Source organism: Fomitopsis serialis, assembly GCF_022376445.1.
Source record: "Fomitopsis serialis strain Sig1Antser10 chromosome Unknown B0H18scaffold_96, whole genome shotgun sequence".
Taxonomy (NCBI): domain Eukaryota; kingdom Fungi; phylum Basidiomycota; class Agaricomycetes; order Polyporales; family Fomitopsidaceae; genus Fomitopsis; species Fomitopsis serialis.
The window spans coordinates 1-61,429 of NW_025955056.1; the positions used below are offsets into that span (position 1 = coordinate 1).

At 55.4% G+C, this 61,429-nt stretch overlaps 21 protein-coding genes across 21 annotated transcripts; 12 read left to right on the plus strand and 9 right to left on the minus strand.

The window, feature by feature from the left end:
- Positions 1 to 3,650: 3,650 nt before the first annotated feature.
- On the plus strand, positions 3,651 to 4,844 carry B0H18DRAFT_883347 (uncharacterized protein; the record flags this gene model as incomplete). The annotated part of the gene is made up of 1 exon (XM_048040968.1): positions 3,651 to 4,844. The coding sequence occupies one exon, from the start codon at positions 3,651 to 3,653 to the stop codon at positions 4,842 to 4,844; it is 1,194 nt and encodes a 397-aa protein (XP_047888570.1).
- A 2,690-nt stretch (positions 4,845 to 7,534) lies between these two features.
- B0H18DRAFT_1086958 (tripeptidyl peptidase A) lies at positions 7,535 to 10,034 on the plus strand (the record flags this gene model as incomplete). The annotated part of the gene is made up of 13 exons (XM_048032118.1): positions 7,535 to 7,749; positions 7,825 to 8,029; positions 8,084 to 8,317; positions 8,344 to 8,518; positions 8,576 to 8,626; positions 8,677 to 8,798; positions 8,862 to 8,937; positions 8,989 to 9,036; positions 9,094 to 9,238; positions 9,289 to 9,364; positions 9,420 to 9,492; positions 9,613 to 9,893; positions 9,948 to 10,034. The coding sequence occupies 13 exons, from the start codon at positions 7,535 to 7,537 to the stop codon at positions 10,032 to 10,034; spliced, it is 1,788 nt and encodes a 595-aa protein (XP_047888571.1).
- Positions 10,035 to 10,387: 353 nt separating this feature from the next.
- On the minus strand, positions 10,388 to 12,774 carry B0H18DRAFT_1123339 (maltose permease; the record flags this gene model as incomplete). Its single annotated transcript, XM_048034677.1, has 14 exons — positions 10,388 to 10,493; positions 10,555 to 10,677; positions 10,734 to 10,859; positions 10,911 to 10,945; positions 11,007 to 11,165; positions 11,226 to 11,326; positions 11,377 to 11,436; positions 11,492 to 11,718; positions 11,770 to 11,835; positions 11,888 to 11,897; positions 11,959 to 12,054; positions 12,113 to 12,237; positions 12,304 to 12,476; positions 12,529 to 12,774. The coding sequence occupies 14 exons, from the start codon at positions 12,772 to 12,774 to the stop codon at positions 10,388 to 10,390; spliced, it is 1,653 nt and encodes a 550-aa protein (XP_047888572.1).
- Positions 12,775 to 13,695: 921 nt separating this feature from the next.
- On the plus strand, positions 13,696 to 16,132 carry B0H18DRAFT_1033131 (proline iminopeptidase). The gene is made up of 16 exons (XM_048030154.1): positions 13,696 to 13,929; positions 13,982 to 14,016; positions 14,077 to 14,091; positions 14,146 to 14,207; positions 14,260 to 14,300; positions 14,348 to 14,453; positions 14,508 to 14,572; positions 14,629 to 14,652; positions 14,701 to 14,754; positions 14,819 to 14,944; positions 15,004 to 15,072; positions 15,140 to 15,179; positions 15,243 to 15,292; positions 15,347 to 15,398; positions 15,457 to 15,483; positions 15,541 to 16,132. Exons 1-16 carry the CDS (start codon positions 13,826 to 13,828, stop codon positions 15,649 to 15,651), a joined length of 981 nt encoding a protein of 326 aa, XP_047888573.1. The 5' UTR covers positions 13,696 to 13,825; the 3' UTR covers positions 15,652 to 16,132.
- Positions 16,133 to 16,731: 599 nt separating this feature from the next.
- On the plus strand, positions 16,732 to 16,962 carry B0H18DRAFT_817725 (uncharacterized protein; the record flags this gene model as incomplete). Its single annotated transcript, XM_048039262.1, has 1 exon — positions 16,732 to 16,962. A coding segment is annotated over one exon (231 nt), but the record flags the coding sequence as incomplete, so codon positions are not given.
- A 917-nt stretch (positions 16,963 to 17,879) lies between these two features.
- B0H18DRAFT_1033135 (uncharacterized protein) lies at positions 17,880 to 19,365 on the plus strand (the record flags this gene model as incomplete). Its single annotated transcript, XM_048030155.1, has 1 exon — positions 17,880 to 19,365. A coding segment is annotated over one exon (1,380 nt), but the record flags the coding sequence as incomplete, so codon positions are not given.
- Positions 19,366 to 19,679: 314 nt separating this feature from the next.
- B0H18DRAFT_938156 (uncharacterized protein) lies at positions 19,680 to 23,218 on the plus strand. The gene is made up of 3 exons (XM_048041833.1): positions 19,680 to 19,967; positions 20,033 to 21,011; positions 21,063 to 23,218. Exons 1-3 carry the CDS (start codon positions 19,843 to 19,845, stop codon positions 22,878 to 22,880), a joined length of 2,922 nt encoding a protein of 973 aa, XP_047888576.1. The 5' UTR covers positions 19,680 to 19,842; the 3' UTR covers positions 22,881 to 23,218.
- Positions 23,219 to 23,620: 402 nt separating this feature from the next.
- Positions 23,621 to 24,131, plus strand: B0H18DRAFT_883354 (C2 domain-containing protein; the record flags this gene model as incomplete). Its single annotated transcript, XM_048040969.1, has 2 exons — positions 23,621 to 23,930; positions 23,992 to 24,131. Coding segments are annotated over 2 exons (450 nt in total), but the record flags the coding sequence as incomplete, so codon positions are not given.
- Positions 24,132 to 25,742: 1,611 nt separating this feature from the next.
- Positions 25,743 to 29,426, minus strand: B0H18DRAFT_1123343 (uncharacterized protein; the record flags this gene model as incomplete). The annotated part of the gene is made up of 4 exons (XM_048034678.1): positions 25,743 to 26,213; positions 26,271 to 26,955; positions 27,008 to 29,040; positions 29,103 to 29,426. The coding sequence occupies 4 exons, from the start codon at positions 29,424 to 29,426 to the stop codon at positions 25,743 to 25,745; spliced, it is 3,513 nt and encodes a 1,170-aa protein (XP_047888578.1).
- Positions 29,427 to 30,505: 1,079 nt separating this feature from the next.
- Positions 30,506 to 32,599, minus strand: B0H18DRAFT_686349 (uncharacterized protein). The gene is made up of 5 exons (XM_048039174.1): positions 31,775 to 32,599; positions 31,560 to 31,720; positions 31,475 to 31,499; positions 30,626 to 31,422; positions 30,506 to 30,572 (listed from the first exon to the last, which is right to left on the minus strand). The coding sequence occupies exons 1-4, from the start codon at positions 32,339 to 32,341 to the stop codon at positions 30,778 to 30,780; spliced, it is 1,398 nt and encodes a 465-aa protein (XP_047888579.1). The 5' UTR covers positions 32,342 to 32,599; the 3' UTR covers positions 30,506 to 30,572; positions 30,626 to 30,777.
- Positions 32,600 to 32,794: 195 nt separating this feature from the next.
- On the plus strand, positions 32,795 to 33,094 carry B0H18DRAFT_1033146 (uncharacterized protein). Its single transcript, XM_048030156.1, has 2 exons — positions 32,795 to 32,967; positions 33,022 to 33,094. The coding sequence occupies exon 1, from the start codon at positions 32,800 to 32,802 to the stop codon at positions 32,965 to 32,967; it is 168 nt and encodes a 55-aa protein (XP_047888580.1). The 5' UTR covers positions 32,795 to 32,799; the 3' UTR covers positions 33,022 to 33,094.
- On the minus strand, positions 32,972 to 33,801 carry B0H18DRAFT_686378 (uncharacterized protein). The gene is made up of 2 exons (XM_048039175.1): positions 33,587 to 33,801; positions 32,972 to 33,528 (listed from the first exon to the last, which is right to left on the minus strand). The coding sequence occupies exons 1-2, from the start codon at positions 33,703 to 33,705 to the stop codon at positions 33,042 to 33,044; spliced, it is 606 nt and encodes a 201-aa protein (XP_047888581.1). The 5' UTR covers positions 33,706 to 33,801; the 3' UTR covers positions 32,972 to 33,041.
- Positions 33,802 to 36,954: 3,153 nt separating this feature from the next.
- Positions 36,955 to 39,051, minus strand: B0H18DRAFT_1033154 (uncharacterized protein). The gene is made up of 6 exons (XM_048030157.1): positions 38,851 to 39,051; positions 38,213 to 38,772; positions 37,997 to 38,163; positions 37,908 to 37,932; positions 37,144 to 37,853; positions 36,955 to 37,090 (listed from the first exon to the last, which is right to left on the minus strand). Exons 1-5 carry the CDS (start codon positions 38,939 to 38,941, stop codon positions 37,245 to 37,247), a joined length of 1,452 nt encoding a protein of 483 aa, XP_047888582.1. The 5' UTR covers positions 38,942 to 39,051; the 3' UTR covers positions 36,955 to 37,090; positions 37,144 to 37,244.
- A 1,769-nt stretch (positions 39,052 to 40,820) lies between these two features.
- B0H18DRAFT_686421 (uncharacterized protein) lies at positions 40,821 to 41,925 on the minus strand. Its single transcript, XM_048039177.1, has 3 exons — positions 41,818 to 41,925; positions 41,122 to 41,752; positions 40,821 to 41,064 (listed from the first exon to the last, which is right to left on the minus strand). The coding sequence occupies exons 2-3, from the start codon at positions 41,704 to 41,706 to the stop codon at positions 40,930 to 40,932; spliced, it is 720 nt and encodes a 239-aa protein (XP_047888583.1). The 5' UTR covers positions 41,707 to 41,752; positions 41,818 to 41,925; the 3' UTR covers positions 40,821 to 40,929.
- Positions 41,926 to 43,312, minus strand: B0H18DRAFT_686416 (uncharacterized protein). Its single transcript, XM_048039176.1, has 3 exons — positions 42,511 to 43,312; positions 42,021 to 42,418; positions 41,926 to 41,952 (listed from the first exon to the last, which is right to left on the minus strand). Exons 1-2 carry the CDS (start codon positions 43,105 to 43,107, stop codon positions 42,149 to 42,151), a joined length of 867 nt encoding a protein of 288 aa, XP_047888584.1. The 5' UTR covers positions 43,108 to 43,312; the 3' UTR covers positions 41,926 to 41,952; positions 42,021 to 42,148.
- Positions 43,313 to 43,401: 89 nt separating this feature from the next.
- B0H18DRAFT_1123347 (uncharacterized protein) lies at positions 43,402 to 44,354 on the plus strand (the record flags this gene model as incomplete). Its single annotated transcript, XM_048034679.1, has 3 exons — positions 43,402 to 43,578; positions 43,640 to 43,719; positions 43,778 to 44,354. The coding sequence occupies 3 exons, from the start codon at positions 43,402 to 43,404 to the stop codon at positions 44,352 to 44,354; spliced, it is 834 nt and encodes a 277-aa protein (XP_047888585.1).
- A 1,831-nt stretch (positions 44,355 to 46,185) lies between these two features.
- B0H18DRAFT_853686 (uncharacterized protein) lies at positions 46,186 to 49,706 on the minus strand (the record flags this gene model as incomplete). Its single annotated transcript, XM_048039627.1, has 13 exons — positions 46,186 to 46,305; positions 46,810 to 47,278; positions 47,387 to 47,570; positions 47,636 to 47,780; positions 47,842 to 48,046; positions 48,124 to 48,207; positions 48,262 to 48,357; positions 48,416 to 48,596; positions 48,649 to 48,702; positions 48,759 to 48,876; positions 48,929 to 49,310; positions 49,361 to 49,513; positions 49,561 to 49,706. Coding segments are annotated over 13 exons (2,337 nt in total), but the record flags the coding sequence as incomplete, so codon positions are not given.
- Positions 49,707 to 51,497: 1,791 nt separating this feature from the next.
- On the plus strand, positions 51,498 to 53,648 carry B0H18DRAFT_1033174 (uncharacterized protein). The gene is given in 5 exon segments (XM_048030158.1): positions 51,498 to 51,709; positions 51,734 to 51,849; positions 51,871 to 52,283; positions 52,303 to 52,732; positions 52,793 to 53,648. 5 exon segments carry the CDS (start codon positions 51,654 to 51,656, stop codon positions 53,380 to 53,382), a joined length of 1,605 nt encoding a protein of 534 aa, XP_047888587.1. The 5' UTR covers positions 51,498 to 51,653; the 3' UTR covers positions 53,383 to 53,648.
- A 350-nt stretch (positions 53,649 to 53,998) lies between these two features.
- B0H18DRAFT_1033175 (uncharacterized protein) lies at positions 53,999 to 55,493 on the minus strand. The gene is made up of 6 exons (XM_048030159.1): positions 55,426 to 55,493; positions 55,191 to 55,367; positions 54,676 to 55,140; positions 54,475 to 54,610; positions 54,319 to 54,412; positions 53,999 to 54,244 (listed from the first exon to the last, which is right to left on the minus strand). Exons 3-5 carry the CDS (start codon positions 55,050 to 55,052, stop codon positions 54,320 to 54,322), a joined length of 606 nt encoding a protein of 201 aa, XP_047888588.1. The 5' UTR covers positions 55,053 to 55,140; positions 55,191 to 55,367; positions 55,426 to 55,493; the 3' UTR covers positions 53,999 to 54,244; position 54,319.
- A 2,208-nt stretch (positions 55,494 to 57,701) lies between these two features.
- On the plus strand, positions 57,702 to 59,289 carry B0H18DRAFT_1033177 (uncharacterized protein). The gene is made up of 4 exons (XM_048030160.1): positions 57,702 to 58,043; positions 58,165 to 58,601; positions 58,657 to 59,090; positions 59,146 to 59,289. The coding sequence occupies exons 1-4, from the start codon at positions 57,975 to 57,977 to the stop codon at positions 59,175 to 59,177; spliced, it is 972 nt and encodes a 323-aa protein (XP_047888589.1). The 5' UTR covers positions 57,702 to 57,974; the 3' UTR covers positions 59,178 to 59,289.
- Positions 59,290 to 59,838: 549 nt separating this feature from the next.
- B0H18DRAFT_1033180 (uncharacterized protein) lies at positions 59,839 to 61,137 on the plus strand (the record flags this gene model as incomplete). Its single annotated transcript, XM_048030161.1, has 5 exons — positions 59,839 to 60,132; positions 60,359 to 60,556; positions 60,604 to 60,670; positions 60,713 to 60,793; positions 60,848 to 61,137. The coding sequence occupies 5 exons, from the start codon at positions 59,839 to 59,841 to the stop codon at positions 60,997 to 60,999; spliced, it is 792 nt and encodes a 263-aa protein (XP_047888590.1). The 3' UTR covers positions 61,000 to 61,137.
- Positions 61,138 to 61,429: the final 292 nt, after the last annotated feature.

Genomic DNA, 61,429 nt, shown 5'->3' on the forward strand with positions numbered 1-61,429 from the left:
TCGCTGTTCGAAGGTCGGTGCGATGGTTCGAAGGACAGTCAAAGTTCGGAGGCACGTACAATCATCCAACGGACTCCGTGGGCCAAGCCAGCCACTCTCCGGGACTGTTGGCATCGTATCGCGGCTCGACAAGTCCCTCGGTCTTGAGGACCTCTAGGAGGCGATAGTAGCGGGCAGCATACGCTTCGGAAGTTGGGTCGAGGTGCGGCATGTTCGTGTAAGTCAGGCGAACTTCTGCAGCTGTCTCATATCTTCGAGGACTGTCACCGGATCCGGTTATGACCTTCGCCGTTCGGGGACGGTCGCCCGTTATGCGGAACCTGCGGAAGACCGAGTTGGATTCTCTCATGTGTTAGTAGGTCCGGGTCGAGCGTTGTGATATTCTCCGATTGGCTACTTTCCTTATCACTTTCATTCATCATTTCTTATTTCTCTTGGCTCTCTTGGTCTTCGGACCGTATTTTCCTGTATATACTCTGGGACTTGTTCCCCTCGAATCTCAGAGACCCCCTTACCCTCTCAATCTCACCTCGCACCGGCGAGGTTCGTCAGTCAGTCAGTACGTTCGAAAGTCAGCAAGTTCGCCAGTCAGTCAGTACGTTCGAAGCCAGTCAGTCAGTTCGCCAGTACGTTCGCCAGCTCGTAGTTGCCCCGAGAGGCTCTACACTTCTTCTCCTGCCGTCGCTCGCCTTCCTTGTCACCGTTCGTTCGACACGTCTGTCGAAACCCTCCCTCCTACCTTCGAGGCTTAGCCCTCGTCTTCGAACAGTCTTCGACATCTTCGAAGCTCTCCCACGTCGTTCGGAGTCTTGTCCGTCCTCCTCCTTCTTACCTAGACCACTGTACAGTCCCCCGTACATCTCATAGACGCAGAGGCCTCGCATACCACTGCTCGACCTCACGGTTGGGTTTTTGTGTGGCTTTTGTGTTCTTTTCGGTCGCGTCAACGGTCTCCTAAGATAAGGTCTGAGATTAACCGCCTATCTATGCACCTAAAGGAAATAGAAGCTCACCCGGAATACGCTGTATCCGCCTCGATGCAAGCAGACTCAGCAGTCATACATAACCGAATACTAGCGCTGGAACGGAAGCGACACAAGACGGCGAAACTCACTACCACAGCGCGGTACGTAATCAATGCAGAACGCGTCACCAAGTACTGGTCCGCGATAAACCGAGAACGAAAACCAAGGGACCTTATGTATCTCCTCCAAGTGCCTCAATCGGACCCTCCCTCCTATGAAACTAGGTCAGACAAAATGGCGGAGCTAACAAAGACCTACCACGAGCAAATACAACATCTCGACCCCCCCGGGTTCTCCAGAATGAATCAAGAACACGCGATCTCAACTGTGCTCAACTCCCTGGACTCTAGTCTCGACTACACGGACCTAGAGACCCTCTCATCAGACGTCGACACAGATGAAATAAAAAACGCACTCCGTCTCGCCCAATCAGGGAGAGCAACAGGGTTGGACGGGATCCCCTACGAGTTCTGGTCAACCTTCATGCGCGACGCCGGAGAAGAAGCGTTCAACAGCCTTGAATACCTCCAAATTGTTTTCGGTGATATAGAGTCCTTCGGAGTGAATCCTGCCGGCGGCTTCGCCGACGGATGGTTATGTCCGCTCTATAAAAAAGGTGATCGCCGAGATATCAGCAACTACAGACCCATCACCCTCCTAAACACGGATTACAAAATATACACGAGAATACTCACATCTCGCCTCGGGCAAGTCGCCGAGAAGCTGATCCACCCCGACCAAGCCGGCTTTGTACCAGGAAGACACATTGAAGATCAAACGCAAACCTGTCGCGTCCTTGTAGACTACGCCGAGAACCTAGAAGAAGATGGAGTCATCATAGCCCTTGATCAGGAAAAAGCGTATGATAAAATCGACCATACATACCTTTGGCGCACGCTGGAAGCTTTCCATCTACCGCAACGCTTCATCAACAAAATAAAGGCACTATACAAACATGCACGCACGAAAGCTATTGTGAACGGTGAAATTAGCTCCTTCTTCAGTGTAATAAGGGGCGTCCGACAGGGTGACCCTCTCTCCTGCCTCCTATTTGACATCGCGATCGAACCGCTGGCAGTGGCCCTACGTCGCTCATCGCTAATGGGCTTCCGCATACCTGGAGCCACCAACAAATTAATAACAAAACTGTTTGCCGACGACACCTCCACCTTCTTATCAAAACAGGACCGCTGGGAAGACCTCTGGCAAATCCTTGAGACATGGTGTAACGCCTCCCGTGCAAAATTCAATAACGGCAAAACGGAAGTAGTACCAGTAGGATCTGAAACTTACCGAGAAGCAGTAGTAAGAACACGTCTCCTAAACCCAGAGGATCCGTCCGCCGACCACATCCCTCAACATGTGCGGATCGCCGCTGACGGCGAACCGGTTAGAGTCCTAGGAGCATGGATAGGAAACAAAGTTGACCAAGTAAGCGTATGGACGCCGGCTCTCACGAAAATAAAGAACTTCCTCGACAGATGGGGAAAATGCAGACCGTCCATGATCGGCAAACGTCATATAGTCCAAATGGGACCGGGAGGAATATCGCAATACCTGTCGGTAGTCCAAGGAATGCCTAAATCAATCGAGTTAGAACTGACCAAAATAATCCGTACCTTCATGTGGGGCAACAACAATGTCCCACAAATAAACCTCGCAACCCTGCACAGACCTATAACAGAAGGCGGCCTCGGTCTCCTGGACATTGAATCAAGAAACGAAGCGATAAACCTAATGTGGCTTAAACGATACCTAGACCTGGGCCCGAATCGACCTACCTGGGCCTTTGCAATGGACGCCATCATAAATAAATATGCCACAAGAGACGCAGGAGAGATCCGACCGAAAGCGCAAATCAATACTTTCCTTCAAAGCTGGTGCCCCTCACACGGAGGACAGTCTTCCATGCCCCAATATATTAAGACCATGTTATCGACGGCAAAGAAATACGGAACCCACCTAGAGGCTCTGAAAGTAGACACTTCGCTCAAGAAGCAACTCCCAACGTGGTACCACATTGGAGCAACGACGGCCCTACGACGACTAAACAACACGAAAGTCAGCGATTGCCTACGCGATAATCATGGTGTCATAACCGTTGCCGACCTTTTGCACTCCACGCGATCAACATGCGGATCGACCCCGCCGCAACAAAAACAGAACTGGGGGGAGGACCTATGTGACTGCCCCGAATGCTCAAATTCAAGGGCAGCAGGATGCAGACACCCAGAGAAATGTAGGCTAGCCGCTTTCCGCATACTGAGCGAAATTTTACCGAAGTGGAACCCGCTCTCCATAGAGTACAAAGACGGCCTATCCTTAACAACGAGGCGGTCTCTTCGTAACGATATCGCAAACACGAATGAAGGAGACACCCTCACCTTCAACCCCTCAATCACCGCTAGAGGCGGTATATCTGAAACTTTCCGCGTCTTCGTGGAATCTAGCACGATGCGCGATCCCCCTTCACACCGTAAACGCCCAGGACTTGAAGTAGTTAGCGAGTCCACGCCTGTCTACATCTTCAGAGCCCTGCCAGAGAGCAACGCCGGAGAAAGAGAAGCTGCGACTCCCGGCAAATATATCGCTTTCTTCGGAGAAAACGATCACAGAAATGCATCGATGCCTGTGTCCAAAGACCCCGTCTCCCACAGTTCGGCACCAGGAGAAATCATTGCCGCGTTGCATGCAGTAGCACAGACCCCGCTCGACGCACCACTTCGCATCCTGAGCACAAATGACATACTCACATCCATGATTATAACCAAATCGCCGGAATGGGAAGACCACGGTTGGATAGACGTATCGCAGGCAAGGCACACACGCGTCCTTCTCAACAGACTTCGCCAACGATGCGCCGTCACGTCCCTAGGGAAGATAGTCAGACCGGAGGACCGAAAAACACTTGATAAAGCGAGACAATCCGCCTCCTCAAACCGATCGCTGGATCTCTTCCCCCTCATCCCTCCCCCAACGCTCACTGAGCACCCGAGGTTTGACATCACAGGAGCAAAACTCCCCGCTCTCACTCAAGCGCTAGCATACAAAGGGATCATAGCATGGAGGAACACGCCCCCAAGACGAGTTACATCTACGAACCTTGACACCATCCGCAACAGGACACCTGAAGACACTATGGCTAACAAAACAATATGGCTCAGCACGAGACATAAAGACTTCAGCAGATCTTTCGCAACATTCTTGTGGAAATGCATCCACGGGGTGCTGCGATGTGGAAGCTACTGGTTGGCAATCCCCGGCCTCGAGCACCGCGCCCAATGTAGCTTCTGTGGAATGACAGAATCAATAACACATATACTGTTCGAATGCACAGCAACAGGCCAACGCGAAATATGGCAAATAATCACCGGCCTATGGCTGAAAAAAGGCTTACCATGGCCAGACATGACGACTGTAGACGTTCACACCCTAGGACTGAAAACCTGGACAGACGAAAGAAATAGAGTCAGACCGGGTGCAACTCGATTATGGCGAATTATGATCTCGGAGGCGACTCACCTCATATGGAAACTACGCTGTGACAGAGTAATTGGCCACCAAAATGAAGAAAGCTGGGAACACAGTCCCCTGCACGTGCGATGCAAACTCGCCTATGTACTGAACAGCCGCCTTGCTATAGACGTTGAGGCCACAAGAAAGCGATACGGCAAACAGGCGCTGTCTCACGACCTAGTCCTAGCCACATGGAACGCCGTCATTTATGATGAACTAGCGCTCCCGGATGATTGGACGAAGTGCAAAGGTTTTTTAGTGGGTAGTTCCCCGATCCTACGCGTTGATATAGATCCGGGTTGATGAGTCCCACATAAGGCTCCAACTATTTACTATCCATATACAAATATTGAGGATATATACAGTATACAGTATATATATAGTATATATATGGATATATATGGTTTATATGGTTCATGTGCTAGTACAGAATAGTGCCTAGACCTCTCCGATTCTCTCCAGTGTAATGGGCAGAGTTGGCTCAGGCAATTGTAGTTGCTGCAGTCACATGGAACTGATGGAGTGAGCAAGAACTTGAATGGGCATGGAATGAGAACTATGGTAACTATGGTACAGGCTCAAGCTTGCAAGCTCGGCCATGATAGTACCTCACCAAGAATGATAGGGGGAGGGGTATAAATACAGAGGTTTTCAATGTACATACCTCATGTGCATCAGGAAAGGTGATTCCCTCAAAATGAGTGTTGCATCTCGCCAATGGCTGCTTGTGATTTTCTGGCTCACAGATGATCCAATTTGAGCCAGTGTCTCACAGCGTGAGACTGTTGCTCAGCCAGCGCTACCGGCAACGTACCAAAGGGTGCTCACACATTCTTGCAGACCCACTTGAGACTTGAGTGTGGCTGGCTTGTGATGGACATGGAACAAGGCTGTCGAGAAGTGACCAGGGAGGTACAGTAGAGTTTTAGAAATAATTGTATGTAGTATCAGAGGTGAAATGGGCTCACAGTCCAAGACTGTCAATGGCAACTAGGCATGATGAATGCGGGCGGGAACCAAGCAGGAACACGGGTATAGGTTGTCGGCTGATTGGCCTGAGCTGGAGTCTCGCTGTTGCTTTTTGCTGAGATAGGTGCTCACCAAGGAGCATTCCTGAGCAACAATCTTGCCCATGATTGAGAGTCTCACATCTTGCCTTTCACGAGAAAATCCTGTCATTCAGTTTTCCTGATGTGATTGCCCTTTGGGCATCATCCATGCCCAGGACACTTGCACTTGTCAGATGCTGTTCTGCTTGTTTCTCACAGTTGTATGGGCCTGCTTGGGGGCTCTATACTGAGCAGGGCTCTGGGGGCAGCCTATGAATGCCTGCCGCTCACTGGGAGTCCAGACTGAGGTCATATATGAGTCAATAAAGTGAGTGGAAAAGAAAAAGGAAAGAAAAAGAATAAAAGAATGCAGTGAGTAGTCTTGACAATATTTCAATAATACACTGAACAACATCTCTGTTGTATCTGCAGGATCCTGACAAGGCAATTCAACCCAATACCTCATGTGCCATTCCCACCAAGAAGACCACCATAGCATGGCCTGCAAACTGCACAGCCCATGAGATCACACAGGAGCAAGTGTCTCCAAGTCAGTTCACATCTGACCATGACCAAGATGTTTGTTCAACACAAATGAGAATCCGAGAATCCGAGTCCACTCTCAATGGATAAACTAAGACCACCTGTCAGTGCCAAAGCCATCACTGACAATTGACCTGAACCTGACCAGCATGCATGATCAAACCCACATACCAACAAACAAACTGCAAACCCAACAAAACTTCTGTAAACCAACAAATAACCTGTGATCAACAATTGACACAATGACACTCAGTAAGGTGACCAGACTGCACATATGGATGTTGGACCTTACATAATGTACCATATATGGTAACCTGCAGGACAGCAGGGTTACACACTCTTGAACACACCAATCTTCATCTGTTTGGTAAGCTGGAGATAAGATAGCTGCTCATGGAAGGCAGTGATGTAAGTGCCCAAAGCCCCTCCTGGTTAGCTCAGAGCCTTGTGTTAATGTGCCTTGCCATACTTTGGAATTAACCATATACTGTATACTATATTGTATATATCCATATACCCTGGACATGGTACATACATGGATACAGTATATGGTTAAAACTGTATATACCCAGTATATACATGAAATGGTTGGAGCCTTAGTCCCACACTGGCTGTTTAGCCGTGCGTAAATTGCATTTTTTTCCGTGGACTGCACTTACGGGTAACACCGTACGCAAGCTGGGCGACCGGGGCGGACCAATTGTCTGTTGCCGGCGTCTGTAAAAGCCCTCCAAAAAAAAAAAAAAAAAAAAAAAAAAACATGTTTCTTACATCGGGTTATACACCGAACACTACTGCATTCGCTCGCTAAGTATCTTGGTTTGCGGCCAGTGGCATCTCGTGACGTACCCTTACGTGACATAATTGTTCCTTGCTCCGAGTCTCTTCTCAGTCGAGAGCGTTAGAAGTCCATGAATACTGCTGCAGATGTTGCTCTATAGGGCAATTGCTATACCGGTATCCTTATAATATCTTCCTGCATCGGTCCCTCTGCGGGGTCGCTATTTCCTTGTGGGGTACAAAGCACTTGAAGATGATTATACCGTATCCGAGGTGAGCAGCGCACTGTCCATTCTCACGGCGAACGCTGACCTGTGTCATCTGCAGGCAACTCGATCCCTGCGATCCCTCAGTCAGTGCGTCTCACAACATGTCCCTTGATTAAAGATAGACGAATCATTCCCTCCGCTTACGCCGCAGGTCATGCACGCCCTCTGTTCCTGGCAGACTGCATGCGTATTTGGGTGTCATAGCGCTGTGAATACCCTACCGTGTCCGTCTGTAGGATGACACCATACAGGTGTCCACCTACATAATAGAGTCGACGGTCCATCCGCAGACCAGCCCCTCTGACCTCGATAGCTCATCCTCGTCTCGGGCTCTCCAGTTCCGAATAACACGATGCCGTCGCTGCGGTCCGCCTTGCTATGGGCCGTACTGGGTGCGCTCGCTGCCGCGGCGCCTGCGGAGTATACGCACAGGGTGAAGGAGACGGTGCACCCGCCCCGGGGTTGGAACGCCCTGCGCCCTGCGCCGCCCGCGCACACGATCGAGCTTCGCATCGGCCTGCCACAGCCCAAGTTCGCTGAGCTGGAGGAGCATCTGTACGCTGTGAGGTGCGTCTCGAGTTATCTACTGGACATGCATGCGCGAGTGAAGGTGCTGATTGGAATGTTGGTCGCGTGATATAGTGATCCGTCGAGTGAGAGGTACGGAGAACACTTGTCGAAGGAAGACGTGGAGGCGCTCGTCGCGCCTCGTCCGGAGAGCGTGCAGTTGGTCGAGGAGTGGCTTGCGTCGCATGGTCTCTTGAGTGACGCGTTGTCGCGGTCCCCCGCTGGCGACTGGGTCACTGTCAGGGTGCCTGTCTCGTTGGCGGAGACAATGTTGGACACTGTAAGCTATGGCTCCGTCTTCAAGCATGTCTGATAATGCTCACATGTCGCCTAGACCTACCATGTGTGGACGCACACCGCCAGCGGCGATTCGTTCGTCCGCACGACGTCGTACAGCCTTCCGGAGTACCTGCACGACCACATCGAGGTCGTCCAGCCCACCACCATGTTCTCCCGCTTCACTCCGATGCGGACCACTTACCGCTCCTTCCGCGCAAACACCGCTATCCCTCAGTCAGACGGCGCTAGGATCGCCGTGCCCAGCGCTTCCGGGGGCAAGTCGCCGCAAGTTGCAACGGAACCATCACCCCGGAGTGCTTGCTGGAGCTGTACAACGCGACGGGGTACACGCCGCAGGTGCCCGGGGAGAACAAGATCGCTGTGACGGGCTACTTGGAGCAGTACGCGAACTACGCAGATTACTATCAGTTTTTGGGAGAGGAGGTGCCATATGCTGCTAACAGCACGTTCTCGGTGGTCTATATCAATGGTGAGAGCAGTCCGTGGTCGATCTTTTGCTGTAACTTAGCCATCATTACATTCGTAGGTGGACTTAACAACCAGACACCGGCTGATGCTGGGATTGAAGCGAACTTGGGTAGGAAATGTATTGACGCTGTGAAATCTGCGACTAAACCGGGAGGTCAGATACACAATATGCGTTCAGCCTTACGTACCCGACGCCGGGAACGTTCTACACGACTGGCGGGAGCCCGCCTTTCATCCCTGATGATCTCGAGCCTACGGACTCAAATGAGCCATACATGCAGGCGAGTGGCTGGTCCTAGGTACTTGTGCGAAGTTTTTCAACTTGGGACCTGACGCATTTGTAGTGGCTCGAATACGTGCTCTCTGCAGAGGACCTGCCACAGTCGATCTCCACCAGCTACGAAGACGACGAGCAGACCGGTACGATGTTTTTCTAGTGGTGGTGTAACTGTACTTCATAGGGTTCTGCAGTCCCGTACAGCTATGCGAAGCGCGTCTGCGCAGAGTTCGCGCAGCTTGGTGTGTATGCGACGTTGACCCCCATGTGGACACGATCGCTGACCCAAGATTTCTTAGGTGCCCGAGGGATCTCGATTATGTTCGGCTCCGGAGACGCGGGTGTGGGCGACGGCGACCCGGACCCGGCTACCCAGGAGTGCTACAGCAACGATGGTCGCAACGTGACGATGTTCATACCCGGATTCCCAGCTAGCTGCCCTTAGTGAGAATCCATTCTGCTGGCCACAGTGTGCACTAACAGATGCTTGTCAGCGTCACGGCTGTGGGAGCGACTTCGGGGGTGCCAGAGATTGCGGCGTGGTTCTCTGGCGGTGGGTTCAGCAACTACGTGCGTGAGGCTTTGCTGTTACTGGTCTTGGGGACGCGCTGAATCGTCTGTCTAGTTCGCTCGACCATCCTACCAGGACACTGCGGTGACGAAGTACCTCGGCGAGCTGGCTCCAGGGACGTATGCGGGTCTGTATAACGCGTGAGTAGTGAGGTGCCAGTGATGATAGGATAGCTCGCACACAGACTGATATCTCGCTCTCCGAAGGTCTGGCCGAGTGTGTCATTCTCTCCATAACATCTAAGCAGTTCCACTGACGATCCAACAGGCCTACCCTGACGTCTCTGCCGAGGGCGTCAATTTCACTATTGTATGGGACGCGGAAACTGGCCTCGTCGACGGGACCTCCTGCTCCACGCCCACGTTCACAGCATTCGTGTCCTTACTCAATGACGCGCGCATCGCCAGCGGGAAGTTCCCACTTGGCTTCCTCAATCCATTGATTTATTCGCTCAACGCGCAGACGACAACGGGGTTCAACGATATCACTGTCGGTAACAACCCGGGGTGTGGTACAGAGGGCTTTAACGTGAGGTTGATTGTGTGATGTCAGTGAAGGGTTTACTCATTGAATTGTGACTAGGCAACCATAGGATGGGATCCTGTCACTGGCTGGGGCACACCCAACTTTGGCGTTCTGAAGGAACTTGTCCTGGGTGGAGCAAGGTAGCGCCGCCCTTCTTGGCGGCATTTCGAGTTAGGGAACATGGCTGAAATATAAAGCTTCAGGTCTCATTTTCTTGCATCGTGCATTTAGAAAAGTTCATGATCAGCACAAGCACTGCGAAATATCAGACGCGCCGAGTCGCATCCTAGTCATTCACCCTCGATAGCAAGTATTACGAAGCGCAGACAATACCAGTATATCCCTAAATGATACAATCGCAAGTACTAAGCGTCAAGACATGAATCATCGCAGTCACGTCCGTTACAACAGCGTTCATCACTTCCAAGGACATCGTGTATCTGCATCATCAACTTTCCATGCCCCAGCGACGCTGGCAATACACTCCGCGACGCATGTTATGAGCTTGCAATCTCCTGCGCAGGCACGGGCAGATCCTCCTCCTCGATCACGTACGTGCCGAACTTGCGTGGCGCGACCTTGCGCTCGAACATCGTGTCCAGCCTGGACATCACGTCAGCCCTCACCCAACAAATGACACGACACAGCAAAAAGGGGCACTCACTCGTCGACCGTCCGGTTCTTCGTCTCGGGGATGTAGAAGTATCCCCACGCCGTGCCGATTGCGCAGAGCCCGCCAAAGATGAAGCCGACCTTCCCGCCCAGGTTCGCCTCGTCCGGGGTCACCCTATTGGCAGGCACATCACGACTAAGTGCGTGAAGAGAGCGACGGAAAGGACGTACAGGTAGGGAATGACGATGTTCATGACCATACCGCAGAGCGAGTTGACGAGGATACCGATGCCGACTGTCTTGGAGCGCAGCTTCGCGGAGGAGACCTCGGCGAATATGACGTACCCGAGTGGGCCCCTGACATGTGGTCAGCCATGCCCACCGCATACGTTCATTCAATCCACTCACAACCCGAGCTGGAAGATGAAGTTGTAGATGATCGTCTAGTCAATGGTGATTCGTCAGCATACGCGGCGGTATGACAGGAGGGCATGGGGCACGCACGAAGGACGCCATCGCCCACTTCGCGCTCTGGTTGTTCGACGGGATGGCGAGGAAGCCGACGAGGAAGAGCACGATCGTGCTCGCGAACATAGTCCAGTTAAACATCAACCGCCGGCCAACCTTGTTCACCGTGTAGAAGTTGATCAGGTTGCCCGCGACCTATCAGACCACCGGAGTTGCGTCACTTCGAGTCGTGCAGATTCTGTACGAAGGACTTACACCGATGCCAGTCACGCCGACGCCGAGACGGAAGGCATTGTTGTTCTGGAATCCGGCGAGCTCGAAGAAGTACGTGCTGTAGCCCAGGACGAAGACCACGCCTATCATGCACTCAGTCATCGCTCCGGCCCCAAACCAACCACATCCTCACCTGCCGCCTGCTGCAAAACGAACACCATGCACGCAATCATCGTCCGCCTGCCATTCACCCCTGCCGTTCATCAGCCTCCCGCCCACCTTCAATACACACTACATCACCAGCTCACCTCTGAAGCAATCCGCGTATGTTGAGTTCGCCGCGAAGCTGTCCTCGAGCGCGATCGTGTCCTGGATCTGCCGGAGCTGCAGGTCGACGTCCGACGAGCCGTCCGAGAGGCGCACGAGGATCCCGCGCGCATCGTCCTTCCGGCCCTTGCGCACGAGCCACCACGGCGACTCGGGCGCGAAGGGGAGGCCGATGAGCAGGATGACCGGGAAGATCCATTGGAGGGCGCTGCACCGAAGTAGGGTCAGTAAGTGATGAAGTGAGAGAATACGGACTCACAAGGGCAGTCTGTATGCGTACGAGGACGTCCAGCTACCTGTGCCTTCAATGACACCGTTCGACATCCTTTGCCGGGATCATCAGAGTGGCTCGACGCCGTGTGCTATGTAGAACTCACAATTGTCCGACTGCGGAAAGGGACGGCCGCGTGAGCTGAGGTCCGGGCCAGCGATAGAGTGCAGTACTCACGGACGATCCAGAGGTTCACTGATGACGTCGTGATACCACGCAGCGCCAGGGGAGACACCTCGGCGCAGTACGAGCTTGCCCCAGAGACGTACATGCCTGGGCGGAGTGCATTAGACTCAGTTTTGCGTAGATCAGGAACTGCGAGGGCGCTTACCTAAGGCATACCCGTTGACCAGTTTCCCGACGATGAGCTGCGCGTTCTTGTGCGGGTACGTGAAGAATTGGATGAAGATTCCCACGATGGACACAATGCAGCAAACACCCATTGCACCTCTCCGTCTGTGCATTATGTACCGGGCGCATTGAGCACCGTACATTTGCTGGCATAGAATCCAGAGCACTCACCCGAGCTTATCAGAGACATAGCCCAGGGACAGGCCACCGAACATGCCGCCAATGGAACTGACACTGTTGAAGGCGCTCTGCCATTGCGCCGCCAGTATGTATTCTCCTGCGCCTCCGCTGTAAAAGCCGAAGTCTCGACGGAAAGACGGTACACTGAGCAGACCGCCTCCAACCTACGCAGCACGAGTGAGTAACCTGCGAAATGCTTATGCTGTGCGTGCTCACTTGAGAGTCATAGCCCCACAGCAGAGCGCCCATGCACATGAACAGACACCAAAGCGTCGCCTGCCAGTACACCCGGACGGCCTGCAATGGCGTGTACGCCTTCTCCGACGCGGCAGCGTGCGCGAGCGCTGTCAGGTTGCTGTATGGCGGCGGTTTTCCCTTGTCAATGCTCGCCGCGTCCTCGACGTGCTCGGGCCCATGGTTGACTTTCTCGGGCTCGTGATCGTCTTTCTCGGGGTGCGCCATCTCACCTTGGCCGTGCGAGCGCGAGTGCGGGGACGGGGACAGTAGGCACCTGCGAACGCGGGGAAGGTATGTCGAGACGCGGGGTGGGAACCGTCCCCGGAGGCTCTTATGCTCGAGTGTGGGGAGGCGAGACGAGAGTGGGCGCGGACGCCGGACGTGTGACGGTGTATGAAAGATGGTTCCTGCAGAGACCCGGCTCGTCCACAGGCATATCGGGGGACGGCGCAGTGTTGGAGGACGTCGCCGTCGTCACAAGGCCCGGACGCACATGCAGCCTATTCATTCCGGACGAGTCGCGCTGCGGCGAGAGGGCCACCTGACAGGCTCGCGTCCGTCCATGGTGGAGATTGTGAGCCCGCGTCCGTCTTTTCTCATGCGTAGCGCCTCGACGGCCTCCAGAAGCGCACATTCCGCCCTTGTGATTCGCTCCTGTGCATCAGCTCTGTCAAGTTGCGTTCACCATCCGAATTTGAGAGCAGACCATCGTAAGGCTCTCCATTGCACGAGGAGTAGAGTTGACGAGTCGAAGGCGCATTCTGCTCAGGATGTGCACAGTGCACAGCCTTGCGAGACGGATTGGGCCTTCCAGTTGCATGAACGGCAACATTCCCGTACACCTGCCAGTGCCAATGCCTGACTCTCCGGTCGGCTCATAGACGTACCAGCAGATCTTGACTAGCCAGATGCATTCCAGTCGTAGTCGTGTTTGAGGTTGAGGTGCGCATGCCTTGCCCATCTGGGACACAGCAACCCTTGGAACGTCTGTTTTCGCCCATCCTCATTTGCACTGCACGTCGAAGGACGGCACGAAGAGTCATTGGGAGCGAGCAAGGAGCGAGATCGGCAGACGATCGAGTCGCCGCTCGCACAAGCCGCCGTCGCCCAGAAAGGAAGGCGTCTCAGTATGATCGCAATCTCACGATCCTCCTCCGTCCTCCTCACCCGCAGAGGCTCTCGGTCAGACGCACTGAGACTCACAGCCTCAATCCATTCCTCAAGACCCGTGCGTCTCCCTCTACCACAAGCCAGACTGCCCTCGCTTCAACGCAACATGAGCCAGAACCTCGAGGGATCGCGACGCGCGCCGAAGATGTACCCGCCCATCGAGCCATACGAGACGGGGAAGCTGAAGGTCTCGGACCTGCATACGCTCTAGTACGTTCTGTTTCAACTGACGTGCGTCGCGGGACTCAGAGGTGGGGTGCAGCTATGAAGTGAGCGGCAACCCGAAGGGCAACCCAGGTACGCGTCGCCACGTCGCGGGACGCTAGTGTGGCTGCTACTAATCCGATGTTGTCCAAGTCGTTTTCCTTCATGGCGAGTTACCTTTGAGCGTAGTAGACAGATGCAGCATTTCACGACGCATTATAGGTGGTCCCGGAAACGGTACAGATGCGAAAGATCGTGCCTACTTCAACCCTGAGAAGTACAAGGTATGTCTGCCCCACAGTTCCTCTTGTCACTCACTACTGACATGGACCCCAGATCATACTCTTCGACCAAAGAGGCTCGGGAAAGTCGACACCGTAGGTTCATTCACAACAGTTTGAGTCACCGCCCCATCGTCCGACAGCACCGCGTCTCTCGAGGATAACACCACCTGGGACCTGGTGAAGGACATGGAAAAGGTGCGCGAACAGCTCAAGATCGACAAGTGGAACGTCTTTGGAGGATCGTGGGTGCGTGTTGGCGAATGCCTATACCTCCGTCATGCCGTCTCATGCGCTTTACAGGGATCGACCTTGGCCCTGGCTTACTCGGAGAGTCACCCTGATCGCGTGAAGTCGCTCGTACTTCGGTATGTCCAAGCTATCCAGTGCCGATGAACAAGGAAATAACGGCTCTGTTATGCAGCGGAATATTCACCTTGCGCAAAAGGTGAACTGAGACATTTTCTGGGATATGGGTTTATTCTGATTCCTTCAGCGAGCTCCGCTTCTTCTACCAAGAAGGCACCTCCCATCTCTTCCCAGACGCGTGGTAAGCCATCCATCCTTCGCATCCATCTATCTCCTCCGTCGACCTGATGTCCGACTCAACGCAGGGAAGAATACATCGCGCCCATCCCTGAGCCCGAGCGTCAAGACATGGTCACGGCGTACCACGCGCAGCTCAACTCCGCCGACGAAGAGGTGAGTCTGCGCGCTGCGAAGGCGTGGTCCAAGTGGGAGTACGTCCCCTCGTCCTTCCCTGCGACGGGGACGTGAATCTGATTGCGGGAGTGTGCAGGATGGCGACGTCAAAGCTGTATGTCGACCCAGCGCAGCTTGCGCACGTCGAGGACGATAAGTGGGCGACGTGAGTGTCGATGTCCCTGCGACTCTGTTGGGTCCTAAGAGGTTGCTCGGTCTGATTTTGTCCGTAGCGCGTTTGCGAAGATCGAAAACCATTACTTCGTCAATGATGTGGGTATCAGCACTCTCTGCTTCGTAGCCTGTGGGCGTTACATATTGACGGTGCTTGGGTAGGGTTTCATGCGGGACGGCCAGCTGCTGGAGAAGCAAGAGATTGACAAGATGTCCGTACTACTATCGACTTCTGACGAATGACAGAATCTAACATCGCCGCCCAGCCGCCACATCCCCTGCATCGTCGTGCAAGGCCGGTACGACGTGGTCTGCCCGGTAGGTGTACCACCATATCACACCGAGTGCACTTCTGAGATCGATCTCACTCATACAGGCAACCACGGCGTATGATCTCAAGAAGGTGCGTCCCACGTCCCCACTCAAAATTCTCCAGAGCATGACTGATCCCGTTTGGCAGGTCTGGCCGGAGATCACGCTGCACATCGTTCCCGACGCGGGGCACTCCGCGCGAGAGCCGGGGACGTCGAAGCTGCTCGTCGAGGCAGCAGACAAATTCGCTGATCTCTGAGCTGGAGCGGGGCTCACGCAGGTTGATGCGAAGAAGGGGAGGCTGGATATACATGCTTGGATGTAAAGTAAGTTAGCACTGGACTCGGACGCATGCGGTTCAAATTGTACGATATGCATCAGGTCGTAACGCCTCTCAAATCGCCGTGTTCAACGGTCAGACATTGAGCGGTTGTCAAACTTCAATTTTTCCCGCGCGCTGTCTGCCAACACGCCGCGCAATGGGTACGATACCTGCGAGGAATGCTCCAGGCAATTTGCATTGGCCGGTCTCAGCCCAATATTTGCCGGCCTCACATGGGCTCATCTCTCCAGTGAATGTTATGGCGGACGTCAGGTCAATAGAGTGGCAGGAAGGTTGCCCGAATAGGCTCTGTTGACGCCGTCGTCCCGACGATTAAGTCGAGGTCGTGTACTGACTTGGACTCCATCAATGCCACTAATCGCTGCTGCAGTGATTTACTCCCATCGGTCTCACGCCCGCCTATAGCAATGCCCGGCAAGCGCAGTTTATTTCCTCAGCTCTTCTCTCTTGCTGCAAGGTGAGTAACACATGGTTCTTGCGCGGCTTTGACCACGGTAGTTGATGCACGGCGCGCAGGACAGACTGCCAGTTCTCCAAGACACCATGACGACTCGCAGAATAGACGAAGTCGTACGGCTGTTCACAGCTTGTATGAGGGACCCGGCACGCCCGACTCACTGTGCCCGAGTCCTCTGCGGATGCCTTCACGTCTTGGACGGGAGGGGCGACAACCACGTCTACGCGATGGACCTGCCTTTCTTCACGCCTCGGTTCGAGGGCTACGAAGGCATCCGTAAGTCAAATCATGCATACTTGAGTGCGTGCGTGGCCTTCTTGAGCATGCCGCGCTCAAGGGAGGAGCTCGAGGAGCTCAACGCGACCCTCTCTGTGTGCTCGTGTCCGGCGTGGCAGTCATCGCGCAATGGGACGGCAAGGACACTACTAGCACGGCTGCACCAGTTCATGTCAGACAAGAATATCCGGAGCGCGCGGAGGTTGAAAGAATTGTCTACTCTGCCCACGGGAGACTAATTTGAAGGCTTCCGCTGGGCGGCCCAGCTGCGGCACTGCTGCGCGCCCGAGTGCAACGAGACCTTCGCCACTGCAGGGGGACCCTTTTCCCGATGCGCCGGGTGCGGCGTCCTGTGCTACTGCTCACGGGATTGTCTGAAGAACGCCTGGAGACATGCGAAGGCCCCTCACAAGGACATCTGTCCGAAGCTGCGAGTGTTGCATGAACGGACGAATCTTCCGCGGAAACGAATCCCAGATCAGTTCCGCGACCTCCAGCCGTTCATCGATGCGTGCAACGCAGAGGGGCTCAGAGCTCTAGCTGATGACTGCGCGAGATACATGTATTACTTGACGACCGTGCGACAGGACTTCGGCGTTGCTCACAGCTGGACCTTCCGCGTCACACCCCAACCTATGCAGTTAAACTTCACTTTGACGTTGCCATCTTGACAGTTATCATCCCAATCAACGCGGCTTCGATGTAGTCGCTTCTCAACAACTCGACAGGCGCGATTGCAATCTATGTATCCACAGTTTGCTATTGCGACTCCAAAACAAGCAATATTTGTAGGGGGTTCAACCCTTGTACAACTGTCCTCCCCATCGAGGAGGCTGTATTGCGGTCTGCCTGCGGAAGACTAGGGTCTAACAACGAACGACTTTAAGTACAACATTGACGTACTCAGCGAGATATAATAGATAGGCTGCATCATTTGACGCCGTCGTCCCGACGAAGTCGAGATCGTGTAATGGCTTTTCCTGCTGCCTGCATCACTCGCCGCTACATAGTTGCTGCCAAGTCGCTGCTGCCGTGATGTGCTCTCATTAGTCCCACGCCCGCCCATAGCAATTGCCGACAAGCACAGAACACAGGTTTTTCTTCAACTCTTTTCTCTTGCTTGAAGGTGAGTATTAATAGTCCGTCGTTGTTGCAGAATTTTGATTACGGTAGCTGACCCGTGGTGCTCAGTACAGACTACCGGCTCTCCAAGACGCCATGGCGACTCGCAGAACAGACGCAATCGCACAGTTTTTCACAACTTGCATGAGGGATCCGGCATGGCCGACTCACTGTGCACGAGTCCTCTGTGCATGCCTTCATGTCTTGGACGGGAGGGACGACAACGACCTCTACGCGATGGACCTGCCTTTCTTCCTGCCACAATATGAGGGCTACGAGGACATCCGCAAGGCACACCACGCGTACTTGGATGCGTGCGTCGCCTTCTTGAGCATACCGCGCTCGAACGAGGAACTCGAGGAGCTCTACGCATCCCTGTCTGTGTGCTCGTGTCCGACGTCGGCGCGCAACAGGACGTCAAGATCATTGTTAGCTCGGCTGCACCGCTTCCGGCCTACTCGTCGGTTCACGCTCCAGGACTTCGGGGAAGCGCTCGTTCGGCACCTCGGTGGTATCCTGAATAACGCTATAGAGACAAAGACATTCAGCGGCGCCGTCGCGTCGGCCGGCCTCAAACAGAACTCGAAAAAGCGCACCCAATGTCGTCCATGGCCCGTGAACACGACGCAACTCATCCCCTACGGTCTCGAGCAGTCGATGAAGGGATACGCCGTGTTTTTCAAGTTATGCCGCAATCGCAGATTTCAGGACACCCTTCTGTTTGTCACGGAGTTGCTTTCCCTGTTTGGAGGACCCGTCCTCTGGCATATCCAACAGTCTGAGGCCGAGTGGCCTATGCGCGTCACCCTTATGACCGATGCTATCCTTCGTGAGCGCAAGGAGACCATGGGAAGGCTTGTCAGGATGGATATGCAAGTGGGCTGGCTTCACACTCTCACCCTGATCATGAAGTTCTGCTCGAGAGTCAACGAGGAAGGGCAAAGATATCCATTCGACATTGCACTATTTATTCGACTCGAGGCAGGCAAGGTGGGCGAGACCAAGGCCGTGAATTGTGGCCTACTGCTTGTGTGTACCCTCATTTTCAAAGCGCTGCCGTCCTTCCAAAATGGTACGACTCTTTTCACGGACGAAGTCATCGAACGGCTCACCCTTCAATCCAAGAGCTTCGCCGCGATGTTCTACTGTTACAGGCCCGACAACGACGGCATGGAGTACGACCCCGAAATCCTACGGCTGCGAGCGGAGACGGACGCCGCCATCGCAGACCCTGTGCAGCTCGCATTCGAGGGCTTTCGCTGGGCGGCCCAGCTGCGGCACTGCTGCGCGCCCGAATGCAAGGAGACCTTTGCCACTGCAGGACGACCCTTCCCCCGATGCGCCGGTTGCGGCATACTGTGCTACTGCTCGCGGGAGTGCCAGAAGAGCGCCTGGAAACATGCGAAGGCACCTCACAAGGACGTGTGCCCCAAGCTGCGGGTGCTGCACGAACGGACGAATCTTCCGCAGAAACAAGTCCCGGATCGATTCCGCCAGCCGTTCATCGACGCGTGCAATGCAGACGAGGGTCTCAGAGCTCTGGCTGATGACTGCGCGGAATTCTTGCATTACTTGGCGACCGCGCGACAGGACGTCCGCATCACTCAGTTTCCGTCGGAGGCGCCCCGAGCGTTATTGGCAGACCTATGGAGGTCTGTGGAGGTGCAGGTTAGTTCGTCATGCCGTACACTTTTGCAGTTGAATTTGACTTAATTATTGACCCTCGACAGTGAAGACCTGAAATAACGCTTTGATGAGACCACGTTCTCCTGAGCGACTCAACAGGAGTGAGTGGATGTACTGTAAGTCAGTACTTACTCCTTGTCGTAAAAAGTGGAGTGTGGTCAAATGAGTTGGGCTGTGACGAGTGTTCCGATTAAGTGAGGACAGACTTGCCGGCTCCTCCAGTTGCGTGCAGTGCGCGTTAGCTAAGAGCGAGCGAGCGAGAGACGGGCCCACCGCAATGAATTCGAGGCATTGTTGGCAGCTAAAGCGAACAACATTGATGCCCATATGCGGAGGGCGTGGAAGACAAACAAGGCCAAACAGGAATTGCGGTCACCATCGCGAACGCTGCACGCCGCGGCCACGAACGAACCTGCTCCCTGCACGCGCCGTCCGCGAGGCTTGTCTCTTGATCTCCTGTGCATGCATACCCGCAAACGCAATCCACCGCTGCTGCAATCTAATCCTCGCCGTGTCCGCATCCAAATTCGCGTGCTCTCTGTGACCGAACACGATACACGCAGTACATGTCCTTCTCGAGCACGCCGCTAGGTCAAGGAAGACGTCTGGATCACCAAACCTTCCTCAACAAGCCCCGTCCAAAGGCACACTCACCGCCTCGCCGCACCATCCCTGCATCCTACGCGTACGGGTACGTCTGCGCGTAGCGTGCTTATAATATCGTGTGCTGCGTGCTGACCACTTATCCATGGCCAGAGGACCCACCCTCGGAACGCGCTCCCCTCCCAAATCACAGAACGCACCCGCTCTCGCCGATCCGCCAGACGACACAGAAGAACCCGCCCTCGTCCGCTTCGCGCGTCTCAAGCAACGCGAGCAAGCAAGCACCAACGCCCCATCGGGCCCCCAGCCCAACACATCTCCCCATCCCGAGAAGTGGTCCGTCAAAGACACTTCAGTAAACATCGCAAGCGCATTCCACACCGCAGCCAATACCGACGACAGCATGAATCCCAACGACTCTTGGACGTCCGGCGCCCGCAGGCAGGTCCCCCGGAGCACGTCCGTGGAGTACGAGAAGGAGACGCAGTCGACAGTTAATCGACGTCTCGCACCTCCGCCTAGTCGAACGGGCGCTCGCAAACCCCTCTCCAAGGCCGCGTCCATCCGACACGTACCTGACTCGGAGGGTGAACAAACCGAGCCATCCCAGTCCCAAGAGCGCAGTCGCGGCAAGAGCCCCTTCGAACACATCCTCGATGCCGCACAGCGTTACGCCCCTGTTTCGATCCTCATGCGGGCTCGATCTCGAGAGCCCGAAGCGGATCAGTCACATTCTCGGTCGATCGGGAATGGTGCCGCGAACGAAAGCTCGAGCTACGACTACTCCGCAGAGGAGCGTGACTACCAGGCACAGCTGGCCACAGAGAAGACTGTTCCGATAGGCCCCCCAAGGCGAAACACAGTCGCGCATAAGCGCAATCGGATGTCTACAGACAACAAGGCATACAAGCCGACGCAGTCTGACCTTGAAGTGTCCGACGAAGACTTCGATGACGAGAACGGAAAGAGAACGCGTCGAAAGAAGAAGAAAGGTGGCATGGGAGGGCCACCGTTGACATCCCTGCCCATCGCCGCTTATGACAAGAGGAAGAAGAAGAAGCGAGCGAACGGAAAGACGAACGGCGACGAAGACGAGGAGAGTAGCGAAGAGCAGGAAGCGGTCGCAGAGCAGGTATGCATGACGGTGCCTTGAGAGCGACATACGTCTCATGTGCACTTATAGCGTTCGGTACGCGGCCAAACACCAGTTATCCGTGCGCCGTCTGCGCCACGAGGTTCCAATCCACCACTATCACGATCTTCAATACCCCCCACATCACACCCTGACGACCTGATCCGCTCCGACCAGTCTGATCCTGAAAACACATTGCCGCCAATCCGCGAAATCGACGAGGACCTCCTTGTGGACGATTTCGAGACGCCTCGACAATCAACGTTCTCGATAGGTGCGAGTCTCGGTCACGGCGTACATGGCACCTTCAGCCTGGGGTGGATGATAATACGATGGTTCTTCGGCCTCCTTGGGTTCATCGCTCGATTCGTCGGCAAGGTGCTCGGGCTGACGCTAGACATAACCGTTCACAAACCCTTCCGGTGGCTCACTCATGCGGACTACACACCGTTCCTCAAGGCAGCCTTTGTCGGAATCACGATCTACGGAGCATGGTATACTCTGAGGAGCGGTTCGCTGGACTTGTCCAAGCTCATGCCGTCGCGTTCGCCGTACCACCCGCCCGACGCTCCCGTCACCAACCTGGGCGAGTTCGCGGATCGGCTGATGCGCCTAGAGGGTGCGCTCAACAAGCTGACGCAAGATTCCGAGAAATCCAAGTCGTGGATCGAGGGCAGCCGGTCCGAGCTCGTCGGCCTCGTCGGTGCGCTGGAGTCGCAGGTGCACAAAGAGAGCGTCCGCTTCCACGACTCGGAGACCAAGTTCAGGGCGTCGACGAGCGATGCGATCCAGGTCGTGAAGCAGGAAGTGGACTCACTGCAGGCGCAGCTTCGCGCGCATCAGGAGAGCGCGGCGCGCAGCACGCCGGTCCCCAACAACGACGAGGAGGCGCGGGCCAAGTTGCGCACGCTGGAGGAACGCCTGGGCAGTGCGGAGAGCGGGGTCAAGGAGGCTCTTGAGCTCGGGAAGAACGTGGCCAAGGTCGGTGCGTCCACGGGCACCGCTGCTGCATGGTGGAGCAAGCTTGCCTCCGGAAATGCGGGCTCAGCGCTGACGATCAAGTCGAGCGACGGCCAGGACGTGACGGCGTTGATCAACCAACTAGTTGGTTCGTCAGTATACCGTCTGGCCAAGGACGTCGTCGCGCGACCGGATTACGCACTGTATTCCGCGGGCGCACAGGTCATCCCGGCGCTCACGACGCAGACGTACGAGATTCCGCCCGGCGGACTCATCAGCCAGGTCGCGGGCTTCTTCACTGGCGGCGGAAACGGTGCGATCGGTCGTCCGCCCGTCACCGCTCTGCACCACGAGAGCAACCCTGGACATTGCTGGCCCTTCCCTGGCACCCAAGGACAGCTTGGGATCAAGCTCGCGGGGCCGACCTTCATCAGCGATGTTACGATCGACCACGTTGCGAAGGAGCTTGCGCCTGACCGCCGCTCGGCCCCGCGTTACATGGAGCTCTGGGGCCTCGTCGAGGGCAAGGACAACCTCGGCAAGCTGCGAGAGTGGCGGGAGGCGCGTGCGTCAAGGCAGGAGGAGGCGCGCATGGAGGCGGCGCTGAGCGGCGAGCCCCTCGTCGAAGACGCCGAGCCGCCCGTCCCGCCGTTGCTGAGGAACTGGGGCGAGTCCGTCCGCGTCGCGAACTTCTCGTACAACATCTATGCGCCAGACCACATCCAGACGTTCGCAGTCCCGCAGGAGGTCAAGGAGCTCGGCATCGACTTTGGCGTCGTGGCGCTGGTGATCGAGAACAACTGGGGCCGGGACGACTTCACTTGCCTCTACAGAGTGCGGGTGCATGGGCAGCCGCTCCTCGAGGCGCCAGCGCCGTTGTCGGAGGAGTACGCGGGTCCGCCGGCGTAACGCACTTTGCTGCGCTGGACCCATTGGCGTCCCACTTAATGACCTGTGACGACACCTCTCTCTCGCTTCCTCTCTTTCCAGTCTAGATTTTCTCCTGCCTTTAATCTCACTTATCGTCTTCCTTTGGCTGGCAGTATAGTGGTTTCTTCCCCCTCATACCGTTACCATCTTCATTATTTGCGCCCGAGTCCCTATTTCCCCCTCTTTTGTCGTCGTAGTCGCGCTCTCATGACAGTGGTGCATCTGATATCTGCTGTGGAAAGCTCTGCTCAATGTAATAGTAGTACAACATACATCGTCCGGGACTACCGTCGAATTGAGAAATCATTTGCTTGTGATGCAGTCGTTGCCACGCGCACCGCACTGAGTAGCTCATTGTAAAGGCTTTCTCTTAAGATAAGCTTAGGTGCGCCGTGCACTGCCGACACATTCGGTAAATATTCTGCCCAAGGCTCTGCTCTGACTCAGGCTTGTCGGATGCAGTGTGCTGATGAACAACGCTGTACAATGTGAACCAAGTAAGTTACACACCTCCCGCTGCGGAAGAGTGGGGGCGGTGTTGGAGTACCCCTCTTATGATGCTCGGACTTGGCCTTGGCCGGCGCATCCCCTGGCGTATACCCTGATCTCTCTTGATACCAGCGCACGACGCAGCTTATTTATACACTCCTATCTTGTTCTCTGAACCACAAATTACTCTCTGCCTACCGCATACACGAACTCTGTCTACCGCGTGCACTATGGAAATCGGAACACTGGTCGTTGTCGTGCTGAAGGCCCGGAACCTCCCCGACAGGCACTCGCTCTACAAGCAAGACGTCTTGTCACAGGTGGCAATAGGGGGCAGCACGAAGTCCACCAAGGTCGATGTTAAAGGCGGGCAGCACCCCGTCTGGGACGAAGAGCTTCGCTTCCCGATCTACCAGAAGACGAAGCAGGCGGACAGGACCATGGAGGTGAGCTGCTGGCGGAAGGAGCCTCGCGGCGTGGAGTGCATCGGCAAGGGTGCCGTCGATATCGAGGAGACCTTGAGGACAGGAGAGTTCGATGGTGCGTGCTCGCGACATTCGTCCGAAATTATGTGCAGGTTCATATATAATCGCTCACGCAGACTGGGTGAAGCTCGAGGAGAACGGCACCTACCGCGGAGAGCTCTACCTCGAGATGACCTACTTCGCGACGGGTCCTGCGCCCCTGCAACGGCGGAAGACGAAGATGCCCACCTCAGAACGACTTGTACGCTCTTCTCAGGCTTATTCGTACTCGAGCTTGCAGCAAAACCAATCCCCACCACAAACGCGTACATCACGCCCGTCGACATCGCCTTCGCGCAATCCTCCGGCAACGCTCACCCCTGCATATAATGCGGGTACGCCTACTCACCTATCACCGCCTACGTCCACACACACCTCGCCACGGACGTCGCCGCGGTCCAAGTACGATGCGCTCCCGCCAATCCCGCAGGATCACCTTTCCCCTGCGTCCATACCCGACATCCTACGACCTGGGAACCCGAAAGGAGACATCCACTACAGCGAAAAGCCCCATCCACGAGATTCGTCGCACTCGCACAGTATTCCCAGTCATACCCCTACGCCTCCTGCTTACGGCGCATACACCGCTGTCAATGTGTCCCCTCCTCACTCTCCGCCCCGAGCCCCGGTCGCGATTCCTCCTCGCGCATCGCCGCCGGGCTCCTTCGGTGTGCCCTCCTCGCTCAGAGCTGGCCCACCTCCAGGCAGGGATGCTCGCTCGACTAGCAGCAGCCCTCCCGGGCCCGCAAGAAACATGTTCCCACCGCAAAACCCTATCCATGCGCAATACCCTACGTCACCGCCGCTATCTCCCAGTCCACCGCTGCCTCCTCTTCCTGGTCCTCAAGAAACCCAGCCAGCGCGGGGAGCACCTTACAGTTACGCTCCGCCACCTATCCCGCACAACGAGGCGCCGTGGTCTGCGCCTCACGATTCCGGTCCTCACGCATTCCAGAACAACGCGCCAGCTGCCCGCACACAATCGTACGCCCAATACTACCCTCCCCAGAGCTCGCAAGCCCTACCGTCATTCCCCGTTCCTTCATTCCCTGTCGCCGAGCGGTACACTACACCGCTCCCCCTCCCAGACGAGCCTGAGGGTGTCCACACACCTACGCCCGCGCATCCTCAGCCGCACCTCAACCCCCTCGCATCGGCCGCCGCGCCCGCCAAGAATCCGCGGAAGGCAGTGCTCACGCGGGGCGCGGAACAAGAGGATCGCGACAAGCTTCTCGCGCTGGAGCTCGAGCGGGAGGAGGAGGCGAGGCGGCGGGAGGCCGAAGAACGCGAACGCGCAGACGAAGAACTTGCGAAGAAGCTTGATATGGAGCTGAATCTCGCGGAGGAGGATGCGAGTGGACAGTCTGAGCCGACGGACGGTGCGCCTGCTCAGAGTCGGGGTCACCGGACGAACTCAGGTTCTGCTGTGCACGTTCCTGGTGCATGGTGATGTCCAAACGCGTGGCTGAGGACCATCCTGGTGAGGCCCGTTAGTGCGTGCTGCTCAGTGAGAATTGAGAACTGACGACCTAACTTGCGCAGTTTAGCAGCATTTGCGTATAGGTGCTTTGAATATAATGATCATACGGGATCTCCCGTATGCTCAATGTTTGGTATCGGCGTGTCGCTTTGTCTGCGCGATCTATCACACCGTAGGTACTGCACACGTCTGGAAGATATTGGGATTACATCACGATCATATTGTATACAGTACACCAGTCCATGTCCGTGTCGAAGCCAAACAACGAATGCCAAAGTAATCAGAATACCGTCCTTTATCTATGTGCATGTGTCCAAGCGTATGCGATGAAAGAGCCGAACTGTCTCGCTACTTCGTAAGTTCCCCGACATGCGTACTATATAGCATGTTGAGAAGGCGTTGTACCATCTTCGCCGTGATCCATGCTTTGCGTACGGAGACGTCATCGTCGTATCCCCCAAGACGCTTCAGCACCTTGTCAACTCGGTCGCGTTCATTGAGAGTGGCTATGAGGAAGTCGGTTGACCTCGAATTGTTGATCGGAGCACCAGGCTGCACGAACAGGTCATCGGCGATGGCGGCGAGGTCTACCCACAAGGACCAGGTAAACGCGTGACCCTTTGAAGAGAATACGCTGGTGTACAACTCATGCACGAGTTCGTTGTGTTCAACGATATCGTTGAACACAACAAACTCATGCCTGAGTTGAAGTGGCTCGTCCGCGCTTGGCTTGAATTCGCGAACTTTTGATACCAAGTCTGGAATGCGCTCGGCCAGATGCTCGCCGATCAGCATCATCTCTGTCGAGATGTCGACGACCTGGTTGAAAATCAATGATCAACAATCGTTTATTCTCTGCACTAAGAGAAATATCACAACCTGAGCGCATTCGGCCAATGATCGTTCACCCGAGAGTATGGCCAGACACTGCAGAACCACCATCTCGACTCGCAAGGGAGCGAGTTTATCAAACTTCCCCCCTGCTTGAGAGAACGATTGCAGACATCCAGCAAGATCGCTGAAACGCGTGAGCATCATATCCATAAACCCGGGTGAGGGGTAGCAATCCAACTTCACATCAAAGTTGAAGGGTCGCCGTGATAGAGGACCAGGGATAAGGGAGCAGACCTGGATGAGTTCCAGGCTGCTGAAGACCAGGGCATGCAGCAGGGCCTCTGAGTCTGGCGACTTCAGACTCTGGAAACTGCCCGAGCTTCTGCGCCCCTGACGTGTTAGCTGGCCTAGCTGTCCATGACGAGTTTGTCCCCGTAGGTGGGTGACCTTGTTGACAAGATTCACTAAGTCGCTTTCAGGCAACTGATCCATGTCCGGGCGACATTCAAATCCCATCACATCCTGCATGAGCGAGACACGGTCGCAACGTGCTTGAGAGACATCGAAATCGACTTGATGGTCGTCCAAGGCATAGTAATGTGGCTGAGAACGGACAGCGGTCCTCGCGCGCTCCCGTAGGGCCACGAGATGTTCATTCACTTCGATTGTTGATGTCGAAGTGTTCTCGGCTCTGGCTCTCGATCGCTCAAGGGTGACAGTCTCGGAACTGGGACACAGCAATGTCAGTTGAGCCTGCTGGAGCTGACAGTGCGACTTACGGTGGTATGCCCAGCATCTCCATTTCGTCGCATGCTTGAAGACAAGGCTGAGGACAAGGCATTTCGAGCCTCACCAGTTCGTCATCACAATGCTCAGCCACTGTGTCGAGACCGTTGCAACAGACCAAATTCATCTCCTGGTTGGAGTCGGTGTCCGGTAGTATGGTATGCGCCTCGCTCTCGGGAAGCATGATCCCGTCTTCCACAATAGACGCCTCAACATCAGCGAGCGGGTGTCCGAGGTTGACTGATTTGCTCTCCAGGCTCAGTACGGACCGCGTGCGGGTCTCGAGGATTGTGGCCTCAAGAGAGTTGAGTATCTTGCCGATGGACTCCCGATTCGTCATGGCACTGCCACTCGCCTTGACACCCTGTAGTCGACGGAGATCGGCCAGCTCCTGAGCATCCGAGACTTGCTGCGTCTGAGTTTCGAGGGTCCCAACTCTTTCGTCGAGCTTCTGGACATCGCGGAGGCTGGCCATTTCCGTCTTGTCTTCCAGGACGGACTGGGTCTGGACCTCAAGAAGCTTGATCCTACTCTCGACGGACTCCCGGGTCGTCTTGACTCCCTCCTCGACACACTCGACCAACTCACGGAGGCCAACCAGCTCTTTAGCATCCGGGAGCGACTGCACTTTGGTTTCGAGGACAGCGACTTTTTTGTTGAACTCGTCCTGGCCATCAGCGATCGACTTGCGAAAGTCCGGGATGGACTCTGTTTGGGCCTCGAGAAGCTTGATGCGCTCTTCATGAGATGCCTGAGCCTTGATATCCGTGTCGACAGCTACAATCTCTGTGCGGAGGTCGTCAAGCTCCTTCTTGACATCCGGGATTGACTGCGTCTGGACCTCAAGAAGCTTGATCCTACTCTCGACGGACTCCTGGTTCGTCTTGAGCTCCTTCACAGCGCAGACCGACCAACGGAAGTCAGCCAGCTCTTCGACATCCGGGATCGACTGCGCTTGGGTCTCGAGAGTAGCGACGCGTTGCCTGAGTTTGTCCTGGCCATCAGCGATCGATTCGCGAAAGTCCAGGATGGACTGTCCTTCGGCCTCGAGAAGCTTGACGCGCTCCTCGTGGGATGCCTGAGCCTTGATATCCATGCCGACAGTTGCAAGCTCTTTGCGGAGGTCGTCAAGCTCCTTCTTGACATCCTGGATGGACCGCATCTGGACCTCAAGATACCTGATCCTGGGCTCGAACGTCCTTCGATTCGTCTTGACATTCTTCGCAATACGGTCGACCGACTGCACTTGGGTCTCGAGGATAGCAACTCTTTCCTTGAGACTGTCCTGGTCATCAACGATCGACTTGCGGAAGTCCAGGATAGACCGCGCAAGTGTGACACGTTCCTCGCGAGATGCTTGACCCTGCAGGGCATTGTCGACAGCTGCTTTAAGCTCTGTCTTGACATCCGGAACCTGTGTCTCCAGCGACACGATCTTTTCTTCAAGGGACCCCCGGTGCTTCTTCGCGTCCGCGCCAATGGCCTCGAGCGACTGCGTGAGGGTCTCTAGTTTGTTCACGGTGTCCATAGTACATTGCATCTTCTTCTCGATAGGCGCAAACCGGGTTTCGAAAGACTTTTGTGCTTCATCGACTTCCGCGTACGTCTGACGCAGGGCAGCCAGGTCGCTCTCGATGGCGGGGATGGACTTCAACAGGCAGGTCTCAAGAGGTGCGATCCTCGCTTCGAGAGAATCCTGAGCCTCCTTGACGTCCTCGATTGACTGATGGATGTCCTCTAGCCCCGAGCTGTCGGTGCGAGGAGGCGGGTCTCGAAGTGGTTGGGTATCGAGGAGTTGTATACGTTCAGAGATGACTGCTTGGACGGATGGGTTGACTGTTCCTACAGAGCGGTGAAGGTAGGCGAGTTGACCGTTGATGTACAGGGTCGATGCTGTGTCGAGTAGAGGCATACGGTTGGCAATGACCGCCAGAACGGATTGCTCCTTAGCTTCGATCATCTGCTTACAGTTGGCCAGCGCTGCCCGGAGGCCCCTCAATTCTTCGCGGCCCGTATCCGCGGCTAACTAAATGACCAGGATATGAATGTGTGAATTGTCATATATTGAGGCATTGCAACGGAACGCACCGTGGCCTTCTCGATATATTCAGTCATATCAGCTTGAATTTGATCGACCGTCTCCAAAAGCTGAGAGATCTCCTCTTCGTGGGCACTAGTTAGGTCCGTCTTTCCAGAGTTATGCATTTGGAAAAAGGCTCCGATGAAGAGCACAAAGAAGACACCATGGATGAAGGCAGCGACCGTTCGTATCAGAGTTCTCCCAAGATCGCTGAGGAACTGCGACCCATCGTACAGTGACCAGATTACAGAAAGCCCACCGCATAGCACGGCACTGATCCCGATGAACCACGGCTGTAAGGCTTCAAAGAGGCGGCGAATCCGGCCTGGCATTGGCAGAGCAGAAGAGGTTGACCTGACTGTGACTTGCAGCGGCCAGACAATTGACAGCCAGGACTAGGTTACGAGAAGCCGCAAACTCCAGTGAACGTGACCCAGGATTCGGATGTCGGAGGTCAAAGAGCCCTTCAGGACGGACACGAGTAGAAGAGACAAAGACAATATGGCCGAGTATCAGGGGCGACGATGGTAAGTACGAAGCGTACGTGCACTGGTCTCGGCCCAAAGCGGATGAACTGAAAGACTTGAGGCCGGTGAACGTTGAGCGCCAAATTAGCGCTGAGCAGTTGAGTTTCACTAAAGAAACTCGTACATAGCGGCCTCCACTCGCAATCATATTGAGACTAACTTGAAGCTTGACACGCTCGAACAGCAGAGTTGGAACTGGTCACCACCAATGTGAGTGTACCTGTAAGCTTTGGCAGGCCTTCAAATATTCTGTACATGAATGATATCGTCCAGCAAACAACGTATATGCATATGCTTCGAGAGGTACTAGGGAACGATCAGACTGAACCAACAGTCACTCGCACTACTGTACGAATGCCAAGCGACTGCTCCGCTGGTCGGTAACGAACGGCATGTCGCAGTGCAGAGATTGGCAATGGTCTGCACATATCGTCTGTACTTGGTCTGTACCATGCTTCGTGTATATTGCATCCATTCGTGCGTCTTCGACGGCTCCGCACATCCAAGTCCAAATAGCGCATCTGCTCCGCGCAACCTCTTGAAGGTCCGAGTTGCAACCGCATTGCGCTTTCCTAGACTTGATCTTGTCGATGTATCCGCGCTGGGAGCACGCCCATTGATTAGATGAGGAACATGCGCAGCTGAAGGGACTAACCGTCGAAGTGTCGTGCACGAGCTTCGTGATCACGGTATGACGACAGTGTGCATCTGGTAGGCATTGAGACGGAGCCATCAAAGCCGCTTCACTGCTATCCACCCTAGTCATCAACGAGGGCATGAGAATCACGCGCATCAGACCAGAAACACAATGCTCACCTGATTGCGTCGGCGACTCGGAGAAGAACACCCGTTGTCGCGACGCGAACGGAATCATGCCGATGGCACACCCGGACTCGCCCAAGCCGGGTGTGCGTAACTTGACTGGGCAGACCCCAGAAGTATTGCAATATCCTGCGGAAAGTTGTCAGAAAGTCCGCTGATCCGAGTCGGGACACGATCCTCACCACAACAATGACACAGTCTTGACCATCATCTACTGCTCGTCCGAGTCCAGCTACGGGTCTTGGCTTTGTCCCATGCGCCTCTTGCCCTCCCTAGCGACGAATCCGTCTGACCCTTGCACCGGGCAGTCAAACGGACACGTCGATACCATGGCTCAAAAGCCGGGGCGATGCGCACTACCGCGCAGCGCTCCCCTGTCCGTCGTTCCGCCGATCCGGCGGTCGAGAGACAACATACGCTGCTCGAGGCTCTGCAAGAGTCTGTCTTGCCGAGCCAGTTTGTCCATGCGAGCGGCACTGCGTTGTTCCATGGTCGTTAGGAGCTCCTCGATACGCCCGTGACGGCCCTCGTGTGATTCTGAGGGGACGTGATACCGGTGCTGTCGGTCGAAGAAGATATTGTCGAAATGTTGCTCGTCCGTGAGCACGATTGGCTCTTGTGGGGCTGGCGCCGTTTCATCCCATAGCGCAGTAAGACTGTCCACGAACGCTGTGATTCGATGAAAGAGCGCCACGAGTTGGTAGGAGAGGGTAACGAGTGGGTCGAAGAGTGTCTTGATCCCGTAGAGGAACGTCGCCAGGCATCTTGTGACAACTCGGTAGGGGGATGTCATGACTAGACCGAAGAGTGCAACGAGTCGGTTGCGGAGTGCCTCGAGCGACACCGACATGGACAAGGCTGGCGCCGTCGGATAACCTGTCACGGTGCCCGGATGCTGAAAATCCCAAGTCTTGTCGTCTTCGCAGATATCGATGAGGTCCTCAATGAAGTCGTAGCGGCACAATGGGCAAGAGCCATGCTAGTACGGAACTTCAGTCGCAATCAAGCCAACACTAAGGGGTGACACTCACCCCATTGCAGATCCATTTACTGATGCTACCGGAAGAATGGTTAGAGTGTTGACAGCACAATAGACAAGAGATTCTAAGTGCTTACCACGCATGGCAGAATACGTGCTCACATTGAGGAATTATGGCGACGTCTTGCGCTTCATCGAAAAGCTCTCCCAGCGACTGGTAACAAATTGGACAGTCGCTGTCAGGAGGAATATCCTCTAGCAAAATTGGCATTGCCGCAGCAAGGATACCGACCGTCCACTGTTCAGACTAGAAATCAGAGAGAAAAGAATGCTATAGGAGAGCCTCACGCACCTTCCCCGTCCAAGGCAACTCAACGTCCCGGGAAAGCATGATCGACTTCACAAGAGGCCAGATGACAACTACGGTGAGAATCCAGGTCCAGAGCACCAGTATTAACAGCACTTCGGCACCATATCGGATATTCTCGGCCACACCGAGGACGATTAGAATGTGTGCAATGACGGTCATGATGCTGCCGGCGATGGAGTACTTGCAGACGAAACCGATCACAAGCCGCCAGTTGCCTGCCAGGTCACCGAGCAAGAATACAACATCGTCGTCATGATGTCTGTACTCCCAGGCGCAGGACACAAGGAGATAAGGAACTTGCCAAGCGTTGACCATCCATAGGACGCCGCGAAAACCATGGAGTTCGGGTGCGAGGACTCTGCTGAGTGGGAGTGTGTAATTTGGATCGATGAAGAGGCGTCGCAGATCCAGAAGTCCGAGGTTAATGGCAACGCTGAGTGCGTAAATACGAGAGAGAGCACATATGAGGAGAAGCTGGGCGACGTGAGATTTGGGATGGCGCGATATGATGCGCCAGAGCGTAAATATCACATCGAGTAGTGATAGCATGTTGGACGCGAGCTCGAGTGCTAGTGGTCGCGGCCGTTGGTCGTGATGAGTCGATGAAAGTATGCGGGAGACAGTACCAAGTCTCGTTGGTCCGTTATATGTTCGGTGGGAGAGGCTGACACTACTTGCCACCCGTCAGCCTCGACGCAGAGTACGCATGGTACAAAAAAGGATAGAGCCCTGCAGCTCTACCCTTCTTGTATGCGGGCTTGACCATGCTACTGACAATGATACGCAAATGTGAACGTTCAGGTCGACCCAGACGTTATGTGTATTCGTTGCCAGCTTTGTAGAACATAAGTACAGCGCGTATGCATGACAAATATCGTACTGACAGCGCCATTACGTAATTCAACCTCACCAGCCGCATAAGCTCCGGGCAGGCAGGCCAACGTTCACACGTTCAAGTTGAAATCGATGGTCTAGTCTCTCTGGACGGTGCACTCAACTGCAGAGCCATGATCACACTCGGGTTTATAGCGATGTCTGTATCCGATCCTTGTACAAAACTGAATCATAAGACGCGATACATGTCTATCCTCCGAGTCCAAAGTCGCGTACGTTCGTGCATGGGAGTTGACGACTCGATCGCTTTGCATGCCACGGTACGGTCGGTTCTTGAATGACTGCGCAGGACTCGTCAATCATACGAAAATCAGACAAACTGTGCCGAGACTTACTGGCGAGGACGTTGCTGGAGCTAGCCTGCCCTGCTTGCCTCCGCGGGGGCTACCCTTTCGACGCGGACATGACTGTCCTGCAACGGCAAAGGTTCCCCGGACCGTGTTCGTACTCGCAATGGGCCTGCCCGGCGCTGCTCTCGTACTCTCTGCCTCTCCCTCGCCCGCTCTTCCAGGACCATCCGTTGTCGCTGCAACCCCAATTTCAATATCATCTTACCGACAATCACGATGCACACCGTGATAATCGAGCCGATCACGATGAGCTCTATAATACCGCGCCACTCGGACAGCCACGTAGGTGCGGAGCGTAGGTTGGAGGCTACAGGGCTGTCTGGCTGCACGGCGTGGTCGAATTCGGGGAGAGCCGAGTATTGATGCTCTAAGAAGAATCCTGGAGGATATGCGACCGACGATTCCGGTGCCGGCCCGGGGTTCTCATAGACGACGTCCTTTGACAGAAAGTATATGTTGAAGGTGGGCTTCTCGAGGAGGAATATAGGCGCACTAGAAAGAACTCAGATGTTACCAACGCATCAATGTAGAATAGGTGCGAGGCACGCGCCTCCGGTCCAATATTCGTTGCCACTCCGCCTTCAAATTCGCATACTCCAAGGTCTTCAGGATTCCGACGAAGGCGACCGCTTCGAGGAGAAAAAGAAGCAGCCATAGGCAGGGGAGCATGGTGGCGTCTTGAGGAGGGAGCGTGAATAAGTTGTGGATAGGCGGTAACCGGGGTGTGCGGATGTCGTGCCAGACGATGAAGTTGGGGTCCACAGGTGGTCTCGCCCGTTATATATATTGTTCGACTACAGCCTCGGCGATGTTCACGTTGTCACGCTCCGATTACTTAATAGACCTCTCAGCTGTCAACTTGAACATGTACCAGGCGATCGGTATGGCGGACGCGCCGCAGATTGATACCTGGCATGTCGACTGTGAATACCGCCAATGTTCGATAGAGCAACAAGCCAGAGAACTTACAGCGAGATCTCAATCAGAAACATTGTTCTCTCTTGTTGGTCCCTGGAGTCCCCAAGGCTTCAACAGCGGCAGTCAGACGTGCTGCTCGAAGTCGGACATCACAGAACGAACATGCCAGAGTAATCACTTGTCGGCGATCTACACCTCGAGGTGTCCGTGTCATCGCTGACATGAAGCAATTTGAAGAACATGTCAATGCTGTGCTGAGCCCGAACGCCGTGCGGTTCGAACCAACACCGCAAGACATGTCGTGCTACATGCTAGTGTTTCTGTACTGAGATACGCGCGATCGCTGTGAGCGTCGTTCACTACACCGCATCGCATGGGTACAACACTGGTATACGGTATGCAGGGCCATGAGAACACGGCGAAGCCCACTCTTCACGCGTTCACATCCTCGTGAACACGTCGGCGCGTTGGCTAGCGATAGGCCATTTGCACGGCAGATCGGCAGCACGGTACGTCAACACAAGACAGGTCTTCAACTTGAAGCTCAAGTCCTGCCTGTGTGCGTCTCGTCTACGACTCGAGCCCGCTCAGAGTTCCGGGATCCCCGTAACAAAGGTGCAATGGTCTATCAGACTCGAGTGTTCTGGGTGCCATTGCCCGCGGTGCTTATCTTAGCATATCCAGGACGTCCTGTATCGTGAGCAGCAGGATGACGATCGGAGGGTACACAGACGGTGACAGCGTCCTTCTCCTATACCTGTCAAATTGAACGTTCGCATCAACGCCGACTACAGGCCGATCTACCGAAGACGTCAAAAGCTTAACTTACTTAGATGTCGTGGCTAAATGGAATACCCTCCTCCTCTGCCGCTGAAGACAGATCTGGGAAGGACTCTTGACCTGCGATGGTAACGTCCTCGAAATATTGAGCCCTCCGCCAGCCCCTTCGTTACTATCATTTCCAGCCGTCAATGTCTCAACGAGGGTATGAGTACCAGTACACACGTCAGAACAGCAACACGATGTTCACCTGATTGAAGGCATCAGCGATCCGGAGAAAGAACACTCGTTGTCACAACATGAAGAGAGATACTCAGCTCATCCGGACACGCTCGCCCTGAATGTGCGCTAACGTGGCTCTCGACAACTATGATCTTGTCCAAGAGGGTCGTTCGACATTTTTGAGCAATTGACGAAGGTTGTCCACTTCCTTCTTGTGGGCAATCTTTGTCAATTGCTCGAAGACATTGAGCAGTCACTTTTGGGCATGATTGCGCCTGTCAAGACCATCCCAGAAGCCCTGTGGACCCCTCGAAGCGAGAATAGCGCTTGCCGAGATCCACGCGCGTGGCACTCGGCAAGCGCTATCCTTGCTTCAAGGGGTCCGCAGGCCTTCTCGATGTGCGTCTTGAACTCTTTGAGTAGCTGCAGGTGTTCAATAGGGTCCTGGTGACAATTACTAAAGTGGTGCAGAGCACCTGGGACTCAAGAGGCTGCTGTCATTCCATGACGGTCTCCTGGATGGAGGGGTTGCACTCCCCGACGGACTGACGAAGGTCGGCGAGTTCAACCTCAAACTTCTGCGTTGAACTGGTCTCAACCGGCGAAGCTACAGGGGCAGGAACAACATCCAGAACAAGTTGCTTGCTGGCCTTCGTCATCTCTTTGCAGTCAGCCAGCTCAGCCCTGAGGCGTGTCGATTCTGCAATTTCTGCATTAACAGAAGATTATACGCGCAGGTAGCAAACGTCTGAGTCGGCATCACAATAGGCATCGCAACGTACCGTAAGATCCTCGACCTTCTTGGTCAAGTCAGTGTATTGCTGTGTAGCCGTTTTGAAAACAGCTACACGGCTATACACTGACCTGCCTCGTGCCCAGAGAGCTCCGCTAAAACATGTCTATGTTTTCAGCCAAGTCCTCTAACTCCGTCTTGAGCGTGTTGTTGGCAGCAGCGTTCACGACGAGTGCGCCAATAAAGAATACAGCGTCGGCTATCAGCCCCTCGGTAACGCCAAACCTTTGGATTACCCACCACTGAAAGCCTCCCCGAGGAGCGAGCAAAAACAGAAGCAACGCCTGGGCAGTACCAAAACTTGAAGTTGGATTGGGAGGCCTGAGAATCAACGACACGAAGGAGATGAGAGGATACGGTCGATATGCGGGTTCGAGGTTAGGATGAGATTGGGACGAGCCAACTGACGCGACTTCAAGTTGGAGGGAGGAGGAGGAGGCGACTCGGAATCGATGTAGGTTGGCAGCAGGCGCCGGTGGCTTAATAGGGTAAGCCTTGCCGTTGCTGGGATGTCTTTCACTGCAAGGTGCTCATGCCGCAGTAGGTGAGAACAATCCTGCTATGCATGTACTAATCTCGTAGATTGATGTAGACGTGTCCTACTCAGGGGTCGTTGACAGGCATGACATGCAGAGTCTCAGCTCCCATTAAAAGCGACTTGAATTCGCTATTCCCAATGAACTTGAAGGCCTAGAGTCGCCACCACGGTGCACACACCTCGACAAGATCAAATCGTACCATCCATTTCGTGAAGAACTATACACGTCCGAGTCATGCTAGAGGCAAAGAACAGCTCAACTGAACCAATGGTCACTTGTACTACTGTACAAGTACCAAATGACTGCCCCCGGACGGTAACGAGAAGTGCGTCTACATGCAGAGATTGACAATGGTCTGCACATATCGTCCATATCATGTTATGTATGTATTGCGTCCATTCGTGCTCTTCGATGGCTCCGCACATCCAACCCTGAACAGCACACTAGCCGCACAACCTATTAAAGGTCCGAGTTGCAACCACTATGCGCCCTTTAGACTTAATTTTGCCGATGTATCTGCGACCTAGGCAGTCCAGAGATAACGATGTCAGCGCAGAATTGAAAGGCCTTGAGATGGAGCCATCAAAGCCACCTCCACTGCCGTCCACCCTAGACATCAACGAGAACGTGAGCTCAGTGCGCATCAAACTATTGAGACGAAGCTTACTCGACAAAAGGTGACAGCGACTCAGAGAAAACCTTCCTGTGTCGCAGCAGAGGATCCGACCGATGGCAGACCCGGGCTCGGCCAAGCCGGGTGCGCGCGGATTGACTGGTCAGATCCTAGAAAGACTGCAATACCCTGCAGAGAGCAGTCAGAAAATGCGCGGGGCAGAGTTTCGACCTAGGCCTCACCAAAGACGATACGATCCTAGTAAACATCACCTCTCACTCGTCCAGCTACGGGTCTTGACTTGTCATTGGCCCAGTCGCTCTCTCGTCCTCCCCGCCGAGACCTACACATCGAAGGCCGGAGGGGCGCGCACCTCCGCTGTCGCATGGGCCAGGCGGTCAACAGACAATGCAACTTGAAGCCGCTCGAGACACTGTATGACTCTGTCTTGCCGAGCTATGTCGTCCGAACGAATGGCGGCATGTTGTTGCATCATCGCCAAGAGCTCTTCGAAACGCTTGTCGCAGGCCTCGGAAGGATGGAAAGGAGTGTCGTGTTGGTGCTGTCGGTCGTCGAAGATACGATCAGAACGTTGCCCGTTCAGGAACCAGTCGGATCCTTGAGGAACCCGTGCCGTCTCAGCCCAAAGCGCCGCAAGTGTTCCAAAGAACACCGGGAGACAAGGGAAGAACCACATCGTGAGTCGCCAGAAGAAAGTCGTAAGCCGGCGGAAGAACATCGTGAGCCGGCGAACGAGCATCACGATTCGGTGGCAGCACGACATGAGTAGACCGAGGAATGCAGCTAGTCCATCGAAGAGTGCCCAGAGCCATGCTGAGATGAATGAAGCTGCCGCCTCCAGGAAAAACATGACTGGGGCAGAACGCCGGTGCTCGCAGATGGCACGGAGGTCGTCGGGGAAGCAGTTAAGGCACATAGGGCAGGAACTACCCTTGCGTCATTCGCGTCAGTTGCTATCACACCAACAAGACGGCATGAGACTCACCCCCATGTGCATCCACTCGCTGATGCTACCCGACAGCAGAGTCAGAGAGCTGACAACTTGAACGCGGTAGACACGACCTGGATGCTCACCATGCCTTGCAGAATACGTGCCCACACTGGGGAAGTTTGACGATTGCGCGCGCTTCACTGCGAATCTCTTGCAGCGACTGAAAACAGATCGCGCAGTCGTCCTCATGAGGCACATTACGCGGCCTTAGGACCGGAAGTGCCCCAACAAGGTCGTCGAGAGTCCACCGCTGTTACCCCGTTCAGCAAAAGGAGACGCTGGGAGAAACACCGACGTACCATCACAGAGTCCATGGATGCCACAGGAGCCTCCCTAGTACCCATGACTACCTTCATGACAGGCCAGACGACGTACGTTGCGAGGATCCAGGTCGCAAATATCGCAGTGGGGATGTCACTGGCCTTGCATTGACCACAGAGGACGAGACAATGCGCAGCCACGGCGACGATCCCTCCGGCGAGTGCATATCGGCACACCAGACCCAAAGTGCGCTGCCACTCACTTGCCAGGTTGCTGACTCGAAGGGCGACATCCCCATCTTGGGTTCGGTAGACCCAGGCGACACGCAGAGAGAGGATGGTGATGTCCCAGACGGCGGCCATCCATATAATAGCGCTCGTTCCGTGAAGTTCTGGGGCCAAGACATGCTTGAGTGGGACTGTGTAGGTCGGATCTAAGCAGAGGCGGCGTAGGTTCACTAGTCCGAGGAGGTGCGCGACGCTGACAGCATAGATGCGAGATAGTGCGAGTATGAGAAGGAATCGGTAGAAATATGTGAGGCGACGGTGTATGGCCCGCAAGGGCGCTGCTAAGGCCTCGAGGACAAGCATATCGAATACTGTGAAGACGACTTCAATTCGCAAGGGCGGGTAGTGGTGGTAGAAGTGGAAGCGGGCGGGAGAGAGAAGACAGTCACCTGTTAAATGTACGCCGAGGGAGGCTGACGCTGTCTGGCACTCCCCCGCCAATTCGTCAGCCTCAGCATCGTGCATGCCCGCCGCTGCCATGATTGCTGTGAAGGCTGAGAGAGAACGAGCATTTGAGAGAACACAACTTAGACGTCTGGGGGCGGGTGCCAGTGGACGGGTACAACGAGAGCCGAGCGGAGGAGGAGGAGGAGGGTGACCGACGCGGAATCGTCGCGGATGGTGGAGGTGGCATTTGCCATAATAGACGCAGGCTTTCCGCGGATGGCTACTTACTGTATTACTTATGTTCTGCAACGGAGACGAAGTACGTTCGCCGCTCGCTCCCAGTCGCTCGGTCGAGACTCGGTTATATGATGTACCATGACCTCATACAAAACGAAAACCATAAGACGCGATGCCTATTCTGTAATTCCAAACCCGCTCATGCACCGTTGAAGACCTAACCGCTTCCCATGTCATGATACACTGCACAGGACTTGTCATCAACACTGCAAGCCCGCGGACCATGACGACAAGAGACTTACCGAAGAATTTGCTACTCCTAGCCTCCCTGCGTAACCCCTCCGGTACACCACCCTATTGGACTACTGGCGTGGCTGTCACAAGATTATGTAGTACCGCAACAACGAGGCTGACTCGGACCGTGCCCGCGACGAACCTTGCAGAGGTTTGCGGTTCTCGTGCTTCCTGCAGCTGCCGCTGTCGCGTCGCCTCCGGGGCCTGCCGTGCTGGCTCTGCCCACGGTCGCGACTCGGACATCATAGCGAGACCCACGACTACTATCACCACGGCGCTCGAGCCGGCCGCGAGGTGATCCATAATTGTGTTCCAAGTCGCCCACGTAAGTAAGGGCGAGCTGGTACCAGTAGAAATAAAACAGCATTTGGTCAATACATCATTCTGGAACAGGCACCGGGCACGTACTTCTGCTCCAATAGCTGCTGTATCTGTACCATGATGATCCTTTGCTGCTCCAACTTCTCGTACAGCGCCAACAAGATGAGGATATTGCAGAGAATATTAATTATTGACAACCACTTGGAAAATTCCCGGTCCATGGTGGTGTCGAAGGAGGGAGCGTGGACAGACTGCACCGAGGCGTCGTTGATGTCGTGCCAGATGAAGGCGTTGAGGCCAGAGATGGCCTGGCACTTTATATATTGTAGAACTGTAGCCCCGATGACATTCACGCCGTTACCCACCGATCACTCCATAGATGACAGGTCTCGCAGCTGCCAACATGTGCAATATCAAGGCGTGTCCGCCATACCGACCGTCTGGGCCTCACCCAGAGGAACGAAACTGCGACAACTGCTAATGTTAACGAGAACAACGTATACAGCAATGAGCGCAGCATTCTTTCTCGTTAGTCCCTAGACCTCTCGAGGCTTCAACGACGACAATCAGACGCGCTGCCACAGTACGAACATGACAAGGTAAACAAGTACTTGTCAACGATCGACACCTCGAGGTGTCATCGATTCATCGCTGACATGAGCCGAGAACCTATCACTGTGCTGAGCCTGAGCGCGCTTTGGCTCGAACTAGCACAGTACGTCGTGTTGCTTCTGTACTGAACGCACGCCTGAGGCAAGAGATCTCTAGCCTGAGGCGTCGTTGACCGTACTGTAGCACAAAATAATAGCACTGATATACAGCGCCGGAATGATGTGAACGCTGGTGAAGCTCACTCTTCACGCGTTCACATTCTCGTCACATCGGTGCATTGGCCGGCAACTGGCCGTCTCGCACGGCGGACAGGCAGTTTGGAGGACGCGTAATCAGTCTGGCACGCTAATCGCAAGATGGATCTTCTATGCCTTTCCGTCTACAACTCGAACCTGCTAAGAGCGACACACCTTAAACCCGGGCGCCGGCGTTCGTCAAGTTTCTGGCTTTCCCGCCCATACTGGAGGTACCGATTGTGGCAGAGTGCTCTGGCTGCCGCTATTCGTGATGCGCATAGCGCGTCCACGACATACTACAGAAATATGTCATAGAATGCCAGTGGGGAGGGGAATTCATGGTTGTACACAGACCCGCACCCGTCAACTTGAACGTCTGAATTAGCGCCGGCCACCCAAACTACCGAAGCTGCCAAAGCCCGAACTTCCTCTGCCGCCGAACACAGATCTCGGGGGAACTGTATCTGTCTCCTTGACCGGTGACAACGTCTTCGGGATGTCGAGCCCTCCGCCGCCCTCCAGTCACATCATGGTCAGCTCAGTTTACGGGCTTCGTTTCCTGTGTAGGCTCACCTGCGGAAGTTGGTTCCAATCGAACGACACCGGCTGCGAAGACGGGAACAAGTTGATTTTCCGTTTCTTCTTGACCGGCGTCGGTACATGCTCTTCATCATCTCCATCCACCGCGGGGGCAGGAGCTGCTGTCGAGACGCTGGCCTTACGTCCCGGCTTGCCCTTGTTGAGAGTAGCGGAGGCGGCGGGCTTCTTCGCCTTCGCCTTCGCCTTAGGGGGTTCTTCGTCGTCAGCGTCAACCTCATCTTTGTCCTTGGCCTTCCCCTTGTTCTTCTTCAGAGGTGGTTCGTCGTCGGATTCGTGCGTGTCATTGACCTTCCGCTTCCCCTTACGATCCGTAGCGGGTTTGGCGACCACTTCAACCTCGTCTTCCTCAGGCCGTTTCTTCCTCGGACGCCCCCTCTTCCTCTTAACCTCCTGAGTCTTCGGTGGGCTGTCGGGCTCAACCATGACGACATCGTCATCATCAGAGCCGTTGACCTGCCGAGACGTCGCCGCCACGCTCTGGTGGTTTTCGCGGAGGCGCGGGTGGCGAAGGCGACGGGGGAGCTCTTTCATCTGCAGTAGCAGTGTCCTCTCCTTCATGGTCAGATATCGAAGGCGGGACGAAAGCAGAATCTGCGGGAGAGGCCTGAACACGGCCACGACCGTGCTAAGAACATCGTACAATTGAACAAGAGTCGACCAACGCCTTACCTTGCCCGTCATCATCACATTGGAGGTCACACGCAGAGCTTGAAGTTGCGCTTCCGCCTGCACCAATCGCGCGTTCACTTCCTCTGCTTCTGCCTCTGCCTTGTCAGCATCGCTGCGCGCCTCGTCAATAGCTTTCTGTCGTAGGATGTATGGTTCGTATCGTTCAGCGGACGCGAGTTAGTTACGAGGTCGGGCGTGCGTACCTGATACTCGTCCATCGAGGTTCTGTACTGTTCGAAAGATGTTTTGTATCTGGCTATCTTCGCTTTCAGTTTCTCCGCATTTTCAACACGCTCTCTCAATTCTTCCTCTAGTTCCTCGACGCGGGTCTCTAGCTCCTTGACGCGAACCTCGAGTTCGATCCTGCTGCGTCGTAGGGTGTCCATCTCGGCCCCTCACGGCTTTCGAGTGTGCGCCACTTCTCCAGCTGCCGTCGGAGGTCAGCTATGGTCCGTTCACCCTCAGCGTGCTTGGCCTCCAGCTCGGCGTAGGAAGATTTGAGTCCATCCAAATGCAGACTTGTGCGTTCGAGATTAGTCGCGGAACTGCTCGTAGAGGCAACAAGAGCGTTGTGTTCGATCCGTAGTTTCGATAATGCATCCTGGATGCCGGGAAAGTACGCACATATGACAAGGCAAAACTCTGATATTCACGACTGCGTAGATAAGAACAGCATTTGCGAATTTGACGTACCTCAGTGGCGTCCTTTCCCTTTGTTGTCGCAGCCAACTCCTTCGCCGTATCTTCCAGCTGAGCAGAAAGAGTAGCGCATCGCTCTTCCAGCTCCTCGCTCAATTCCAGCGTCTCCTCTTCATGCGTCCTCTGCCGCTCCTCCAACTCCCGCTCCAGGTCCAGCACGCGCCTCTCAAGGTCAAATTCCCGACGCTGAAAGCCGATGAGCCGGTAGTCGCGCTGCAGACGGGCGAGTTTCTCGAGGCGGATCGCCTCTCGCTCTTTGAGAGCCGCGAAGTGCTCGCGATCCAGCTCGATCACAGTCCGCGCGTGCGCCATACGATGAATCGCCTGTATCGCATCGCAGCCGCTGATCCACTCAGCTCGCTCCTGCTGAAACTGCTTCTGCATACTGGCCACGCCGTCGGACCCGCGGCTTTGTTCCTCGGTGAGGGCCTGGCGGAGCTTGTCGATGGTGTGCTCGAGCGTACGCTTTTTGGTAATGAGCTCTTCAATCTGTTCCTGCTTCTTTGCGGCCATCGCTTCCATGGGCCCGGATGATGGAGCAGAGCGCAGAGGAGTTGGAACCCGACGAGACATTGTTCCAATAGATGACATGTAAGCTAACAACGCAAGAAAGGAGCGAAAGAGACAAGAAACCAGTAACAAAATCCAAGCGAGCCAGGCGGCGAGACACAAACGCAGGACGGGGACACCGCGTCAGACCGCGTCCGAGTCGAAGAGTCGACGAAGACAGAACACAATGGCCGACGCGGAGGAAGGCGCGGTCGACGCGACCACGTGAGGGATAAGAGGATATTCAACTCCTGACAAACGGACTTAACCTGCAAAATTATGCAGCGCCTCAGTGCGCTGCCTCCTCCTAATTCTCTAAGTACCTCTGGAGCAACCATGTCACCTTCCACTCAACCAGTGCGGAATATCACGGTCAAGGTTCCGCGACACAACTCTCAGCGGATCGGCCCAGTAGTAACGGCTCAAGTTGAGACGTTTGCTCGTGAAGGGAAAGTGCGCGTCGATGTCCGACAAACCGCGTATGAGCCCAGCAGTGCACTAGCGCAGGCCATTGTGAGTCCCTCAATGGGAAGCTCGGTTTTCACGCGAAGTGCTGAGTGTATACATGCGCCAGGAAAGCGCGTCCGAATGGAACTCGCTACTCCTCACGGCCCGAGCTGAGAGAGGGCCGCAGTGGGATATAGGCACTCAGCAGTACGTACTCACACACATCGAGCTACTCCAGGGCAGTCGCTGACGACTCCGTGAAAAGGTTCCTCGTTGAAGAGTACTCAGAGCTCTACTACGACCCCAGCCCTTTGCTCGAATACCAAAAAGAGGGCAAGTCGCCCGCAGACGGTGACGGCGGCGCATCGACAAGCCAGAGTGCATCGAACGACCGGCAGATGTCCGACCTGCCTGGCACGCCGAAATCGCAGCCGTCTCGTACACACAATTCTTCCATCGCGCCACACCATGTACCCCAGCAGTTCTTCGCGAACCAAGGCACACCCAACATGGGCTCGCCTCGACACCCGTTCCCCCCGTCCGCGCAGGGCATGGGCCCGCCTGGCATGGGGCTCGGCAACATGGGCGGCATGGGCATGGGCGCCGTTCCGCCTGGCCAGTTCTACGGCAACAACGCCGACTCCCCTATGCGCATGAACAATGCCGGGATGGCCCAGACTATGGGTGGTATGAACATGAACATGTCGGGCATGGGAATGGGCATGGGCATGCACGGCGGACCAGACATGGGGATGGGGATGGGCATGAACTCGCCGGATCCAAGGCGGCGAATGACGCGGGCGATGAGCGGTGAGGACGGCTTTGGCCCTATGCACGGGTAGGTGATCGCAGCGGGAGTCGAAGTGTATCCACGTCTAGCTGCAACCTATGCGGTGAGGCTCACGTTCATATCCTGATCTACCCTAGGCCTGAGACTCGCATTATAGACGACTTGTGCATCGCACATGGGGCCCGGACTCCAGGATGCGACGACCACTTAGGACTGTCCCGAGATGCAGTTCTCGATCCTCATAAGTAGCCTTGAATGCCTGGCACGATCGCGGACTGAACGTGCAGTCGTGCGTACTGTCTGCACGATATCATCAGCCATCTCACAGCGTCGACAAGCGTATCGGTCACCGTCATGTATCGCATCACCCTTGTATAACCTCCATGTAGATTAAGACGTATAGTAGAACAAGCAGACGGTAGATGGTATACAGTGGTACATGATAGCGTAAGATACTGTCAGGCTACAAACCAAGCTTGCGCTACAAGAATTCAGATCAGTGCATCGTCAACGGGCCTGCCCAAGAAACCAGTATGCTGGAAGGACGTTCTCCATAGGATTCGTTAAGCGTGAATGATCCTCTATGTTTGTTCCCAGCCTCCACCGTCATCGTCGCCGCCGCCCCAGGCGTTCGAGTTGCCCCAACCACCGTCAGCGGCAGGAGGGGCTGGTGTCGTTTCATTATTATCATCGTCATCGTCACCGCCGGCGTTCTTGCCCTTCTTCTTGTTCTTCTTGTTCTTCGCGGCCTTCTTCGCGTTCTTGGGGTCCGGAGGCGCGGCAGCGGATGTCGTACGCGAAACGGCCTCAGGAGTGGCAGCAGCTGTCGGAGCGGCTGTGGACGCAGCAGTAGGAGGGGCCTCGTCCTCGTCCTTGGCACCTTTCTTGCCTTTCTTTTTCTTTCCCTTCTTGGCAGGGATGGCCCACTCGTCCTCATCAGCTTTCTTCTTCGCCTCTTCCTCCTCTTCCTCTTTCCTCTTTGCCTCCTCTTCCGCTTTCCTCGTAGCTTCAGCGTCATCTTCTGCTTTCTTCGTAGCCTCAGCATCCTCCTCAGCATTCTTCGAGGCCCCTGCAGTTTCCGCCGCCGCTTTCTCCTCCTCGGCCTTCCTAGCGGCCTCCTCTTCATCCGCCTTCTGTCTGGCAGCCTCCGATTCTGCCTCCTCAGCTTGCTTCCTCGCAGCCTCCTCTTCCACCGCTTTCTTCCGCGCAGCCTCTTCCTCGTCTGCTTTGGCCTTGGCTTCGTCCTCTGCCTTCCGAGCCGCTTCTTCTTCCTCTGTCTTCCGCCGAGCCTCCTCGGCCCTCTGTGCAGCTTCCTCCTCGGCCCTCTGTGCAGCTTCCTCCTCGGCCCTCTGTGCAGCTTCCTCCTCGGCCCTCCTCTGTGCAGCCTCCTCCTCGGCTTTCTGGGCGGCGGCAGCAACCTCTGCGGCTTGTTTGGCAGCCTCCTCCTGTGCCTTCCGCTCTTCCTCCTGTCTCCTCTTCTCTTCTTGCTCTTTCGCAGGATCAGCACCACTGCCCCACAAGGTACTTCCAATGCCACCGAACCCGCCAAAGCCTCCAGCGTTGCTCGACGGTTTGGCACCCCAACTACCGCCACTGAGGAAGCTAGAAAACCCGCCTGGTTTCGGATGACCAGGGGAGCCCACCAAGTCCGAGAAACCCGCCGACTCGGGCTCCTTCGTGGCGCTCGTCTCGTTCTCAGGGAACCAGCCAGTGAACGGCGTCGATGCCCCGGTCTTGGGTGCGTCCTTCTTCTCCGTGGCAGCCACAGACGGAGTGCCATCAGGCATCGTGGGCGGCATATCCCATACTGGTGGCGGAGGGACGACCGTATCGTCGTGCGCGGGAGGCCACAGGGAGGAGACGGCGTCGACGAGTGAGCTGGCGGGCTCTGCAGGCAACGGCTCTGGGTCAGCCCTGGGCGTCGCCACCTTCGACGTTGACTGAGGTGTCGGCGCCTTCGATGCCTTAGGGGTGGTCGCCTTGGGGGTGGGTGCCTTCGACGTCTCCTTGGGCGTAGGGGCCTTGGAAACCGCCTTCGGCGTAGGTGCCTTGGAAACTGTCTTCGGTGTGGGCGCGACAGACTGCTCCTTGGGCGTCGGAGCTTTCGACGTCTCCTTGGGTGTCGGGGCCTTCGAGACCTCCTTGGGTGTTGGAGCTTTCGAGACCTCGGGCGTCGGGGCTTTCGAGACTTCCTTCGGCGTCGGGGCTTTCGAGACTTCCCTCGGTGTTGGAAGCTTGGACTCCCTCGGCGTTGGCGCTTTGGAGGGCTCCTTAGGCGTCGACGGGGCGGTCAGCTCCTTAGGGATCGGAGGAGCCGTAGCCTCCTTGAGACTGGGGATCCGAGAGACCTCCCTGGGAGTCGGGGGCGCGGTAGCCTCCCTTGGTGTTGCCGCCTTCGATGCCTCCTTCGGGGTCGTCGGCTTAGACACGACCTCCCATGGTGTCGCAACCTTGGAGGCTTCTCGAGGCGTGATCGGGCTGAGCTCCTCCCTTGTCATCGTCGGTACTGTCGACCTCGACGACTCTACTCTGGAAACTGCAGGAGACTGATACTTCGACGCTGAGCCCCAAACCGAGCTGAGTGCCTCCGCCAACTGGCCACTCCTCCCTGAGTCCGCCGAACGACCAGACACGTTCACAGACCGGTCAAGGGTCGCAGGGCGCGGCGTCTCCGGTATGATTTCTCGCTGCTTGCCCTTGTCGACGGGCGTACGTGTCTCGGACCGCATTGCGCTACGCGTAGTCGAAGACCGCGAGAGCTCCGGGCGAGTTGTCTCTACGCTTGGCGAGCGCGGTGCATAGCTGACGCGTGAACTCGGGGCAGCTTGGGAGGGCTCCCTCGAGGGTACTCGCGAGGGCTGTCGTGACCTGTCCGACTGAGTGGAGAGGATCGTAACATTGTCTTCTGGAGACTCGTCGGGCTCGTCTTCTTCCGCACGATGACCGCTCTCGTTGTACACGATTGACGCAGGGCCGCTGAAAAGAAGACATCAATCCGTGTGTCGTTAATGCGGCTGTCTCATACGTACTATCTGGTCTTTCCCTATTATTCGCGACGGACGTGAGCGTCGATTTCAAGCGAACGAGTTGGCTCGACTTACATTGTCCAACCACTTGATGCGGGCCCTGAACTCCGTCAGCCCAAAGTGGATTTCGATATTGAACACGATGGTCCAGTAGGTCTTCCCATTCCTGCCCTGTTTCGATTGTGCGCTCCCTGCCAGAGGGGACAGGTCCGCACGTACGTAACACAGAGTCGAGAAGTTGTCTATGCATTAGATGTCAGTAACAGTCAATAAGCATGTGCTGGTCGGCACAGGTGAGGGTACTAACCGGCATTTCTGAGGATCCACTTGGGCACTGACCCTCCGCCTCTATAACACCAAATCTCGACTTCAAAGACGGACAACGTTGACAGGTTCGTGACCTCCGTGCAGTACTTTCTACTGAATACTGTCGACTCTTTCACACGCACGCCCTAGTGGACACACAACACCTTAGTACAATCGAAAGGCAGGGGGAGTACTTCGAGCACCCACTCTGTTCAAGATGCAGTCAAATGCGTCTGGCAACAACTTCGGGCCCGAAGGCAACTCGAACAAGCGATGCTTCCTTGCGGCATGTTCTTCATCTTTTGGATCGAATTCTCGTAGGTACTCAACACCGTACATGAACTTGGACATGCGCGCTGAGACGTGATGGTCGCAGTAGAAACCAATGGCACCATCTGCGACCGCCTTCGACCTGAATCAAGGATTAGCACTTCACGATGCCCACACAGACGTGATCTCTTCTTACGTTTGGCTGTCTGGTCGACTGACGGTGACATGGTAGGGAGCAAGACGCTCCTGTAGCTGACTGAAAAGCCAAGGACTTGCTGCGAAACCTCCAACGAGCCATACCGACTACAAGAGCATTCTTGTATTAGTCAATCGATCACCGCAGGGAGCTACTTACACCTTACCTTGACAGCTCCGCCTGACGCGTCAATCTGCGCCTTGATTGATTGTACTGCGGCCTCGACTGACGGCTCGAACAGTGCGGCTACCTCAGCGCTAGTGGAGAGAACTACATGAGCAAGTTGTGTCCTCGACGCCCTTCAAGCACACTCACCCAGTAAGCTTCAGTTGCCCACCTCGGATACCAACGGTCGGATCCTTGTCAAGTGGTGAGCCAAATGGGACAAACTGCAGCTCCTTGCGATCACGGAACAGCCGTTTAGTGGTCTCGTCGAAGCGTTTGGTGATGTGATCGAGTGAGTCGGGAGTGCCGTACTTCGAACTTTTCAGTTTCTCTGGGAGATGGATACATTAGTCTTCGCCGATGTGCAAAGAGCATTCACATACCCTCAAAGAAAGCTCGTGCTCGTCTGCTGACGAAGACAGAGCCAGCAAAGACGCCTGTGTGAAGGACAGCAATCAATGCCAGCACACACGGGAGCAAATGACGCGCATACAGTCCGGCGGAGCAATCTCTTCGATGACGAGAGGTGACGTTCCCCTGATGGCGTACGAGCTGATATCCAGTGTACCACCACCAGCATCTGCAACGATGAACCCGTGCCCTGATGGGTTCTATAGTAACGTAAGTCAGGTTGAAGCCTGGCGCAGAAGGCAGCTGTCTTACCTGCAGGACATCCGCAGCAAGACCATTCAGTACACATGCGTGCAGACTTGCCTCGCCTTCCGTCACAAAGCGTATTCGTGCCTTTCCCTCATCTGTGTCGGGTATCAAACCTCCATACACAGCAGCACGGCGCATCTTCGTCTGCTGCGCGCCTTCCCAGCCGTTCGGGTGACTGAGGACAAACTCGATGTTCTGCTCGACTGCATGCCAGAGCGCAGGGCCGTTCGCATGCGTGTCAACGATGAATGACCGCGTGCAGTTGAATAGATAGGCCAGGAAATCAGCAAAGACGTCGACGGCCGTCTTCCCCGAGGGAAGCGGCGCGAAGCGCATGCCGTTCATTTTGAGTTTCATGTTCTTGGGGCGGAGACGTAGTTTGAAGCTTGCACAAGGTTCAGTGACGTGCGATAGTAGCCACGGTAGAGAACTCACAGCTCGGCCTTCACCCAGCCCTCGTCTTCCGCTTGCGCGACCGTCGACGCGCTCTCTGCTTCTGCGCCTGCCGCCATCATCCGCCCATGACTGTCATAATACATGATTGTGGGGACTTTCGAGTTTCCTGCAACATGTTCTTGCCCCGGAAATCTGCAAGGGCTTAAGTATCTCTTTATCAGGCCCTGCGATGCACGAACCGTGTAACTCCATGGATCTTGGGCACCTCGCCCGGCTCGAGAATGGCGTAAGACACGCCGCTGAATGTTGTCCCAATGTCCACTGCAAGGACGAGACTCCGCGACTGCCCGGTGTAGGGCTTGCGGGTGCCCGAGGTGGGCTTCATTGCTGGTTATCGTTAGTAGGTAGTGCGCACACAGTCGGTACTTTCACGGTGAAGAGTAGATTGGAGATAATGGTGGGTAGGACGCGCAAGGTTCGCGCCGTCCGAGATATAAGAAGAGCTCGGAGCTCGGGGCTTGAGGAAAGAAAAGATGGTGAGGTCGACCACGAGGCATAGTTATGAGCTCTGGCTTCTGAGCGAATGCGGCGATCGCGGGTGTTACAGCAGCTTACGTAAGCTACATGCGTCCGCAACGCGGTTGTGGCGAGGCACGCGAGGCGCGTCCACGGTCCACCATGTCATCCCGAAGACACCGTCTCGATGAGGAAGATCCGTCTTTCGACCCATCTGGCATCATGGCGCAGCAAAATACGATATTTCCTGTAGTGGTCCAGACCCGCGTGGTTACGGTTGGGAGTCTTGTTTGCCAATTATTAGACTCGAGTCCGCAGGTGCGTGAGTCCTGCCCCAGCTACTGAACATCTCACACAAGCTGGGTCTGGACATACCGACACTGAAACCGGATCTCTAATACCAACCGCCCACACCTGTACCCAGAACCCTGTTAGACGCAGCCCTGATATCCTGGTTCTCCGACTCGCTGTCCGTCCCCATCGCGGTGCAGCATCCGGTCATTACTGGGCCATGCTTCGGTGGCTGTGGTCGACGTCTCAGGTCAACACGACTTCGAGGACGCCCACGTATCTCCCACAATAACGTACAACCTACACGTTCCCGCTGTCAGCGGATTGCACACCCTGTTGCACAGCCGGAGTCGTTCGGTGCCACAGATGACGCAGGACAGTGTCCTCACGCATCCTCGTGCATCTTGTTGTATAAGAGAGGTCTTCATTTCCGGCCACATCGCAGATACGCGATGGAACGATGCGTCGGCTATCGTGCGGTGCTGGAGACTTGTCCACTGAGGCAGCGTAAGGCCGCGCGGTAAGACGGTCTGGTTCCGGATGGAGACCCTTCGGTCACTGAGTGCTAAGTGAACGCACAGGCTCCGATTGGAGAGGCCAATTTCCCTGAATAAGTCCAGGTCAGTCCTACCACTGCACATGATCAAGCAGCCGGAGCTCTTCACGGTGCTGCGAGACTCGAAGCACGTTGGGATGCCCGACAATCGTACGTGCTTGCGCCGTTGAGACGTACATTCGACTGTATCACTTATCAATGAGAATGTCCGCAAAGGCGCAGCTGTGAAGCGCATCTACGCCTCCTACTTTCTTCCTTCCTGCCTAATGCGGCGGCTACCGTTACCCGCTAGTCCGTGCGGGTGTTCGCCGACTCGTCCAGACTCTTGTGGGGTCTTGCGCGCAGCTGCCTCTCGATTTGGCCTTTCTGACAACATGCCTGAGTAGTGTTTGACGCGTAGATTCCGAAAATGAGGTCGCCGAGGCCATACGATGAGTTTCGAGCGAGGTATTGGGCATTGCATGAAGGCGACGGCCGCGAGACGCGAGGTGGCTGAGGCGTGTGGCGCGGGACCTTCATCCACGGACTAGCGGGTAACGGTAAGTAGGCGGCTTGTGATCGCGAAGACGCACGAGCGCTAATACAATGACCACTTCTCAGAGTCGTCTACTACATCTCAATCGTAGCTCTGTGAGGGCGGAAAGTCACTATCGCGGCTGATCTGCGCAACATTTCGTCGCTGTGCCTGCTCGACCCCGCGATGCGATGGCTGGAGAACTCGAGGAGAACTCGATAGTTACGTCTTGAGCGCCCCATCAACACGCGTTTGCGATCTCCGATGCGCATGGCGGCACGCTCCTAACGCACTCACGCCGCAGCGACTCAAGATTCTCCTGCACACCACCAGTCGACAGCGCTGCTCTCAAGTCACAGGTGGGCAGATCCCTCTCTAGGCCTTTCATATAGCACGGAAGGTGAGCTTCCCGCTCCTGTATCTTCCCCTGCCCCATCATCCCGCAAACTCACTGCATGATGCACGTTAGGCATAACAGCGATCCCTCTCTCGAAATTTACACCGCCCGCGGGTGTGCGGCGGTCTATCCTACCAGGCCCCGATTTGACTCCGGCGAGGTTGCGCCCCTCCCAAATTCCGTTGCACGGCTCACGCGCGAGTGCAGCGCGCTGCGGTTGCGACTAGCCACCGCGGAGCGACGCGAGCGATCAGGTCCGTTCGGCCCATCGACAGCACCCGTCGAAGCACGCACGCCGCCATCAGCGCGATTCGAGCTCTCATTAGAGACGGCCTACGCGCACCGCGACGCCGCACGCTCACACATACAGATCGAAATCATGAAGCTCGCCGAACGGTACAAGGCGTTGCAGGAGACCCTGCGGGAGATGCAGGAGTCGTTGCGGACGAAGGATAGGGAGATCGACACGTTGAGGCAGGAGAGAGACAGGTTGGTCGCTGAGCGCGACCAGGCGAGGGTGGAGAGAGACCAGGCGAGGACGGAGCGCGACCAGGAGCGAATGAAGAGCCAGAGGGCGCCTTTGGAGAGTGGGGCGGCCGAGAACAGAGAGCAGAACGGGGTGCAGCACAACACTTGTCGCCGGAGTCGGACCCCGAGCCGGAGTAGAGCACCGCGCAGGATCGAGAACGTACCCCCGTCCCCAGAAGCCGCAGGCGGTCATGGATGCCGAGCAGATAGCCCGGACACGGAGCATGGATATCTTCATGACGAAGACGGACAATTGGTCGGGCGCACAGGTCATTCAGGCCGTAGAGGATCTGAACGCCGAGATAAATCAGTTTGCTGCGAGCGCGACGGAGACGTGTGCGTTCGCGAAGAGGCTGAAGGCGAGGTCGCCGCCCCCGACGTCGGACACGGGTCCCCTGCAGGACGAGGAGAGCGCACCTTGGCTAGGCGCGGCATTCGCGCATGCATTGTCGTCCCGCGACCACACGCAGGATCCGATCCTCGTCCAGCTCGCGCTGCAGGCCAGCATCGCGACCTGCTGTGCACGCTCGCTGTCGCTGTTCTGCGTGGGCTTCCCGTCCAAGCTCGACGCGCTTCTCTCGCGCGTGCTCACGCACATGCAGTCATCCGGTACGTGCGGTCCCTTCGTGTTTGATCCATGACCTCAACGAGCGGTGTGGGTTACTCTAGAACCGCAGGCGACGTCTGCGCGATGGCGCGCGTTGACGCATCGATCAATCCGGATGCTGTACCCTGGGCTGGAGGAGTACGCTATCACGGAGCTTGTGGCGACCATGCTCAAGTGGTCGTCGACTGTTTTCGCATTAGCCGGCTCGTCGCCGACGACAGAGCCGTCGCCTGCTCTCGTACCCAGCACCCAGCTACGGCGTATCGCAGAAGCCGTGTACAGACTGGCACGAGTGACGCGTGAAGAGATCCTCTCCACCAGCTTCGAAGTCGTCCTCGTAGAGAGCGGAGAAACCTTTGACGAGGGCAGCATGTCGAACAAGATGAGGGACTATGAGGAGTTTATCGCAGACGACGCAGCGAGCGTGCACAGCTACTCGAGCGGCAAGTCAGGCGGGGCGCGAGCGGGCGGGGCGAACACTGGGAAGGTGCTCTGCACGACAGAGCTGGGGCTGCGTTGTATGACGCGTAAGTCGAAGAGGGCATCGACGGCCTCGGACGATAACGCAGAGGAGCCCTTCGATAACCGTATACTATTGCTTCCCAAGGTCGTGCTCAACTCGGCCCTGGAAGCAATAGACCGGGGTCAGTGATATGTAAAATGCTCGACGCCCTTCTTTTGTATCTTCGGTATGTATGCGGATCTGATCTGTAGCACACTCATTCTGTATCAGTACAACACTTCCTAACTTATGTCATATGGCATGAACTTGGAGACTGACAGGACCGTCGACAAATGAAGAAGCATAGGTGCATTACAATTCGTCACTGGTAGGTAGTACCGTGTTGCGCTTCGCTTGTTGCCAGAGAGTCGACGGGCCCCGCGCTATTGTCGCCGGGTACTCGCTCTTCACATATCGTTGTATTAATGACCCGCGATGTAAGTTACGATGGTACGGTACCCACACGGCAAATCGGAGACGTAATGGCCTAATCGTGTAACATCGTGCTCTTTCGATTTAGTCTCCCATAGGCGGACCCTGAAGATCTCTTTGACGGAGGGGAGGGCGGTCTGCAAGCTTGAAGCATTTTCGAATCAATTCACAATATATTTCGAGGCTGGTTTGACCATGTGCGCCGCTCGGTCACAGTTGTATACTCGGTCCACCCTCAGGGGCGCGCGAGGATCATCGATCAGTACGTTGTAGTAACTGTGTAGTGACCTGGGGCCCGGATGGATCCGGAGCCATAACACGGAAACTCAGCTTTCACAGTATTCAGCGTATGAGTGGCTCTCGGCACCTAAGTCCAACGGTGTCTGTTCACAGGCAACGTAAGGGCTAAACGTCCTTGTGCAATCGAGACCAGGCGTTTGTGGTAAGACGCGTAAGTGCATAACACAGATCGGGCATACATGTACGAATGGAACAACAAAGATTGTGGATGGACAGGATAGTTTGAGTCGTTGAAGCTTCGGGCGGAAGGAACGATGCTGGCAGGTGATCCTCGTGGAGGCTGTTTATGATGAACGAGACAACCAGGTGTATCAGTGATCAGTCAAGCCATGTGCGCGGATCACGGGGACGTACATCACAACGTAGTCTTGTCTTTTTGGTTTCGAAGATGGGCCTCCTGGGTCGTGTTACCGTGACTCGAGGCACGGAGCTCTTTTCCCTCGGCACTCTATGTCGAAGCCACAGAGTCAGTTGATATAGATTGACAGATTTGCAGACAATACCATGTACCTGGTTTCCAGCCTCGAACATCATGATGTCGCCACCCGGGACAGCAACGCAGGATTTCACAAAGTCTTCCCATGACGCAAAGGAAGCCACTTGCGAGACAAGCATGAAGTTGCCCAGAGTGAACAGAGTGAGAGGACTGGCTTCTTGTACGAAGCGCAGCGAAGCGGGGTCGCCGGCCATGAGGACGATCGCGTAGTGGACGCGAGGGTGATCAACGCGCCAGACGCTGTAGCGGAAATGTAGAGTAGTGCCCGTGTCGCGAGACCGATTCCTCGACCCGAGAAGCGATCCCGACCGCAGACAAACGGAGCCCAAGTGCAGAACAGAATGGCCAAGACGATCCACACCAAGGTCGGGAGTTCGACGATGGCCACCGCATACTTGTACTGATCGGGCAACGTTGGTATGACCAGACTGCGTATCAAGTAAAATAGGGTACGCCTGGGCGATAGGCAGAAAATCATGAGAGTGCAGACGGAAGCTAGTAGCATGCCCACGATGGCGGTGCCAACTTGGTCGATTGTGCTCCGCGCAAGACGCGCTACGGAGGACGTGACTGTCTGCGAACTGCTAGGCATAGGGACGGCGGTGAGTTGAGGGAGGTGAATTCGATGGGATGTCGCTGCGAGTCGGTTGGGAAGCGTTGCACCGAGCCACTGGCCTGTTACAACAATTGCATGAGATAGTCGATGCATCGCGATGAACCCCGGCATTACCTTGAGTCCCAAAGCTACTGTGGGTGATGATGGATAGGCTTTTCGATGGGCAGCAGCTCTGTCTTCCACGGACGAAAGAGGGCTGGTTCAGCGACAGCGACAGTACGGGCTGAGATGCAGCAACTGGTTGGAGACGCGACTCAAGAAAGCAGCGCGAGAGGAGCCCCAAATGTGCAGCTGTGAAGAATGGGATGCACGCACCGATCGGTTCGAAGCTTCCCCGCATGACAGCTGTGGCACTCACGAGAGTTTGCAAGATGCCATTGGCGTCGGGCCACTGCACTGGCTTTTTCCAGCTCGCGGTCCCGGCGACGTGACCGTACTATCGAAGCTGCGAGGCTTGGACCTTAGGCGACCGGGGGGGCACAGGCCAGCGCAACGATGCGAGGATGGCCTGGACATCCTCATAAGCCAACGGTATCGACAGTAACGCCGCACCCAGGTCGAACCACTTACATTCTCGATGCTGGCGACGTGAAGCGTGCTTGCGCCGTGTTCGTGACGCGTGATTCACACATGTGAAGGTCAGATCTCACTGGCGAGGAGAGCGATCGCCGAATGAAAATACGGAAGGTTAATAGTAGCCGTACTAAGAATCACAGTGCGGGACGCGTCGAACAGCAAGCGCGATGCGAAGGAGGCGCCGCCAGAACCTGAGGTATGACACCAACTGTGCGCGAGGACGATCCAGGACTGACACAACGTGTCAAGAAATGCCGAGACGTACGAAAAGCCTCCAGCGAGAGTCAGCCTGTGGGCCCGGGAGCCAGTAGTTCTGGTATCTTGAATGGAGAGCCCGATCCAAGGGCGTGGCAGGAAGAACAAGACAAGAGTACTGGTGGCAGACAGAAGAGCAGCCGAGGCAGACTCTTGGAGAAATATTATGCTTGCTTGTGTGTCCGAAGGGGGCGGTCGAACGACTGAATGAACCATCGGTTGCCTAATTCAGACATGGACGCCTGCTGTGTGGCCGGGGCCGGCGTAGTCTCCGTAGCTGACCAAAAAGAGATAGGGCCGGCGCCAGAGCATGTGGCCGCCAACAGTGACACAAGACAGTATTCGGACCGTAAGCTTAAGCTTGACCGTCTCATAAAGCACACTGTAGGTTTGCATGCAAGTGGCTGAGTCTGTCACGACGACGCTCCGTGCGTACGAAGATGACCCCCTACGCCGCTAGCTGTACTGTAGGCTGTGTGCTCACAGTGCCCGGCCACGTTTCGTGTCGAGGCACCAGGAGGTCATTTCACGACAGTCTCGCAGGAGCAGGCGCAGGCTGGGCATGCCCTTAGCAGCGAATTGCCACATAGCATTTCGACCCGGTTCAGCAGCGCAGCGAAGATGGTTGCATGACCCCGGCGCCAGCCTTGCAACTGACTCGCTTCCCGGTTAATACGCTGACTTTGAACGACAACAAGTCGTATGGCTTTTTCGATCTCAGTCTCCTCCTCCTGAACGTCTGATCGAGACTAGTCCTGACGACGGGCTGGGGAGGGTCTTTTTATTATTTTATTTTTTATTCTCCATGTTTACCCTCCGTACGCTACGTACATGTGGAGCCATATATAGTTTGAGCTGTACTTATTCACCCGCCATGTGGCGACGGAGTGAGGTACAGCGCATCACGTCGGGCATCGGGTCGGGCGCCAACCGCAGTCTCGCGGTCGCGCACCAGGACCCCCGAAAATTGGCTGAAAGGCCTGAGCCTAATCCAGACAGATTTTGGATAATTTTAGGCCTTGGCCGGATCGGAATCCAGACAAAAAGCACCATTTGGTGGTCATGCCCGATCTCTTAGTCCAGACATTTCCCTGATAGTAGATCTGGTCGGATACCTGTCCAGACAAGTACATAGAGATACACGGTGGCGCCGCTGGTGTCTTATGTGTAAATATTCGGTGCCTAAAATGATTCATCCTTACGTGTAATATGTTGGTAATATGTGTTTCGATTTACGAGCAAACTCCGTATGGCAATGCCTGACTGGCGACTTGCTGTCTGTTAAGTTCAGCAAACGTACGGACTCAATGCAAGGTGACATCATCCAAGAGAAGCACCATGTAATGCCAGCCATGCAGTTGGTTAGAATTGATTGTATGGTCCCGGAGAATTCAATACAGTCTATGCCTTTCACTCAATGACACAGAAATACATACAAATAGTAACCTAGGAAGAGGATTAGTAGACTATGTAGTTTGACTGTCACCGTCGAGAATGCTATCCAGAGCCCTAGAAGAGCAATACAGACAAAAAAATCGGTTTTATAGAGGCCTGATCCATCAATCCAGACAAAAAATACGAATTTGAAGGCCTGATCCAGCAATCCAGACAAAATTGTAAAATCTGAGGCATGATTCCGTAATCCAGACAATTAAGGTATCATGACCGACATGCCGGATGGCAATCCAGACATTTTGGCGTTCGGACGTCCAGACGTTTTTGCCAAAATCTGGGAGTCCCGGATCTGGCCTTTCAGCCAATTTTCGGGGGTCCTCGCGCACCACTCGCCGGGCTAACGTATCAGGCGACGCGTCTAACAACTGACTCGCCGAGTCTGCAACTAATACAAGCTCGGGGTCTAGCAGCGCATCTAAGTCCGGCGTGGGGATGCGTGGCAGGGCACGCATCCCGTGGGCTGGGGAGGGTCGACGGAATTGTTTGGCTGGGAATGACGTGTATCGTCCTTGGGTATCTCTAGTGCGACGGAGGAGCACAGAAGACACGCCATACAATTGACATGACGGATACTCAGGCATCTCTCCATCAGGACCATCACCGCCTATATCTATGGATGTCCAATCCATACGCCGATGGTTGGCCGAGGTGCCAAATGGATCGCTACATGATCGCGTGAAGGTGCGGCCAGAGTCGTTATGTGGATGTAGGCCTCCTGCGGCCAGCGGGTACTTACTCGCCACTTTCTATGCGACTGTCCGTTGTACTCACGTTACTCATGTGCGGCTAATGAGCCTACTAGGCCTCTGCCAGTGATCAAGAGCTGCGTGGTTGGACGGACGTGGTATGGCCCGAGGCTGAAGTAGCCTCGTCTTCGTTTCCGACTTCCCTACGATCCAAACCGTCGACACAGCAAGAGGCGGACCTGTCACCGGCGTCACGCTGTTCCCGGCGATGGGTACCACCGTCCACGACGTGTGAGGTGCCGGCTCGTCCGTCCGTCGCTCGATGCCTCGGTCGATCCGCCGTCACAAGCTCCAGCGAGGTATTTAGGCCGATGCAAGTTGCGTCCAGCCCGCGCGCCATTCACAGGATACCCCCCGTCATGCTGCCAGTGTCCTTCACGAAGTTCCTCACCGGCGCAGTTCGTGTTGCCATGGTCATATTAGTATTGTTGGGAATACATACTATACGACTCCAACAAGAGATCATCATGAAGCTCAAGTTACTCGAGCTAACGTATGTGGTGTCCGCTGTCAGTCGCTGGTCGAGGTTGACTCTATTATATTTGCAGCGCGCCACCAATCGTACATATGAACATCTCGCTCGCAATCCCTCACGGAATACTCGTACCGCCGGGTACGACCATCAAATTCCTCGCATACACCCTCTCCAACACCACCGTACATCTTGTACCCGAGTTCGCTACTAGTACGCCGCCCATAGTCGCGGTGCCGCTGGAATCTCGTACCGAAGGTCGCGCGTCGGTCGCGCGGCTGACCGGCACCGATGCTATGCAGGACCCTGTAGTGGCATCCTGTGTCGTATTCCTGCTGTTCCTTATCGGAGCGGAGCTGAGCAGGCTGTGCAACGTGCGGATCCGCAGGTTTCTTGGTATACCTGTACCCGACGAAGAAACTCGACTCGGTCACGATCGCTGCCGTGACCCCGCGAAACGCCGCAAGCAGCTCGAAGCGGAGGTGGAACGAATTCGCAGCAGGGTGAGACGTAAGCAGTGATATATCTTCGTGTCCAAGTTGGCCGTGCTCAAGTTCCCTCACAGTGTTGCAAGAGTTGAGTCGCCCAGTATCATGAGTCGCGCGTTTTTCTTCGAGTCGGACCGTCTCCTATCGATATGTTTCGTCTAGCATAGTTGTGTGTTTGTATTTCGTGGCACCAAGCATGATGAAGGGTCCCATCTCCCGTACGCTTGGCACATGCATGAACGCTCATGAACGTCACGGTATTTGCGCGAGCCGCAGACAAGGTATGCACTATAGCTAATTGTACTCACAGACGGCGCCAGTGCCAGTGGTTGGCTCCAAGCCTCCGACTGGCACTGGCATCCGCTGCCACTGGCAGAGTGATCTGGACCGTGCGACTGACATCTCGATCGCCTGCCGTTGGCTAGGGTCATGCCGTTCAATGAATAGCTCACGGTGCTTTCTTCGCCGGTCAATAAAATAGTTTACTACTTGGATTTCCAGAGGCCTGCTTCGGCGACACATTTCTGATCGTAAGGCGGTAAGTTGTGCACACTGGATCACCTGTTGCTCCTGTGTGGCTAAAATTGGGAGCGTGTAGCGATTCATCACCCATGTTATACCGACAACGATCTTGTGCTAGTATAAGAATCACTTCTCATTCTATTGGGACACAACAGAACCATGTCGCCTTGCAGCTGGTCAACATGGTGCGACGGGCCTCATCAATGCCATGGTTGGAGAGCGACCGCGCCGTGTGCCGGCGCAGGACAATGGTACGTGGGGGCGTGCATCACGGGAGGATGAACCGTAGCAGGCCGCGCGCCGCAAAGACTGTGACCGGATTGCGATATCGTGTATGCAACGTGTGCTCTGACATCGGGGATGTGCTTCACGTGTACCATAGCGTCGTGGCAGAATTTGTCAGTCAATTCGTTGCTATGTGTGCGGAAAACTGTACTCACCGCGTGAGGCGGTTTCGACGCGCAACCCCAGTCGATAAGATATGCTCGGGAGGCCTGGTCGTTGAAGAGGACGTTCGAAAGAGTGGAGTGTTGGTGAAGCCAGTGAGTGTTGCGGTAAGTGTGTAGGATTGTGTTCGTCGCGATGTTGACGGCGTGTTCCAACAGCTCCCAACATTGCTGAGGGTTGTGTCGCACATGCGCGTACGCGGACGTTTGGTTGAACCGTTTGCCTGGCGATGGCTTCACGATGATCCACTTATCGTTATGGTGGTCCGAACCCTTCAACCACAGAGCACCGACCTGAGTAGACGTGTTAACTTTGCACAAGAGAGGCGAGAGGGAGCGTAAGGAACGTACGGCGGCAGTCGCCTGGATCTCTTGTTCAGATATTAACGCCTTGGCGTACCCGCCCTTATATTTGCCTGCGACGACTTTATACACGACGCCGTGCTCGCCTTGCTCTTCGTTCTTCCGCACTTTGAACTTCAAGTTCTTCTTATCGACCCACAGTGTCAGGTCATCTGCAGTGGTTAAACTGTCAACATGCAGTGATGCTTGGGCATGACCGAGCAGAACGTACGTGACGGTGGCCCATGCGACGAAGCACGCGAAAGGTCGCGGACTGGGAGCTCAAAGGACTGTTCATACAAACAGTCAGCGCTTGAATCGATATTCTGGCCAGTCTATTCCATGCTTACCGTGCCCTGGACGACCGGTGCAGCCCATGCTGTAACACACAAGGCGATCAACGAGGAAATAAAGAGTCGCATGGAAAGATGATCGTCAACGATGCGAACGAAACTCAAGATGAGGATAGAGAAGATAAAGATAAAGAGAAGGGAAGAGTTGAAGACGAATGCAATACTAGAGGAGGAGGACCAGCCAAGCTCGATTTGCAGTTCATCGTGCGCCCTCTTTATGGGTCGCTGGAAGTGTGATCCACCGCCTGTCACCGTGCGTTCTGCATGACCGTGAATTCATGTCCCTGATCTTGCTCTGATCGCACCATCAATAGTTGTAGTGCTCTTCTTGCCGATATGATGGAAGCATAGCCAATCATGGCCGAGTGTGTCCGAGTTGCTCAACTCTAAGATGCGATCTTGATCGCAATTTCGATTGCGGTCGGCCCTCAGCGCGTGGCGCACGCGGAGGTAGACTCGGACATGCTCGACGGAGGCAAGCTGCGCGAGCGGGGCCATCCGGACATCGAGCGCGTCTTCGCATCCAGAGATCACTGGCAGAGCGCAGCCCAGGGCGGCAGCTCGGCCACGTAGGACTCGACTGATAGGCAAGCATTCATGATGAGTCGCCTGGCCACCGAAGCTTTACGCTCGAAATAAGTACTAGGGGCAGCGAATGTCTTTGGGCTCGGATGAGAATAGCAAGCCGACGTACGCGT

What these genes read in the sequence shown, in the direction of transcription:
- B0H18DRAFT_1033131 (XM_048030154.1), top strand. Translation starts at nt 13,826, where the DNA reads ATGAGCCAGAACCTCGAGGGATCGCGACGCGCGCCGAAGATGTACCCG. An exon ending in CATCTCTTCCCAGACGCGTG is followed by an intron (nt 14,755 to 14,818) that starts GTAAGCCATCCA and finishes GACTCAACGCAG; the next exon opens with GGAAGAATACATCGCGCCCA. An exon ending in GGTACGACGTGGTCTGCCCG is followed by an intron (nt 15,399 to 15,456) that starts GTAGGTGTACCA and finishes TCACTCATACAG; the next exon opens with GCAACCACGGCGTATGATCT.
- B0H18DRAFT_938156 (XM_048041833.1), top strand. Translation starts at nt 19,843, where the DNA reads ATGTCCTTCTCGAGCACGCCGCTAGGTCAAGGAAGACGTCTGGATCAC. An exon ending in CCTGCATCCTACGCGTACGG is followed by an intron (nt 19,968 to 20,032) that starts GTACGTCTGCGC and finishes ATCCATGGCCAG; the next exon opens with AGGACCCACCCTCGGAACGC. An exon ending in AGGAAGCGGTCGCAGAGCAG is followed by an intron (nt 21,012 to 21,062) that starts GTATGCATGACG and finishes GTGCACTTATAG; the next exon opens with CGTTCGGTACGCGGCCAAAC.
- B0H18DRAFT_686349 (XM_048039174.1), bottom strand. Translation starts at nt 32,341, where the DNA reads ATGCTATCACTACTCGATGTGATATTTACGCTCTGGCGCATCATATCG. An exon ending in AGTTGCCTTGGACGGGGAAG is followed by an intron (nt 31,721 to 31,774) that starts GTGCGTGAGGCT and finishes TAGTCTGAACAG; the next exon opens with TGGACGGTCGGTATCCTTGC. An exon ending in GTAAATGGATCTGCAATGGG is followed by an intron (nt 31,423 to 31,474) that starts GTGAGTGTCACC and finishes GTTCCGTACTAG; the next exon opens with CATGGCTCTTGCCCATTGTG.
- B0H18DRAFT_1033146 (XM_048030156.1), top strand. Translation starts at nt 32,800, where the DNA reads ATGATCACACTCGGGTTTATAGCGATGTCTGTATCCGATCCTTGTACA.
- B0H18DRAFT_686378 (XM_048039175.1), bottom strand. Translation starts at nt 33,705, where the DNA reads ATGCTCCCCTGCCTATGGCTGCTTCTTTTTCTCCTCGAAGCGGTCGCC. An exon ending in CAACGAATATTGGACCGGAG is followed by an intron (nt 33,529 to 33,586) that starts GCGCGTGCCTCG and finishes AGTTCTTTCTAG; the next exon opens with TGCGCCTATATTCCTCCTCG.
- B0H18DRAFT_1033154 (XM_048030157.1), bottom strand. Translation starts at nt 38,941, where the DNA reads ATGGCAGCGGCGGGCATGCACGATGCTGAGGCTGACGAATTGGCGGGG. An exon ending in CCTCGGCGTACATTTAACAG is followed by an intron (nt 38,773 to 38,850) that starts GTGACTGTCTTC and finishes TCGTCTTCACAG; the next exon opens with TATTCGATATGCTTGTCCTC. An exon ending in GCGAGTGGATGCACATGGGG is followed by an intron (nt 37,854 to 37,907) that starts GTGAGTCTCATG and finishes GAATGACGCAAG; the next exon opens with GGTAGTTCCTGCCCTATGTG.
- B0H18DRAFT_686421 (XM_048039177.1), bottom strand. Translation starts at nt 41,706, where the DNA reads ATGAAGGAGAGGACACTGCTACTGCAGATGAAAGAGCTCCCCCGTCGC. An exon ending in ATTGGAACCAACTTCCGCAG is followed by an intron (nt 41,065 to 41,121) that starts GTGAGCCTACAC and finishes ATGTGACTGGAG; the next exon opens with GGCGGCGGAGGGCTCGACAT.
- B0H18DRAFT_686416 (XM_048039176.1), bottom strand. Translation starts at nt 43,107, where the DNA reads ATGTCATCTATTGGAACAATGTCTCGTCGGGTTCCAACTCCTCTGCGC. An exon ending in AGGGAAAGGACGCCACTGAG is followed by an intron (nt 42,419 to 42,510) that starts GTACGTCAAATT and finishes CCCGGCATCCAG; the next exon opens with GATGCATTATCGAAACTACG.
- B0H18DRAFT_1033174 (XM_048030158.1), top strand. Translation starts at nt 51,654, where the DNA reads ATGATGCACGTTAGGCATAACAGCGATCCCTCTCTCGAAATTTACACC. An exon ending in GAAATTTACACCGCCCGCGG is followed by an intron (nt 51,710 to 51,733) that starts GTGTGCGGCGGT and finishes CTATCCTACCAG; the next exon opens with GCCCCGATTTGACTCCGGCG. An exon ending in CACGCACATGCAGTCATCCG is followed by an intron (nt 52,733 to 52,792) that starts GTACGTGCGGTC and finishes GGGTTACTCTAG; the next exon opens with AACCGCAGGCGACGTCTGCG.
- B0H18DRAFT_1033175 (XM_048030159.1), bottom strand. Translation starts at nt 55,052, where the DNA reads ATGCCTAGCAGTTCGCAGACAGTCACGTCCTCCGTAGCGCGTCTTGCG. An exon ending in GGCGCGTTGATCACCCTCGC is followed by an intron (nt 54,611 to 54,675) that starts GTCCACTACGCG and finishes ACAAGAAGCCAG; the next exon opens with TCCTCTCACTCTGTTCACTC. An exon ending in TGTTCGAGGCTGGAAACCAG is followed by an intron (nt 54,413 to 54,474) that starts GTACATGGTATT and finishes GCTTCGACATAG; the next exon opens with AGTGCCGAGGGAAAAGAGCT.
- B0H18DRAFT_1033177 (XM_048030160.1), top strand. Translation starts at nt 57,975, where the DNA reads ATGGATGTCCAATCCATACGCCGATGGTTGGCCGAGGTGCCAAATGGA. An exon ending in CGCTACATGATCGCGTGAAG is followed by an intron (nt 58,044 to 58,164) that starts GTGCGGCCAGAG and finishes TGAGCCTACTAG; the next exon opens with GCCTCTGCCAGTGATCAAGA. An exon ending in AATTCGCAGCAGGGTGAGAC is followed by an intron (nt 59,091 to 59,145) that starts GTAAGCAGTGAT and finishes GTTCCCTCACAG; the next exon opens with TGTTGCAAGAGTTGAGTCGC.